At 40.6% G+C, this 72,089-nt stretch overlaps 2 protein-coding genes across 3 annotated transcripts; both read right to left on the reverse strand.

Annotated features, from left to right (window-relative positions):
• Positions 1–14,108: 14,108 nt before the first annotated feature.
• On the reverse strand, positions 14,109–16,945 carry LOC110739330. Its single transcript, XM_021919797.1, has 3 exons — positions 16,651–16,945; positions 16,251–16,561; positions 14,109–14,474 (listed from the first exon to the last, which is right to left on the reverse strand). Exons 1-3 carry the CDS (start codon positions 16,943–16,945, stop codon positions 14,109–14,111), a joined length of 972 nt encoding a protein of 323 aa, XP_021775489.1.
• A 34,908-nt stretch (positions 16,946–51,853) lies between these two features.
• On the reverse strand, positions 51,854–57,040 carry LOC110739260 (putative F-box/LRR-repeat protein At3g58880). Of its 2 annotated transcripts, none has more exons than XM_021919727.1 (4): positions 56,862–57,040; positions 55,541–56,437; positions 55,304–55,450; positions 51,854–52,297 (listed from the first exon to the last, which is right to left on the reverse strand). In XM_021919727.1, the coding sequence occupies exons 2-4, from the start codon at positions 56,396–56,398 to the stop codon at positions 52,238–52,240; spliced, it is 1,065 nt and encodes a 354-aa protein (XP_021775419.1). In that variant the 5' UTR covers positions 56,399–56,437; positions 56,862–57,040; the 3' UTR covers positions 51,854–52,237. The 2 variants fall into 2 exon arrangements, with proteins under 2 accessions (XP_021775419.1, XP_021775418.1); XM_021919726.1 differs by having other exon boundaries at positions 51,854–52,320; positions 56,862–57,039.
• Between the last annotated feature and the right edge of the window lie 15,049 nt (positions 57,041–72,089).

Consider the following 72,089-nt stretch of genomic DNA (forward strand, 5'->3'; position numbering starts at 1 on the left):
ATATTTAGATTAATCTTATTCATAGTAGCTAGTAATATTATTTTGGCGAAGATGTCTTACGAGCCAAGATGAAGACTCTTGAAGATTTGAAGGGGTCATGCTAGTCGCCAAATGCATCTTATTTCATGTTTTCTATATATAATTGTTCTTGTATATGCGAATGATATGTTAGATGCATGTTTGGGCTTTCAAATGTTGTGATGATTAATTGAGTTCACTTAAATCAACCAACATAGAAACCCTAGGTCCCTAAAATATTGAGCTAAAATATGTTAGATGCATGTCGCCAAATGCATCTTACCGAACTAATGCGCGTATGTGATGGGCTACGCCAAAGCGAGGCATCACTACTTCCCTAGGAACGTAAGGTATACTAGGTATACGAGTTGTCTTGGTTAAGCTCAACGATATCGGTAAGGAGTCCTTAGATGTCGTGGAAATGAAGATAAAATGTCAAGGAAGCATTAGATGCGACGTTTTATCGAACCAAGAGTAGCTTGGAGCTATTAGCAATTGGGTTGCTTACCCTAAAATATTAAGTGTTAAGACAAGCCAAAGTATGCTTAATCACTTTTTGATTTTTGGGATCTTGGAATCATTTTATTCTCGCCTAAAAGGGACTAATGTTAATGCGTGGATAAAATGCTCAATAAGATTGGAAATTTGCATGAACGCTTTAAAATTCAAACTTATTGGTTTATGAATGGTTTTTCATTTCAAATTCTTTAAATTGTAGAAACATGTCTACAAGTAACTCAAATAACCAGTTTTCATTACGCTCAATTCTCGACAAGGAGAAGTTGAGTGGGCCAAATTTTCTTGATTGGCAAAGGAATTTGCGTATTGTTCTCATGCAAGAACAAAAGGAATACATCCTTGATGAGGAAATGGCCGACACTCCCAATGAGGAGGTCACCTAGGCTGCCCTTAACCGATGGCAAAGTGCCAATCGGGATGTCAAGTGCATCATGTTGGCCACTATGTCTCTGGACCTTCAAAAGACTTTCTTTGAAAAGGAGACGGCTTTTGAGATCATTTCAGAACTTCAGAATATGTTTCAAGAGCAGGTCCGAACTGAAAGGTTCAAAACCCATAGGCAGATCCTTGAGAGCAAGCTCAAGAAAGGAGAGCTAGTCAGCCCGCATGTACTTAAAATGATTGGATTGTTTGAGAACATGGAAAGGCTCGATGCTTGGTATTCGACCAATATGGCAATTGACATCATTCTCCACTCGTTGCACAAAGGCTATGATCAGTTCAAGATGAACTATAATATGCACAGCATAGAGAAAACTCTTACCGAGCTTCATGGTATGTTGAAGCAGGCTGAGCAAACCCTCAAAGATGAGGTAAAGCATGACATGCTCATGGTGAGAAAGGGCAAGCCATTTAAGCGCCCGGGCAAGAAGAGAAGCTTTAAAGGGAAAAAGAAGAAGAACTTTCCGCTTAAGTCAAGTGTTGCTAAGAGTGGCAAGGACAATAAGGTAGCCTCTTCTAAATCCGATTCCGAATGTTTCTATTGCAAGAAGAAGGGACATTGGAAGCGCGATTGCCTCAAATTCAAGGAAGATAAAAAGAACGGCACCGTTGCTTCTTCATCAGGTATTTTTGTGATAGACTTAAAATTTTCTAGCAAAACATCATGGGTATTAGATACCGGATGTGGCTCACACCTTTGTTCCAATGCTCAGGGACTAAGGATAAATAGGAGGCTAGAGAAGGGAGAGGTCGAGCTTCGGGTCGGCAATGGAGCAAGGATGTCTGCCGTATCCGTTGGAACTCTCAGTTTGTCTTTGCTATCTGGGCTTGTTTTAGAACTTGACAATTGCTATCATGTTCCTAGAGTTACCAAAAACATTATTTCAATTTCGGCGTTGGACGCCAAAGGTTTTGAATTTTGAATTAAGAAAAATAGTTGTTCATTTTATTTCGATAATGTTTTATATGGTAAGGCATATTCAGAAAATGGTCTTTATGTGCTTTCTCTGGACAAACAAGTTTATAACATTAATGATACCGCCAAAAGGGCTAAGACCATCGAGTCGAATCAAACCTACTTGTGGCATTGTCGTCTTGGCCACATTAACGTCAAACGCATCAAGAAACTTCTTCAAGAAGGTGTTCTTGACTCATTCGACTTGGAGTCGTTTGAAAATTGCGAAGGATGTCTATTAGGCAAGATGATAAAACAACCATTCTCCAAGTTGAGAGAAAGCGAAAGTGACTTATTGGGTCTAATACATACGGATGTATGTGGACCAATGAGTACACTCGCAAGGCAAGGTTATCGATTACCTTCACCGACGACTATAGTAGATATGGTTATGTCTACCTTATGTCGAACAAATCTGAATCCCTTGAGAAATTTAAAGAATTTCAGAGTGAAGTTGAAAATCAACTGGGCAAGAAAATAAAAGCACTTCGATCGGATCAAGGTGGCTAGTATTTGAGCCATGAATTCGACGATCACTTGAAAGAAAATGGTATTTTGTCAGAGTTGACACCTCCCGGAACTCCACAATGGAACGGAGTATCCGAACGGGGGAATCGAACCTTGTTAGACATGGTTCGATCAATGATGGGTCTTAGTGAACTTCCTATCTCTTTCTGGGGACACGGACTTCTAACTGCGGCACTAACACCGAACCGTGCTCCGTCAAAAGCTGTCGAAAAGACTCTATATGAATTATGGACGAAGAAACCTCCGAGGTTGTCTTTTCTTAAGATTTGGGGTTGCGAAGCATATGTCAAGAGATTAATTTCTGACAAACTTCACCCAAAATCAGACAAATGTTTCTTTGTGGGCTACCCAAAAGAAACCAAGGGGTATTACTTCTACAATAAATCCAAGAAAAAAGTGTTTGTTGCTCGTGATGGTGTCTTTTTGGAGAAGGAACACCTTTCAAAATGACAAGTGGGAGGAAAATCGAACTCGACAAAGTTCGAGAGGTAGAGCAACAAAGTCAACATGACAAAACTGACGATCAAATTTCTTTAGAAGCAGTTGTTGACATTGGTCAGAGTCAAACCGACAATGCAAATGCTCAACCTATTACCCTGCGTAGGTCGCAACGGCCAAGATCTCAATCAGACAGATACCTTTGTATTGTCTTAACCGAAGATCAAGACATCCTAGTTATGGATGGAGATGAGCCAGCGACATACAAACAAACTATGACGAGCCCCGACTCTGCTAAATGGCAAGAGGCCATGAAATCCGAGATGGACTCCATGTCTGAAAATCATGTCTGGGACTTGGTTAATTTGTCCGAAGGTTACACACCTATCGGTTGCAAATGGATTTTCAAATTGAAAACAGACAAAGACGGAAATGTATCTATATACAAAGCTAGACTGGTGGCAAAAGGTTACTGACAAATTCATGGAGTTGATTATGATGAAACCTTTTCACCAGTTGCAATGCTTAAGTCCGTCCGGATCATCCTAGCGATTGCTGCATATTACGATTATGAAATATGGCAGATGGATGTCAAAACTGCCTTCTTTAATGGGATTTTGGAAGAAACTATGTATATGACACAGCCGGAAGGTTTTGTTGATCCAAGCGATGCCGGGAATGTATGCAAGCTTAAGAAGTCCATTTATGGACTAAAGCAGGCAAGCAGAAGTTGGAATCTGCGATTCGATGAAGCTTTTAGTAAGTTTAGTTTTATCAAGAATCCAGATGAGTCTTGTGTCTACAAGAAGGTCAGTGGGAGTGACATCGCATTCCTAGTCTTATATGTCGATGACATATTACTCATTAGAAACAGCACTAAACTGTTAGAGTCTGTAAAGGGCTGGCTGGGAAAGTGCTTTTCAATGAAGGACTTGGGAGAGGCACAGTACATATTAGGCATCAAGATCTATAGGGATAGATCTAAGAGGATGATTGGATTGAGCCAAAGTACTTATATAGATAAGGTGCTGGCACGATTCAACATGGAAGGGGCCAAGAGAGGGCACCTACCCATGTCTTATGGCATAACTCTCAGCAAGAAACAGTGTCCACAGACACCTGATGAGCGAGAGAGAATGAGTCAGAGTCCATATGCTTCGCTTATTGGATCGATCATGTATGCCATGATATGTACTAGGCCGGATGTATCGTATGCCTTGAGTGCTACGAGCCGATACCAATCAGACCTAAGAGAGGCGCATTGGACTGCGGCCAAGAATATCCTAAAGTCAAAGGAACAAGGATAAATTCCTGGTCTATGGTGGTTGTAATGAGTTGGTTGTTGAAGGTTATACTGACGCGAGCTTCCAGACTGACAGAGACGACTCCAAGTCGTAGTCGGGGTACATATTCTGCCTTAATGGAGCAGCTTTTAGTTGGAAGAGTGCTAAGCAGAGCACGACTGCAGATTCTACAACTAAGGCCGAATACTTGGCTGCTTCGGAAGCAGCTAAGGAGGCAGTTTGGATTCGTAAGTTCATTGGTGAACTTGGTGTTGTACCCTCAATTAAGGGTCCAATAGACCTCTATTGTGATAACAATGGAGCTATTGCTCAGGTCAGGGAGCCAAGGGAACACCAGAAGTTCAAACATGTCAAGCGGCGATTTCACATGATAAGGGAATGGAAATCCGAGGGTGAAATCAGAATTTGTGAGATTGGAACGAACGAAAATGTAGCCGATCCTCTGACTAAACCTTTGTCTCAAGTGAAGCACAACAAGCACGTTGAGGCAATGGGAATCAAGCATATTGGAGAATGGCTTTAATTTCCCTTTATAGATGTTTTAATTAAACTCGATGTCTTAATGTAAAACACTATGTTGAACCATTCAATTTTGGAACAATTAAATTTTCTGCAAATTTATGATTACTCCATATCTATATAATTGTGGTTTAGAATTAAATAATGAGTCCATTTGATTTTTGAGAATATTCAAACAGGGTATCAAGACCATGTCATGGATAAAGAAACACCAGTTAAGTGAACATTGAATAATTTAATCGAAAACTATCCCTAACTCAGGTCATTTAAACGATGGACGATTAATGACCACTTGAGATTAGTGTGTAACATGATTTATAGCACCGTTTCTTGTGCTACAAGGACATGATAGTCATGAATCATTTGCACAGGTACTAGTTTGGAACTATACCGGATAGACCTATGAGAATACTTTAAGAGATATCAAATCGTCATAAGTATATTTCTCATTATAGCTATCGGAACCTTTTTCATCAACCATGAGTATTGCAAGTTCTCTTGTTTGAGTACTAGTCGTTATGATGCTATCAAAAGTCTGTCGTAAATGGGGATTATAACGACAACACTCAGGTAACTAGGTCCTCTTAATAAGAGAAGCTTACAGTACAAGACTAGGAATGTCCCCCTATTTTCAATAGGGAACGTGTCTTTGTTGTTTACAAGGCCTCTCGAAGAGCGAGATTGTGAAAATGCATGGCCGTGCTCAGATGGATTTTAGAAATCATTTGTTTATTTAACAGTCGAACTCAGGAATCGAGAAACACTTCTGGACGTAATAAGGATAACGAAGAATCTTACCTTATAGTTCATGAAGAGACATTAAGCGACATAGGAAAGGGGCTATACACAAATTGCACACTTGTCCAGAAGGACAAGAGGGAGATTGAAAGGAATGGTGTCGTTCCAACAAGTGTATTATTTCGATAGAGGGTTCAGAATTATTAGAAAGATAATTCTTCAGTAAGGTCAAGTGATCGGAATGCCTAGGTGGAGGCTCTTCCGATCAGTAATATTAATGTACAATTAATGTTACAGCTTAATCTTTACTAAACCCTTCTGGTCGAACCTAATTGAACAACCGATCCGAGACGACGAATAAATCCGAAGGATTTGATGAATCGTCAGGGTTTTACGAACAAAGACGTCGGATATCGAGCTTAGAGTGTCGAGACCGAGCGTCACAAGTCGAGTCGAATTTAGAATTCGACGAGACATGAAATCAATCAAGTTACAAGTTCGAGTTAGGTCGTAACCTCGCATTGGCCTAGCCATGCGAGGGCTAGGCTATCTCAAGCTAGCATGTGCATCACAATGCTAGCCTCAAGCCTAGCATGCTAGGCGTGCTAGGCCCATGCATGCTAGCTAGCCACCCCAAGCATCGCAGCCTTGCGTGTGTGCTAGCATGCCATGCGCCCAGCCATCGCAAGGCTAGGCCTTGCTAGCATGCTAGGCTCTAGCGCACAGCTAGGCAAGCAAGCATCGCAAGGCTAGGCCTTGCTAGCATGCTAGGCGCTAGCGCATTGCTAGCATAGCATCGCACAGCACCACGCACCAGCCAGCAGCGTGCTGGGCTGTGCGTGTGTGTGCGTGTGCTTCGCATAGCATCGCACAGCACCACGCACCAGCCATCAGTGTGCTAGGCTGTGTGTGTGTGTGCGTGTTCTTTGCATAGCAGCTCCTAGCATTGACGCACCAAGCAGCTCGCAATGCCTCGCTTAGCAGTAGCACCCATCATGCGTGGCTCGCTAGCAGCACGCATGCACTGGCTGGTTGCGTATGCTTGCGGCTGGTTGTGCGTGTGTGCTGGTTGGCTTGCCAGGCTGCCCAGCCTTGGTGCTAGGCGCCAGCTGGCAGCCTTGGCAGCCAAGGCAGGCTGCAAGCCAGCCACTTGGATGGGGAGAGCCGGTTTGCTTGTGGGGACCAAGGGTGTGAGCTTTGCCTTGGGGAGAAAGGCTATGGCCCCCCCCCCCCCCTTGGAAATGGTCCTTACCTAATCTCTTATCCTCCTTGTGCCACTTGTAACTTATTGATTGAATTGCAATTTTATTTTTGTTTTAATTTAAATAAAATGGGAAAATTGCAAATCTCCCACATTGATTGAGAGTGGGAATTCAAGGTTTATTTTCCTATAAATACCAAGGTTTTGGGGTTTTGGAAGAACACTTGAGTGGAACTAAAAAGGCATCTCCTTAGAAAAGTGAGAAAACCTTAAGTTTGTAAAACTCTAGTTTTTATTGGTCGGGTCCCGACTAACCTTCGGGAATTGGACCGTTCGGGTCGGATTCGTGGGTACGAGCTGTCGGAGACCTACGCATTTGCAGGGTCCAAGTTTTCAAGTAAGAGCTCGGGTTCGAGCGAAGCTTGCGCCAATGGTAAGAATGTCTTTTCCTTTCTCAATTAATTGTTGTTTAATTAGTGATTGCATGCTTAGTCGCTTTAATTAGTGTGCGGGTCTTGGGCGGGTTTCTCTTCCGCGTAGAGTCGGACTCTACAAAACTTGTAGGGTTTCGTAGAGACCCACTCTACGCGGAAAGAAACCCACCAAGACCCGCCCCGATAACTAAAGCAATTAAAGCATGCAAAATATAATTAATACATAATTAAGAGAAAGAGGGATAAAGAATTATACCCTAGACGCGTGCTTCGCTCGCTAAAAGAGCTCTTACTTGAACCTCGCAAATGCAAGGTCTCCGACGGCTCTTACCCTCGAACCCGACCTGATCGGCCCAAGCCCCGAAGGTTAGTCGGGGCCCGACCTAAAAAGATTGGAGTTTTACGAACTTTAGGTATTCTCAACAATGGAGACGCCTATATAGTTCCACTCAAGTGTGTGTTTCTCAAAATCCCAACCAAGTGGGTATTTATAGAGATTGGGGACTTGAATCCCATTTCATGATCAATGTGGGATCATGTGCAATTGCACTATTTTATTTAATTCCAAAATAAATTATTTAGCAAATGCAATCACAAGGAAACAAGTGGCAAGAGGAGGGAATAGGTTAGGTGAGGACCATTTCCCCTGGGGGGGACCATTGCCTTGCTCCCCAAGGGAAGCCTAGTGGCCTTGGTCCCCACTTCTCCCAAACTGCCCCTTCACAAGGCAGCTGCGCTGGCAGCCAGCTAGCACGCTAGCACACCAGCCAGCTCAAGGTGCCAGCACGCACTGGCCCTAGCATGCCCAGCATATGCGTGCTGCGTGCTGCTAGGTTGCTGGGCGTTGGGCGCTGCTAGCGTGGTGCTGCTGCCTAGTCAACGCACACGCACACGCACAACCCTGCTACCTGGTGCGTAGGGTAGCTGCCTACCCTCTCGCACATACACACGCATAGCCAGCATGCGTGCTGCTAGCGAGCCACGCATGCTGGGCATTGCCTCGCCAGCCACATGCACAGGCATGCCATGCTTGGTGTTGTGCTAGCGATGCACACGCACATGGCTACGCTGCCTAGTGCTGTGCTATGTGCTGCGATGGTGCGATGAGCTGTGCGAAGGCACACACGCACGCACACACGCTAGTGCCTAGCACTTGCGATGGTGTTGTGCTTGTGCGAAGGCACACACGCACGCACACACGCTAGTGCCTAGCACTTGCGATGGTGCTGTGTTGTGCGAAGGGTTGCGATGGTGCGGTGGGCGATGCTAGGGCGCATGGCTTGCTAGCATATGCGCAAGCACCTAGCACGCCTAGCATGCTAAGCTTGCGATGGAATAGCCTAGCCTAGCACTCACATGGCTAGGCCAATGTGATGCTACAACTATGCTCTTACTTGTTGCTTGTGATTTTGTGACGTTCGGTCTCGACGCCCTAGGCTCGATATCCGACGTCTGTGTTAAAACTCCGACGACTCATCGAATCCTTCGGATTGATTCGTCGTCTCGGATCGGTTGTTCGATTGAGTTCGACCCGAAGGGTTTAGTTAAGATTAAGTTGTAATATTAATTGTACCTTAATATTACTGATCGGAAGCGGCCTCCACCTAGGCATTCCGATCACTTGACCTTACTGAAGAATTAGCTCTGTAATAATTCTGAACCCTCTATCAGAATAATACACTTGTTGGAAGGACACCATTCCTTTCAAAACCCAACATCTACTACTCAACAACAAATCCCCGGATCTACAAACACCCAAATCCGAAACACACAAGAGCAATGGTTAACCGAACAAGACATGGTAAATATTAAAAGCCGTATAAGTGATGTATGGAGTTATTTTTTGCTAAATAAAGAACAAACAAGAGCAAAATGTAAAACATGTGCTAAAATATACTCGGCCACATCCAAGGCCGGGACGGGACACTTAAGTAGACACTTTAAAACATGTGCACAACCATCTAGTGATCCAACCCAGCCAAAACTTTCTCAATTCCATCCACACGGCTTTACCTACAACTATGAGAGGGATAGGGATGAACTAGGGAAAATGATAGTACACGCCGAACAACCTTTTCTTCTCTCAGAAACTGACCCATTTAACACTTACATTAATAAAGCATTACAACCCCAACATAAAAGAATCTCTAGGAAAATCGTTCGTTCCGCCGCCATGAAAAACTTCCTAAAGTACAAAATGCGGTTACAAGACGAATTGAGTAAACTTAATTGTAGAGTGTCTTTGACTGCCGATTCTTGGGATAGTGTAGAAAACTTATCCCAAGCATATAGTGTGACTATTTATGTGTGACTTGCCATTGGGTAGATGATCAATGGTTGTTACAAAAACGAATAATCCATTTCAAAATGCTAGAATACCCCCCCATTGGTATTAACAATGCTCACCATTTAATGGAAGCTATAAATGAATACAACCTTAGAGAAAAAACCATGTCTATGACATTTGACAATGCAACCTCAATGACATATACTGCTAATTTAGTGAAACAAAATTTAACCGATGTAATATTAGATGGTGACGCACTTCATACTAGATGTGTTTTTCATGTTCTTAACTTATGTGTACAAGATGGAATTAAAGCAATTGGTCCATACTATAACAAAATTAGAGAAGCTATTATGTCTATTAATAGCTCAAACATGAGATACCAAGAATGGAAAGGTTTTCTAAGACAACAAAAGATAAGAGCAATAAAAATCAAAACCGATTGTCCAACTAGGTGGAATTCCACCTATGACATGTTAACCAAGGCAATTGAATATAAAAATCCTGTAACAATTATTACAACCAAAAATTTCCACAAAGTGCTTTATATGAGGATGATTTGAATAAATGTGAAAGATATATGCAATTTTTTGCAATTATTATATAACATGACATTTTGTTTTTCTTCTGTTTATAATCCTTGTGCTCATAACTTTCTTTCAAATGCATGTTTACTCGCCCAGCTTTTCTCTGATCATCGCAACCAAAGTGATTATGATCAATCTATTGCAGCAATGGAAATAAAGTGGCATAAATATTATACTGAAATTCCTTTAATTTATATTTTTGTTTCCATATTAGATCCTAGGCAAAAGTATGAAAATACATTTATGTTAGTTGACATTTTTTTTCAATGCATGCTTATTGAAGATAGTGTAGAAAACTTATAAGAGTAATGTGAAGGATAAATTTTTTGCTTTATATAGAGTTTATGAAACCAAATATGGCACCGTTCGTCGCTCTGGCTCTTCCCAACCATCCAAAAACGTAAGTAAAAAGGCCAAGCATTTATTTTCACAAGCTACTAACTTGATTTCATGGTTTTTAGGTGATTCATCAAAGAGGAGAACGCAAAGCGATGTCTCGGAGTTGCAAATGTACCTGAGTTACGACTTCACCAAGGGCATGAACGACGACGAGATAAACAGCCTCGACCTCTTGTATGGTGGAAACAACAAAGCTCGAAGCATCAAACTTTGGCGGCAATGGCATGAGACATTCTTGGTATCCAAGTCTCCTCCGTTGCCTCCGAACGAGCTTTCAGCGCATCCGGGAGGGTTTTAGACGGTAGAAGAACAAGTCTAAAACCCGAAACACTTGAAATGTGCGTGTGCTTCAAAGATTGGTTGGATGCTGAAAATCGCTCACAAGACCGTACTTACGCCGACAACGACAACGATGACGAAACCTCCGCTTCCGACCGTTCGGGTTCGGCTAGTTCCCAATCAACTAGCCGGTGACCTTGAATGCGAAGACGAAGAAGAAGAAGATGAAGAAGAATAGATGAAGAACTATAAATAGATTACATACTTTTAATTATAGACAATTTTTGTATAATATCCTTGTACGAAATCATTATCATTGTACAATTTTTATCGTTATTACTTATTACATTAATATCAAACATTTATACTTGAGTAATTTTTTTTTTTTTATCATTATATCTTCTAACGTTAAGAAGTATGTATTTATTTATAATATTTCAAGTAATAATAATATGAAGTATTCATTAATCACATTCAAAGAATCAAAGTCCAATTTCCCTTTTTTTTTTAGCCGTTAAGATTTGAAATTTTCATCTTTGCCGTTAAGAAAATAAAAAGTAATATAAACAAAATAAGTTAGGAAAAATTGCTTTAAATAATACCACCTTTCACCCGTTCGCTAAAAGCAAGTCGACCTTTTGATTATCCTAAATAATACCACCTTTAATTTGTATCCGCTTTAAACAAGTAATTTTACCTACAACCTGAATGTCCGGTTAACAATTTTATTTTATTTTTATAAATTCGTTTAACACACTCTAATTATCTCTTAATTAAAACTTTAATTATGATTAACAATTAAAATAAACTTTTTAAAAAAAAAAAAACAAAAATTCCCCCACCATATCCTTCCTCCCTCCACGATCCCTCACCTGACTCAGCCCCCATCACCCTAGTGCCACCCCCAATAGCTACCCCCTTCCCCGCTGGCCGACCCATCACCACCACCCTCCTATTGCAAAACACACGGCCTTGTACTTTCACCCTCAACAATCAATAAAGCCGCACAGCTAATAACCACCAAGCCTTAAACACAACCAGCAGCCTAAATCGACCACCGCACCTAGAAACCACCCATCACCACACCCTCCTTCCTTGCATAGCATCACGCCACCAGCCCACCACCAACAATCAACAAAGCCATACAAAAATTGCTAAGCCTCGACCACAACTCGCACCCCTACACCGACCTCCAACCACCACACCTAGCAGGCTAACAACCGCAACAAAAACCATCAAAATTACAACAACCATTTATCTAGGAAGTAATTAAACCATCAAAATGCGGATGAATTTCTGATTCCTCCTATAAATGACAATATGGCACCCGTTTAATCATCATCGGAAGTTAAATGATTGGGAAAGCGGGGTCGACGCCGGCGCCAGAGGAGGGAGATCTGGGCGCGGCCGGCGTCGGAGGGCGGGGAGGGGGTGCTAGCATACACCGGTGGATTCGTTGAGTGTTGTGCGGTCTGTCGGTTTGGCGAGGGGAGGGGGTCGGAGAAAAGAAGGTTGTGTGGTCTGCGATGATCGGGGTTGAGCGTTGCCAGAATAAAAGGGAGGGGGGCTGGGTTGCATGTGGCGGGAAAGGTAGGGATGAAGGGGGATGGTGGGGATACGTGGTGATTATAGGGGGGGAGGGACTGTTGAATGGGAGGCTAAACAAGGAAGGAGGTGTTGAGCATGTCTGAGATCAGGGAAGGGAAGGTGGTTTAAGTGGGTGGCTACCATTGAAATGGGTAAGGAGGATGAAAGAAGGTGGGGGAATTTTTTTTTTTTTTTTTTAAAATAAAAAATAATAATAATCTTTTAAAAATTGAAAATATTAAATGAATTTTTTTTAAAAAAAAAATATATTTTCAGACCAATAAAATGATGACACGTGTCCATATAACCTATTAATCAGGTTACCAATAGGTTACAACTTGTTTAAAGCGGACAACCTCCAAAAGTTGTATTATTTAGAGATAATCAAAAGGTCGACTTGTTTTTAGTGGACGGGTGAAAGGTTGTATTATTTAAAGCAATTTTTCCAATAAGTTAATAACTAAATAATTATAATAATAAATAAAAAGTATAATAAATTATAACTATAATTATAACTATAGTAATCATAGGGGATTAATTTTTCATAAGGGATTATACAGCACGGCCCGGCCTGTTGCTGACCTTTATTCCCAAGTGAACCAAACAACACCTTAAAGTTGTGGTATTTTTGGACCTACGCTGAATTTCATACTTTTGCATCATTGACTATTCTAGTGCTAGTAAATTAAAGGTGCCACATAAATACTAATTAAGGTTATATTACTTGGTTCATTTCAAGAGAATATGCTTGAAGTCTAGTCTATTTTTTTTTAGGGAAATTATCAATAATATCCTCCAGGTATTGGCTTTTATCAATGGTACACATCATTAAACTTTCATTATCACCGGTACCCCTAAACTTTTCCCTAAATTACTAAAGTAAGCTTGCCGTTAATTAAACGTTAAATATACTTTGTTTTCAGCGTTTTAAAGGTTAGGTGGCTAAAAATACAACATTGCCCCTCTTATTTCATTTCCCTCCAAATTTCCCTTCCAATTTTCCCTCCTTTTTTGTGTAATTTCCCTACTTATAACACATTCCCTTCTTGTTTGCTCTTCCCCTTCCATCAACGCTCTTCTTTTCTTTTGATTCCAGTTATTTATCTGTGGAAAATCAATGGCTTCGTCTACCAGGGGTTCATCTGGCATGGCTTCATCTTCAACCAGTAGATATGGAAGAGGTGATTGGTTTAAAGTCATGAATTGCAACTGCCAACCTTCAAGAACAGCAGACATTAGGTTTTCTAACTCTACAACCAATCCTGGAAGGGCTTATTATAAATGCAGGTTATGTGAATTCTTCATGTGGGTGACTGAAGATCAAATTGTAAGGGACATAGGAGGGAGGCAAGGTTCCATGGCTGAAGAATCTTATGTACAAGCATTAAGAGCAGAATTTGCAGAATTTATGCAGAAGACGGATGAATTTGCTGATTTTGTGTATTTGGTTGTGAAATTGGCTGTGGTGATGTATTTGGTGTTGCTGGTTGTTGTATTGAAATAGTTGCCTTTAATTAATAGGTTTGAAATAGATGAACTAAGTTGTAGTTGGTGTTTTATTTTGAAATAAATTAAAGTGATGGTGTATTTTGGTATACTCTTGTAACTTCTTCACTAATTTGTACTTTTTTAAAGAGCATCAAAAAAATAGTACTAAGTACTGATACTTATTTCATACTAGCAATTAAGTAATAATGCATTATCATACAAAAAGACATAGCAAGTACTGCTGCCAATTTAGTACTAAGTTCAACTAAGAAATAAAACAAGTTCAACAGTACTTAAAACTTATACAACTTGTTCAAAACCTACATAAGTTTGTCAAGAGTAAATCAAAACCTACAGCACTACTCATGCAGCTATGATATCAGATGTCAAGGTTGAGATTGTGACAAGTCTTGTGGTTGGCTTGCCAATTGTGATAATGAGAGCTCTGTTGCAGATGCTGCAGCTTTGGACTGAGCTCTAGTTTGCCTTGCAGCATTTGATTGATCCCTCACTCTTGGGTTTTTAACAACCATGCCCTTAACTGACTGAAGTTCCTTTCCAATCAAACCCCCTTTGCAAGTTCTAGCATTGTGCCCCAAGTTCCCACATTTGCTGCATTTAACTGTTCTAGACCTCTTCCCTGGTTGGTCTTCACCCTCTTCTCTCTTCCTGTTTCTACTTGGCCTACCAACACCTCTCTTCATCTTTGGTGGATAAATGTAAGGGTGGTGGTCAGCATCAACAGGTGGCCACTGACTTGAATAAGGAACAGGGTGTATAGCATAGCTATACACTTGCTTATAAGTTCTTGCAGTGTACCAAGAGCTTACATAATGAAAGGAATGGTGTCCTTCCAACAAGTGTATTATTCCGATAGAGGGTTCAGAATTATTACAAAGCTAATTCTTCAGTAAGGTCAAGTGATCGGAATGCCTAGGTGGAGGCCGCTTCCGATCAGTAATATTAAGATACAATTAATATTACAGCTTAATCTTAACTGAACCCTTCGGGTAGAACCCAATCGAACAACCGATCCGAGACGACGAATTAATCCGAAGGATTTAATTAGTCGACGGAGTTTTATGAATACAAATGTCGGATATCGAGCCTAGGGTGTCGAGACCGAGCGTCACAAAATCACAAGCGACAAGTATGAGCGTAGCCGTAGCTAGGCTAGGCTAGCTCATCGCAAGCCTAGGTGCACCATGTGTGTGCTAGGCGCGCCATGGTGTGCTAGGCAAGGAATGATGCCTAGGCGCCATCGCAGCCCTAGCATCATGCACTAGGCGCACCATCGCTAGCACTAGGTGATGGCGTGCGTGCGTGCCTAGCGTGGCAGCACCATCGCTAGCACCAAGTACTAGCATGGGTGCTTGCCTCGCATCACAGCACGCTAGGTGTGTGCGAGTGCCCAGGCACCATCGCAGGCCTAGCACCACGCACAGCACCATCGCAATGCCAAGGGCTTGCGTGCATGCGTGTGCTTGTGCCTAGGCCTATCGAACCATCGCAGCACGCAGCCCAGGCACCATCGCAGGCCTGGCGCCACGCACAGCACCATCGCAATGCCAAGGGCTTGCGTGTGTGTGCGTGTGTGCCTCGCATCCTCACAGCAGCAGCCACGCACAGCAGCATGCCAAGCAATGCCCTATGCATGTGCATGTACGAGTGCCAGTGCGTGCTGGCTAGCAAGCAGCAGCAGCGATGATGTGTGGGGCTGGTGCGTGCTGGGTGTGCGCTGCTAGCAAGTTCGTGGCCTTGGCTGGCATGGCAGTGCGTAGCACATGTGTGTGCGAGGGATGCGTGGGAGTGCTGGGCCAGCTCCAGCATGCTAGCACAGCCTAGCACTAGCACACACCAGCGCCAAGCATCGCCCAGCACCAGCACGCACTGCCTGGCTAGGGGATGCAAGGCTGCTTGCTGGTGCTAGCTGGCAGCCAGCCAGCCCTCCTTGAGCCGGTTTTGTGCTTGCTTGTGGGGACCAATAAAGGGCCTTAGGGAGCAAGGCAAATGGTCCCCCCACCTAACCTTGGCCATCACTCTTTTGCATATGTATATGCCACTTGTCGCAATGTGATTAAGTTGATTATTTATTTAATTTGAAATTAAATAAATTATTAATTTTACCAACTCTCTCACATTGATGGGAGATTGGAAATCAAGGGTGCTCTTCCCTATAAATACCATAATTACCAAAGGCATGGGTATTGGGAAGATACAACCTTGAGTGGAATTAAAAGGTAACTCTTGATTTGAGTAAACCTTGATTCGTAAAACTCATAGTTTTATTTTTCCGGGTCTCGACTAACCTTCGAGACTTAGGACGCTCGGGTCGGGTTCGAGGGTACAATCCCGTTGGAGACCTCGTATTTTCGGGGTTCAAGTAAGAGCTCATAGTTGAGCGAAGCACGCGTCAAAGGTATAATCTTTTATCCTTTCTTGTGTTTAATTATGTTTTGCTTGATTAATTGCATTGATTATGGGGGCGGGTCTTGGCGGGTTTCGTTCCGCGTAGTGTGGGTCACTACAAAACCCAACACATAATCGTGAGGATCAACCTTAGCATGGAGCATTGCTTTCACTGCATGTCTGCAGGGGATACCAGAGAGTTGCCAAGCTCCACATGAGCAAATTTTGCTGTTTAGACTTAGAGGAAATTGGGACTTCCCCTCAGGTATCTCATACTCTCCCGAACTTGACTGAAAAGCTCTGTAGGTGGAGGTTGCTTTGCTGATTTCCCTGACCAGCTTTGCAATTTTAGGGCATAAATCATTATTCTCCCAACTTTGTGCTCTCTCACTCCTTGAAGCAATCCTGACCATACAAACTCTTCTAATACCTTTCAATTATGCCAATTACAAGTATTAGTTCACAAAATCAGTTGATAATTTATGAGAAGTAATAATGAGCCAAATGTAGAAGTATTACCTTCAAGCAGGGTTAAGACAGGTCTGCACCTGTCAACACTTAGTGTGGAGTTAAAAATCTCAACAAAGTTAGAGGTGTTTGAGTCATTACACACATTTGGATCAAACTTATGTTTGCTCCATTTTGACTGATCACCTAAATCAGCAAACCAAGTCATAACATCATCTCCTCCTTCCTTTTGCAACTTTTCCATTGCTTTTCTGAAGGTGAACTTATTTGTTGCATTGCATGCCCTCCAGAACAAAGTATACATTAGAGGACCCCAGAAGGAGATAGGGAGTTCACTAAGACCCATCATTGATCGAACTATGTCTAACAAGGTTCGATTCCTCCGTTCGGACACTCCGTTCCATTGAGGTGTTCTGGGAGGTGTCAACTCTAAAAGAATACCATTTTCTTTCAAGTGATCGTCGAATTCATGGCTCAAATATTCGTCACCTTGATCCGATCGAAGTGCTTTAATTTTCTTGCCAAGTTGATTTTCAACTTCTTTATGAAATTCTTTGAATTTCTCAAAGGATTCAGATTTATTCGACATTAAGTAGACATAGCCATATCTACTAAAATCGTCGGTGAAGGTGATGAAATATCGGTAACCTTGTCATGCGGGTGTACTCATTGGTCCACATACATCCGTGTGTATTAGACCTAATAAGTCACTTGCCCTTTCTCCCAACTTGGAGAATGGCTGTTTTATCATCTTGCCTAATAGACATCCTTCGCAATTTTCAAACGACTCTAAGTCGAATGAGTCAAGAACACCTTCTTGAAGAAGTTTCTTGATGCGTTTGATGTTAATATGGCCAAGACGACAATGCCACAAGTAGGTTTGATTCGACTCGATGGTCTTAGCCCTTTTGGCAGTATTATCGATGTTATAAACCTGTTTGTCTAGTGAAAGCACATAAAGACCATTTTCTGAATGTGCCTTACCATATAAAACATTAACAAAATAAATAAAACAACTATTGTTTTTGATTCGAAATTCGAATCCTTTGGCGTCCAACGCCGATATTGAAATAATGTTTTTGGTCACTCTTGGAACATGATAGCAGTTTTCAAGTTCTAGAATAAGCCCTGAGGGCAAAGACAAACTGAGAGTTCCAACGGAGACGGCAGACATCCTTGCTCCATTGCCGACCCGAAGCTCGACCTCTCCCTTCTCTAGCCTCCTATTTATCCTTAGTCCCTGAGCATTGGAACAAAGGTGTGAGCCACATCCGGTATCTAATACCCACGATGTTTTGCTAGCAAAGTTTTAAATCTATAACAAAAATACCTGATGAAGAAGCAATGTTGTCGTTCTTCTTATCTTCCTTGAATTTGAGGCAGTCCTGTTTCCAATGTCCCTTCTTCTTGCAGTAGAAACATTCGGAATCAGATTTAGAAGAGGCTGTCTTTTTATCCTTGCTGCCCTTGGCAGATTTTGACTTAGGCGGGAACTTCTTCTTTTTCCCTTTAAAGCTCTTCTTTTTGCCCGGACGTTTGAATGGCTTGCCCTTCCTCACCATGAGCATGTCATGCTTCCCCTCATCCTTGAAGGTTTGCTAGGCTTGCTTCAACATACCATGAAGCTCGGTGAGGGTTTTCTCCATACTATGCATATTATAGTTCATTTTGAACTGATCGTAGCCTTTGTGAAGCGAGTGGAGAATGATGTCAATTGTCATCTCGGTTGAATACCCAGCATCAAGCCTTTCCATGTTCTCAAATAATCCAATCATTTTGAGGACATGCGGGCTGACTGGCTCTCCTTTCTTGAGCTTGCTCTCAAGGATCTGCTTGTGGGTTTCGAACCTTTCAGTTCAAGCTTGCTCTTGAAACATATTCTGAAGCTCAGAAATGATCTCAAAAGCCGTCTCCTTTTCAAAGAAAGTCTTTTGAAGGTCCGGAGACATAGTGGCCAACATGATGCATTTGACATCCCGATTGGCACTTTGCCATCGGTTAAGGGCAGCCTGAGTGACCTCCTCATTGGGAGCGTCCGGCATTTCCTCATCAAGGACGTATTCCTTTTGCTCTTGCATTAGTACAATTCAAGGAAGTTTGGCCTGCTTAACTTCTCCTTGTCGAGAATTGAGCGTAAGAGAATTGGTTGTTGTTTAAGTTACTTGCAGACATTGTTCTACAATTGAAAGAATTGAAAGGAATGGTGTCCTTCAAACAAGTGTATTATTCCGATAGAGGGTTCAGAATTATTACAGAGCTAATTCTTCAGTAAGGTCAAGTGATCGGAATGTCTAGGTGGAGGCCGCTTCCGATCAGTAATATCGAGGTACAATTGATATTACAGCTTAATCTTAACTGAACCCTTCGGGTCGAACCCAATCGAATCTCCGATCCGAGACGTCGAATTAATCCGAAAGGATTTAATAAATCGACAGAGTTTTACGAATACAGACGTCGGAAATCGAGCCTAGGGCGTCGAGACCGAACGTCGCAAAATCACAATCGACAAGTATGAGCGTAGCCGTAGCTAGGCTAGGCTAGCTCATAGCAAGTCTAGGTGCACCATGTGTGTGCTAGGCGCACCATGGTGTGGTAGGCACCATCGCAGCCTAGGCGCACCCTAGCAGCCCATCGCAAGCTAGCATGGGTGCCTAGGGGTGCATGGCAGCCATCGCAGGCCACACCGACACCAGGCAGCCCATAGCAGCTAGCAAGCTTGCTAGCGTGGTGCCTGGGTGCATGTGGCGCCTCTCGCAGGCAATGGGCGCACCAGGCGCACCATCGCAGGCCCTGGTGCTGCATGCTTGCGTGCCTGGCATGGCAGCACCATCGCAGGCACCAGGCGCACCATAGCAAGCACTAGGTGCTGCGTGCGTGCGTGCCTGGCCTGGCAGCACCATCGCAAGCACCAAGTGCTAGCATGGTTGGCTGCCTGGCAATGGCGCGCCATGTGCGTGTGCTTGGGTGCTAGCCTTCGCATGGCAGCACCAAGCATCGCAGCACACGCGAGAGGGTGCGCGCAAGCATCTTGCTAGGCAGCACCACGCATGCATGTGCATGCCTCGCACCAAGCATAGCAGTGCTAGGCACTGGCTAGTGCGAGCAGTGCGTGGTGCATGATGCGTGTGTGCGATGGGGTATGCACATGGTGTGCGAGGCTGATGCGAATGACTGGCAAGGCAAGAGGCCAGCATGCGTGGCTCGCTAGCAGCACGCATGCTGGGCCATGCTAGCAGTGGTGCGAGAGATAGCACCAGCGCCAGCACGCACCAGCGCATAGCACTGGCACGCACCAGCGCCCAGCACCAAGCAGCACTGCCTGGCTGGGATGCGAAGGCTGCTGGTGGGATGGTGCTAGCTGGCTGGACATGCTGGCAATGCCAGCTGGCTGCCAGTCCAGCACCATGGTTGAGGCGGTTTTAGGGAGTGGGGACAAGGCTTGAGCAAAGCCTTGGGGAGCAAGTACATGGTCCCCCCCACCCCTTCATGGTCCTCACTTGGCTCTCTCCATTATTGTGCCATGTGTCGATTTGTGATTGAATTGAATTATTGATTTATTTTAGAAATAAATTAATTAGCAAAATTCATTCTCCCACATTGGTTGGGGAATGAAGATCAAGGGATCATTTCCCTATAAATACCAAGCTTGGTATTGGGATTTTATACAACCTTGAGTGGAAAAGTAAAGGTAACTCCATTATTGAGTAAGCCTTGAAATTCGTAAAACTCCAAGTTTGTTTTATCCGGGCCTCGACTAACCTTCGAGGCTTAGGACGCTCGGGTCGGGTCGAGGGTACGATCCGTCGGAGATCTCGTCTTTTCGGGATTTTGAAGTAAGAGCTCTTTGGGAGCGAAGCACGCGTCAAAGGTATAATTCTTGTTCTTAATCTTGTTTGATTAAGTTTAATATGCTTGTTAATTGCTTTAATTAAGGGGCGGGTCTTGGTGGGTTTCCTTCCGCGTAGTGCCGGGTCACTACGAAACCCTACAGCGGTATCGGAGCCACGCTCCTTTTAATTTTTGCAATTATTGTTTAATTAAGGTGTTTTAAAGAATTTAATTTTCTGGTTCATGTTCATCTAATTAGATTAGATGCTCGTTTTAATTTACTTTTAAAACTCGATTTTATTTTCGATTTGGCTGTCGAACCCAGATTTTGGCTCAAAAATGGTGATTTTTGGGTGGAATCGACATTTTGGAACTGTTTCAGACCTTTTAGGGGTGTCTAGAAGCCAAATTCGAACCAGAAACCCAGATTTTCTGGGGTTTTTTGTTTTTCAACGAAAATTTTAATTCTTTTTAAGCCTTGATTAATGCAAGCATTTCAAGGTTAGATTAAATGCACTTTTGCATCACTAATCTACTGGTTTTAAAATATCATTGAGCATAATAATGGAATGTTTATTAGTGCTTGAGTTGATATACCAAGTTATCACATAAACTTGTTTTTCACAATTTTGCAAATAAATTGCAATAAAGTGTGAAAACTTGTTGTGATTCTATATTTTGAGTTCCAAAGTAATGTTAAAGTTCTAATCTTTAAATGTTTAAATGATTGGAACCCTAACCCTAAATTCCATGTTGAACAAAGTTTGGATTTTTTCATTTTTTGGTTGATTAAAATCCATTATGTTCAATTACTTGTGAGTAAAATTTGATTAATCTTCATATTGGAAGATGTAATCTTGGTATTTTACACAAGTATGCAAGTTGGAAAAATTTTTATCATTGGATGATTAATTTATTTTTCCAATCCCCTTTTGTCAAATCCATTATTAATTTGCATATTGGCAAGATTAATTTTGGACATAGCTCATTTTGTTTTAAGCATAATGTTTGACCTAATTTTGTTCAAAATTAAAATGTTGGATAATTTTAGGCTAGTGCACCAATTAAAATAAAATTTGTTTCAGTTAGACTTAATGGGTGTTTTATTTTATTTTCCCTAAAATTAATTCTAAAATATAATTTGGAATTAATTCATGTCACACGCAAATCGGGATTAAAATCCCGAGTCATGGCACGCAAATCAAGGCAACACACCCAAGTGCCACCAAGGCCAGCCGGGCTGCCTAGCAGCCCACATGTGGCTACCTGTGGTGCGCACAAGGGTGAGGCTTGATGCTGCAGCTATGCGCTGTGTATGTGTGGCTGGGATGCATGGCAGGGGTGCGTGGGGTGGCTGGGCTGGCTTGCAAAGCAAGCTGCTGGGCAGCAGGGCAGCAAGCATCAGCCAGTGCACCACGAGCATCGTGATGCGCCTGCATAGCAGGCCAGATGCTCGTAGGCACCAGCGTGCTAGCAGGCATGCGAAGCATGCTGGCTGGCAGCTGGGGCTTGAGGCGCTGCTAGGCACAGCAGGCCTCAACCACGCACCATGGCGCCATGCCATGGGCTGCCTAGCAGCCATGGTGCGCACCCACCAAGGGCTTTGTTGGGTGATCTTGCTTGACGTTGAGCTATGAATTTTGCGATTTTTCCGTATTAATAATTTTAATTAATTTTTTTAACGAGGCTAAAAACCTCGATTTTTGATTTTGCAAAATTTTGACAAATTTGGGTTATGCCGACTTAATTAATCGGATTAATTAAGTGGGGATGCGGAATTTAGTGGGAGCTTAATTAAATGCGTTAGCATTTTGCGTTTAGAAATAATGGATTAAACCACTTTGACTAGTTTTAATTAGGTGCGTTAATTGGATTAATGACCTAAGTTAGTTACTAGTTTTGCGTGTTTAATTATGTATTTCGTAAAATTGCATGGGCCGTTCACAAATAGTGAACGGGTGAATGAAAGATTGTTTTCAAAACAGGTTCTTTGAAAATGGCAACTAGTGGGGCCCGACTAAGATAGAAAATACGGACTGCGTTCCGTTATGTATTTTTGTAAATCTAAATACGGTCTGCGAACCGTTAAGTATTTTTGTACTTTAGATTAATCTTAGTCATTCTAGCTAGCCTCTTTCATTTCATTTTGGCCAAGATGTCTCAAGACGGCGTTTCGACGAAGACGAGCCAAGATGAAGACCCATGGAAATTAAAGATTTCAAGGGGTCATGCTAGTTGCCAATGCATCTACTTTATGCCTTATATATATTGTTATTATATATGTTTGCTAGATGCATGTCTAGGATTTCTATGATGTTGCGATGATTAGTTAAGTTCACTTAAATCAACCAACATAGAAACCCTAGGTCCCTTAATAAAATTGAGCTAAAATTTGCCGTTCCAAGAACAACACTTACCGAACTAATGAGCGTACGTGATGGATTACGCCAAAGCGAGGCATCACTACTTCCCTAGGAACGTAAGGTATACTAGGTATACAAGTTGTCTTGGTTTAGCTCAACGATATAAGTAAGGAGTCCTTAGATGTCGTGGCAAAAGAGATAAGATGTCAAGTATGCATTAGATGCGACATTTTATCAAACCGAGAGTAGCTTGGAGCTATTAGCAATTAGATTGCTTACCTTAAGATATTTAATGGTCAAGACAAGCCAAAGCATGCTTTTCCATTTCTTGATCTTTGGGATCTCGGAATCATTTTATTCTCGCCCAAAAGGGACAATCTTAAAATGCGTGGATAAAATGTTCAATAAGTATGAAAAAATGCATGAACGTTTTAAATTTCAACTTATTGAATTATGAATGGTTTTTCATTTCAAATTATTTCAATTGTAGAACAATGTCTGCAAGTAACTCAAACAACAACCAATTGTGCCCGGAACTCCCCGAAAAGCTGGCTTTTCCCTTAAACTTGGTCAACTTTAAGGAATGGGAAAAGGAACTCAGGAGAACTCTCCGGGATTGTTCCTTGGAGTATACTCTTGATACTCCCATTCCAAGCTTCTTTGCTAAAGGGATCATGACCGACGAGGCTCATGAAGAATGGTCTTCCAATTGCAAAAGGGTCTCACGACTCATGGCAAATTCCATCCCGGAAGACTGGAAGGAAACTCTTTCCTCCTACCTTCCGGACATGTTTCTCAAGGCACTTGAGGACGTTGTCAATGTAAGAGTCACCAAGAGTGACAATGGCAACTTTGATGGACTCGTGTTTGACTTGACTAGGTCACTTTCAAACATGAGGATTAAGCCACCAAGTGTTGGGTGTCTTGCTAAGGAAAGGCGACGGCTTTGGACCAAGGTCTACAATGAAAAATTGAGGGATGCCCCTCCGACCTCATGTGCTTGGTATGACTAGGCTCTTCAAACACATGCGGCTTCTCGGAATCTCAATAGAGGATGAGATGGCGGGGCATATCTTGCTTGCTTCACTCCACTCAGGCTATGATGCACTTAGAGTGCATATAGCTGCGGGAAAGGAGACACGCTCCCTCAAGGAGGTGGTGCAACTACTTAGCCAAGCCACTGCCTATGGAATGACCAAAAGGCCCTTGAAAGCTAAGAAGAAGGAGTTCAAGAAGGTCAAGGAAAGGATGCGTTGCTTCTATTGTGGTGGGCAAGGCCACTACAAAAGAGAATGCAAGCTCTTTCAGGAAGAGGAGGAGAGGAGTGGAGCATCCACCTCAGGTATCTTCCTTAACACTTGTGAATTAAGCTTATCATAGGTATTGGATACCAAGTATGACTCACTTAATGTTGCCTTTTTCAGGGACCAAGTGAGAAGCTTATCAAGTGTTGGTGCATGGACAAGTAGACGACGAAAATGGTCTTTCGGTCGTGCTTGCATGCACTATTTTGTCCATAATATGTAATTAAACTAATTCTAGTTTTATCATGCTTTTGAACATACTATGATCTATGGTGTTGGACACCTAAGTATTTTGGATGTAAGACTTTGACAATAGTTGTTTCAAGTTTGTCTTACAAGTTGATGTTCAATTAAGTTGCATGATTTTTACATATGTCTAGACAAAAGTTGATACCACTAGCTAAGACCATCGAGTCGAATCAAACCTACTTGTGGCATTGTCGTCTTGGCCAGATTAACATCAAACGCATCAAGAAGGTGTTCTTGACTCATTCGACTTGGAGTCGTTTGAAAATTGCGAAGGATGTCTATTAGGCAAGATAAAACAGCCATTCTCCAGGTTAGGAGAAAGGGCAAGTGACTTATTAGGTCTAATACACACGGATGTATGTGGACCTATGAGCACACCCGCAAGACAAGGTTACCGATATTTCATCACCTTCACCGACGATTACAGTAGATATGGCTATATCTACTTATTGTCGAATAAGTCAGAATCCTTTGAAAAGTTCAAAGAATTTCAGAAAGAGGTTGAAAATCAACTTGGCAAGAAAATTAAAGCACTTCGATCGGATCGAGGTGGCGAATATTTGAGCCATGAATTCGACGCACTTGAAAGAATGTGGCATTCTTTCAGAGTTGACACCTCCTGGAACTCCTCAATGGAACGGAGTGTCCGAACGGAGGAATCGGACCTTGTTAGACATGGTTCGGTCAATGATGGGTCTTAGTGAACTCCCAATCTCGTTCTGGGGACATGCGCTACAAACAGCAGCACTAACACTGAATAGAGCTCCGTCAAAAGCTGTTGAAAAGACTCCATATGAATTATGGACTAAGAAACCTCCTAGGTTGTCTTTTCTCAAGATTTGGGGATGCAAAGCATATGTCAAGCGATTAATTTCGGACAAACTTCACCCCAAATTGGATAAATGTTTCTTTGTGGGATATCCAAAAGAAACCAAAGGGTACTACTTCTACAATAAATTCGAGAACAAAGTGTTTGTTGCTCGTGATGGTGTCTTTTTGGAGAAGGATCACCTTTCCAAAATGACAAGTGGGAGGAAAATCGAACTCGACGAAGTTCGAGAGGACGAGCAACAAAGTCAACCTGATAAAACTGACAATCTAAGTGCTTTGGAAGCAGCTGGGAAGATTGGTCAGAATCAAACAGACAATGTAAATGCTCAACCTATTACCCTTCGTAGGTCGCAAAGGCAAAGATCTCAACCAGACAGATACCTCGGTATTGTCTTAACCGATGATCAGGACATCCTAGTTATGGATGAGCCGGCGACATACAAACAAGCTATGACGAGCCCCGACTCTGCTAAATGGCAAGAGGCCATGAAATCCGATATGGACTCCATGTCTGAAAATCAAGTCTGGGACTTGGTGAATTTGCCCGAGGGTTATACACCCATTGGTTGCAAATGGATCTTCAAAGTGAAGACAGACAAAGATGGAAATGTATCGGTATACAAATCTAGACTGGTGGCAAAAGGTTATAGACAAGTCCACGGGATTGACTATGATGAAACCTTTTCACCAGTTGCAATGCTAAAGTCCGTCCGGATTATCCTAGCGATTGCTGCATATTACGATTACGAAATATGGCAAATGGATGTCAAAATCGCCTTCCTTAATGGGATTTTGGAAGAAACTGTGTATGTGACACAGCCAGAGGGTTTTGTCGATCCATGCAACGCTGGAAAGGTTTGCAAGCTGAAAAAGTCCATTTATGGACTAAAGCAAGCCAGCAGGAGTTGGAATCTGCGATTTGATGAAGCCATCAGCAAGTTTGGTTTTATCAAGAATCCAGATGAGTCTTGTGTATACAAGAAGGTCAGTGGGAGTGATATTGCATTCCTAGTCCTGTATGTAGATGACATACTGCTCATTGGAAACAGCACAAAATTATTGGAGTCCGTAAAGGGCTGGTTAGGAAAGTGCTTTTCAATGAAGGACTTAGGAGAGGCACAGTACATATTGGGCATCAAGATCTACAGTGATAGATCTAAGAGGATGATTGGATTAAGCCAGAGTACTTACATTGATAAGGTACTGGCTCGATTCAACATGGAAAATGCCAAAAGAGGGCATTTACCCATGTCCCATGGCATAACTCTCAGCAAGAAACAGTGTCCACAGACACCTGTTGAGCGAGAAAGAATGAATCAGATCCCATATGCTTCGCTAATCGGATCGATTATGTATGCCATGATATGTACAAGGCCGGATGTATCGTATGCCCTGAGTGCAACGAGTCGATACCAATCAAACCCAGGAGAGGCGCATTGGACTGTGGCCAAGAATATCCTTAAGTACCTGAAAAGGAACAAGGATAAATTCCTGGTGTATGGAGGCCACAAAGAACTGGTTGTTGAAGGTTACACCGACGCTAGCTTCCAGACTGACAGAGACGACTTCAAGTCGCAGTCGGGGTATATATTTTGCCTAAATGGAGGAGCATTTAGCTGGAAGAGTGCCAAGCAGAGCACAACTACAGACTCTAAAACTGAAGCCGAATACTTGGCTGCTTCAGAAGCTGCTAAGGAGGCTGTTTGTATTCGGAAGTTCGTCAGTGAACTTGGTGTTGTACCCTCGATAAAGGGTCCGATAGATCTCTACTGTGATAACAATGGAGCTATCGCTCAGGCCAGAGAGCCAAGAGAACACCAGAAGGTCAAACATGTCCAAAGGCGATTTCACATGATAAGGGAATGGAAATCCGAGGGTGAAATTAGAATTTGTAAGATTGGCACGGCTGATAATGTAGCCAATCCTTTGACTAAACCTTTGCCTCAAGTGAAACACAACAAACACGTTGAGGCAATGGGAATCAAGCATGTTGGAGACTGGCTTGAAAAATTCCCTGTACATGTGTTTTAATTAAACAGGGTTGATTTAATGTAAGACACTGTACTAAAACCATTCATTAATGGAGTAATTAATTTTTTATGCAAAAATTGTCATTCACTCCATTACTATTTAATTGTGGTTTAGAATTAAATAACGAGTCCATTCGATTTATGGAAATATTCAAAACAGGGTATCAAGACCATGTCTTGGATAAGGAAACACCTGTTAAGTGAACATTGAATATTAAATCGAAAAGTATCCCTAATCGAGGTCATCTAACAGATGGACAATTGATGACCGCAATAGATTAGTGTGTAGTATGATTTACAGCACCGTTTCTTGTGCTGCAAGGACATGACAGTCATAAATCATTTGCACAGGTACAGTTTAGAACAGTACTGGATAAGACCTATGAGAGTACTTTAAGAAAGATTAAAATTTTGTCATAAGTACATTCTCATTATGGCTATCGGAACTTATTTCCTCAGACCATGAGTACTGTGAAGTTTTCTTGTTTGAGTACTGGGCTCTTTGATGTTTCCAAACGTCTGCCGTAACTGGGGATCATAACGGGAACACTCGGGAGTCTATGTCCTCTTAGTAAGAAGAACTTACAATACAAGACTGGGATTGTCCCCCTACTAACAATAGGGAAAATATTTTTTTGTTTAAAAGGCCGCTCGAAGAGTGAGACTATAAAATGCATGGCCATGCTCAGATGGATTTTAGAAATCATCTGCTTATTTGACAGTCGAACTCGGAGATCGAGAAACACTTCTGAACGTAATAAGGATGACAAGGAATCTTACCTTATAGTTCACGAAGAAACATTAAGTTACATAGGAAATGGGCTATACACAATATGCACACTTGTCCGGAAGGACAAGTGGGAGATTGAAAGGAATGGTGTCCTTCCAACAAGTGTATTATTCCGATAGAGGGTTCAGAATTATTACAGAGCTAATTCTTCAGTAAGGTCAAGTGATCGGAATGTCTAGGTGGAGGCCGCTTCCGATCAGTAATATCGAGGTACAATTGATATTACAGCTTAATCTTAACTGAACCCTTCGGGTCGAACCCAATCGAATCTCCGATCCGAGACGTCGAATTAATCCGAAAGGATTTAATAAATCGACAGAGTTTTACGAATACAGACGTCGGAAATCGAGCCTAGGGCGTCGAGACCGAACGTCGCAAAATCACAATCGACAAGTATGAGCGTAGCCGTAGCTAGGCTAGGCTAGCTCATAGCAAGCCTAGGTGCACCATGTGTGTGCTAGGCGCACCATGGTGTGGTAGGCACCATCGCAGCCTAGGCGCACCCTAGCAGCCCATCGCAAGCTAGCATGGGTGCCTAGGGGTGCATGGCAGCCATCGCAGGCCACACCGGCACCAGGCAGCCCATAGCAGCTAGCAAGCTTGCTAGCGTGGTGCCTGGGTGCATGTGGCGCCTCTCGCAGGCAATGGGCGCACCAGGCGCACCATCGCAGGCCCTGGTGCTGCATACGTGCGTGCCTGGCATGGCAGCACCATCGCAGGAACCAGGCGCACCATAGCAAGCACTAGGTGCTGCGTGCGTGCGTGCCTGGCCTGGCAGCACCATCGCAAGCACCAAATGCTAGCATGGTTGGCTGCCTGGCAATGGCGCGCCATGTGCGTGTGCTTGGGTGCTAGCCTTCGCATGGCAGCACCAAGCATCGCAGCACACGCGAGAGGGTGCGCGCAAGCATCTTGCTAGGCAGCACCACGCATGCATGTGCATGCCTCGCACCAAGCATAGCAGTGCTAGGCACTGGCTAGTGCGAGCAGTGCGTGGTGCATGATGCGTGTGTGCAATGGGGTATGCACATGGTGTGCGAGGCTGATGCGAATGACTGGAAAGGCAAGAGGCCAGCATGCGTGGCTCGCTAGCAGCACGCATGCTGGGCCATGCTAGCAGTGGTGCGAGAGATAGCAGCGAGGCATAGCACCAGCGCCAGCACGCACCAGCGCATAGCACTGGCACGCACCAGCGCCCAGCATCGCCCAGCACCAAGCAGCACTGCCTGGCTGGGATGCGAAGGCTGCTGGTGGGCTGGTGCTAGCTGGCTGGACATGCTGGCAATGCCAGCTGGCTGCCAGTCCAGCACCATGGTTGAGGCGGTTTTAGGGAGTGGGGACCAAGGCTTGAGCAAAGCCTTGGGGAGCAAGTACATGGTCCCCCCCACCCCTTCATGGTCCTCACTTGGCTCTCTCCATTATTGTGCCATGTGTCGATTAGTGATTGAATTGAATTATTGATTTATTTTAGAAATAATTAATTAGCAAAATTCATTCTCCCACATTGGTTGGGGAATGAAGATCAAGGGATCATTCCCCTATAAATACCAAGCTTGGTATTGGGATTTGATACAACCTTGAGTGGAAAAGTAAAGGTAACTCCATTATTGAGTAAGCCTTGAAATTCGTAAAACTCCAAGTTTGTTTTATCCGGGCCTCGACTAACCTTCGAGGCTTAGGACGCTCGGGTCGGGTCGAGGGTACGATCCGTCGGAGATCTCGTCTTTTCGGGATTTTGAAGTAAGAGCTCTTTGGGAGCGAAGCACGCGTCAAAGGTATAATTCTTGTTCTTAATCTTGTTTGATTAAGTTTAATATGCTTGTTAATTGCTTTAATTAAGGGGCGGGTCTTGGTGGGTTTCCTTCCGCGTAGTGCCGGGTCACTACGAAACCCTACAAGAATTTGAAATGAAAAACCATTCATGTAATCAATAAGTTGAAATTTAAAACGTTCATGCATATTTTCCATATTATTGAGCATTTTATCCACGCATTATTAAAATGTCCCTTATGGGCGAGAATAAAATGATTTCGAGATCCCAAAGTTCAAGAAATGGTTAAGCATGCCTTGGCTTGTCTTAACATTAAATATCTTAAGGTAAGCAATCCAATTGCTAATATCTCCAAGCTACTCTCGGTTTGACAAAATGTCGCATCTAATGCATCCTTGACATTTTATCTCTTTTGCCACGACATCTAAGGACTCCTTACTGATATCGTTGAGCTTAACCAAGAAAACTCGTATACCTAGTATACCTTACGTTCCTAGGGAAGTAGTGATGTCTCGCTTTGGCGTAGTCCATCACGTACGCGTATTAGTTCGGTAAGTGTTGTTCTTGGAACGGCAAATTTTAGCTCAATATTGTTAAGGGACCTAGGGTTTCTATGTTGGTTGATTTAAGTGAACTTAACTAATCGTCGCAACATATAGAAATCCTAGACATGCATCTAGCAATCATATATAATAACAAAATATATATATAAGGCATAAAATGATGCATTTGGCAACTAGCATGACCCCTTGAAATCTTCAATTTCCATGGGTTTTCATCTTGGCTCGTCTTCATCGAAACGCCGTCTTAAGACATCTTGGCCAAAATAAATAAACTAGCTAGAACGACTAAGATTAATCTAATAGTACAAAAATACTTAACGGTTCGCAGACCGTATTTAGATTTACAAAAATACATAACGGAACGCAGTCCGTATTTTCTATCCTAGTCGGGCCCCACTAGTTGCCATTTTCAATAACCTGTTTTGAAAACAATCTTCCATTCATCCATTCACTATGTGTGAATGGCCCATGCAAATTACGAAATACATAATTAAACATACAAAATTAGTAACTAACTTAGGTGGTTAATCCGATTAACGCGCCTAATTAAAACTAGTCAAAGTTGTTTAATCCATTATTTCTAAAAGCAAAAAGCTCACGCAATTAATTAAGCTCCCACTAAATTCCGCATCCATACTTTATTAATCCGATTAATTAAGTCGGCATAACCCATAATTTGTCAAAATCAAAATTTTGCAAAATCCGGAAAAAAAACCGAGGTCCAACCTCGTTAAAATAAATAAAATTACATGATTAATTTTAAAACGGCAAAATTTTCGCAAAATTACATAGCTCAAAATCAAGTAAAAAATCCCACACAAGAACTTGGTAGGTGCGCACCATGGCTGCTAGGCAGCCCATGCCTTGTGCTGTGGTGCATGATGCTAGCATGCTGTGCCCAACACAGCAAGCCACGCTGCTAGCTCTAGCAGCCTGCCAGGCATGCTACGCATGCTGGCTAGCAAGCTGGCGCCTGCCAGCAAGTGGTGCGCTGGGCTGGTGCTTGCTGCCATGCTGCCCAACCGCATCCCCTCGCAAGCCAGCCCCCTTGCCACTGCTCCACGCACATCAGCCCGAAGCATCCCCGCCACACAGCAGCGCACAGCATCACCATGGCTCACCCTTGTGCGCACCATAGGCAGCCCGGCTAGCCTTGGTGGCGCTTGGGTGTTTTGCCTTGATGCGTGCCATTTCTCGGAATTTTAATCCCGATTTACGTGTGACATAAAATTAATCTAAATTTATTTTAGAATTAATTTAAGGGCAAAATGAAAATAACATAAGTCCAACTTAAACAATTTTAATATTAACGGTGCACAAGCCTAAATCATCCAAAATTTATTTTTGAACAAATTTAGGTCTTTCTTTATGCCTAAAATTAAATGAGCTATGTCCATAATTAATTTAGCCAATATGCAAATTAATAATGGATTTGACAAATGGGAGTTGGAAAAATAAATTAACCATCCAATGATAAAAAATTTCCAACTTTCATACTTGTGTAAAATACCAAGATTACATCTTCCAATATGAAGATTAATCAAATTTTACTCACAAGTAATTGAACTTGATGGATTTTAATCAACCAAACATGAAAAATCCAAACTTTGTTCAATATGGAATTTAGGGTTAGGGTTCCAATCATTTAAACCTTTAAAGATTAGAACTTTAACATTATAGGAACTTAAAATTACAAGATCACAACAAGCTTTCACATTTTATTGCAATTTATTTGCAAATTTGTGAAAAACAAGTTTATGTGAAAAATGGTATATCAACTTAAGCACTAATAAAAACTCCATTATTATGGTTAAGGATATTTTTAAAACCAGTAGATTAGTGATGCAAATGTGCATTTAGTCTAACCTTGTAATGCTTGCATTAATCAAGGCTTAAAAAGAATTAAAAATATCGTTGAAAAACGAAAAACCCCAGAAAAAATGGGTTTATGGTTTGAATTTGGCTTTTGGACACCTTAATTAATAAGTAAATGCAAAAATTAAAAGGAGCATGGCTCTGATACCGCTGTAGGGTTTCGTAGTGACCCGCCACTACGCGGAAGCAAACCCCCCAAGACCCGCCCCTTAATTAAAGCAATTAACAAGCATAATAAACATAATTAAGCAAGACTAAGAACAAGAATTATAGCTTTGTTGCGTGCTTCGCTCCCGAAGAGCTCTTACTTCAAAATCCCGAAACTACGAGATCTCCGACGGATCGTACCCTCGACCCGACCCGGACAACAAAACTATGAGTTTTACGAATCAAAGGTTTACTCTAATTACAAGAGTTGCCTTTTTAATTCCACTCAAGGTTGTTCATTTCCCAACACCCTTGAAGGGTATTTATAGGGAAATGGGTGCTTGGTTTTCAATCTCCCACCAATGTGGGAGTGTTGAAAAATCAATGATTTATTTAATTTCCAAATTAAATAAATAATCAAATAAATCATATTGCGACAAGTGGCATGATCATGTGCAAAGGAGTAGTGCCCAAGGTTAGGTGGGGGACCAAAGGCTTGGGGGGGACCACTTCCTTGATCCCCAAGCCATTGCTCCAAGCAATGGTCCCCTCATCCAAAACCGGCTCAAGCAAGGGCTGCTGGGCTGCTGCCAGCTAGCACACCAGCTAGCAGTGCCAGCTAGCCCAGCCAGCTAGCACCAACCAGCAGCCTAGCATCCCCAGCCAGGCAGTGCATGCTTGGTGCTGGGCGATGCTTGGCGCTGGTGTGTGCTAGTGCTAGGCGCTGGTGTGTGCTGATGCTAGGCACTGGTGCGTGCTGGTGCTAGGCACTGGTGCGTGCTGGTGCTAGGCACTGCTAGCACGTTATGCTGGCGCTGGCCCTAGCACTCCCACGCACTGCCTCGCACACACACTCACATACTACGCGCATAGCCAGCATGCGTGCTGCTAGCGAGCCACGCATGCTGGCCCCCTTGCCTCGCCAGCCACACGCACTAGCCTCGCATCATGCACCAACCTCGCACCACGCACCAGCCTCGCATACACTCGCATGCTTTTGCTGCTGCGACGCCTTCCACGCACACGCACACGCACACAAGGCCCAGCATGGTGTTGTGCTTGTGCGAGGGGCCTGCGATGGTGCCTAGCACCCAAGCACGCACGTTGCGATGCAGTGCCATGCGAAGGCACGCATGTGCGCAGGCATACTTGCTGTGATGATGTGATAGGCTAAGGCACAAGCACATGCACACACGCACTGCCCTGGCCATGCGATGATGCTGTGCTTATGTTGCGATGGTGTGATGGGCTGCGATTGTGCGCCTAGCACTTGCGATGGGCTGCCAGGTGCTCCTGGTGTGCCTAGTGCTTGCGATGGTCAGCGATGGTGCCCAGGCATCATGCTAGGGCTGCGATAGCGCCTAGGCATGATGCTAGGGCTGCGATGGTGCGCCTAGCACACCTAGTGCGCTTAGGCTTGCGCCTAGCCATGCGATGGTGCATGCTAGCTCGAACTAGCCTAGCATCCACATGGTTAGACCATTGTGGTGCTACGGCTACGCTCGTACTTGTCGCTTGTGATTTTGCGACGCTCGGCCTCGACGCCCTAGGCTCGATATCCGACGTCTGTATTCGTAAAACTCTGTCGACTCATTAAATCTCATCGGATTAATTCATCGTCTCGGATCGGTGATTCGATTGGGTTCGACCCGAAGGGTTCAGTTAAGATTAAGCTGTAATATCAATTGTACCTTGATATTACTGATCGGAAGCGACCTCCACCTAGGCATTCCGATCACTTGATCTTACTGAAGAATTAACTCTGTAATAATTCTGAACCCTCTATCGGAAGAATACACTTGTTGGAAGGACACCATTCCTTTCACATATATTGCACACACATACATTGCTTGCGTCTCTTAGCTTGTATATTCTAAGAGACACACCAGCAATGACACGTGTCATCTTTTGGTGTGTCCTTAGTTATTTTAATTTTTAAAAAAATAAATTATTTACAAAAATAATATAACGGAGTTTTTTTTATATATATATATACATATTCCATATTAATATGTAATAATTATTATATTTAAAATATACATATTTTACAAATCTTTCTAAATAAATTTGGACAACTTGTAGGAAATTTTTCAACTGTCGTCCTACTGTGGTTCGTGTTTTAAGCATGGCGGCGCTCCAAAGAAAAGAAGCTAGAGAAAAAGAGTCGCCAACAAGTTTTAGGAACTTGTAAGGTGTGAAGGTTACACCCCATTCACGATCACAGAGATCGCTAACTCCATAGTGGTCTGGAACCATGACTGAATGTTCAGGGATGATGGTATGAATCCAACCTAAAAGAGATTGAACCCGCCCTAAATAGGCCTCTACTAAATTCTTATGATATTCAGGTGCCTTTTTCGATCAACATGCATACATCAAGTTAGTCCGAAACCTGTTTGATCTACGTTTGTTGATTATTAATGCACAATCATATCTATTACTGGTGATCATTTGAATTAAAATCATATTAAGCCTAAATCAAATTATTAATTATCTTATTAGGCGTGGTTCAAGTACAAAATTCCCTTTAAACTTGCAAGAAAGGGTGTGATCGAGCAATAACAATAAATCATGAAAAATCAAGTAACATATGATTAATATAATAATCATCATCATTAAAATATTGTTAATAGTAAGATCCTAGGCATGATACTAGACAGATTAATAACAAACCCTAGCATGTCACTAATAACATAATCAAAGCGTTATCCTAAACATGATACTAAAAATCATAATAACATCCTAAACATGATACTAGGAATCAAAATAATATCCTAAGCCTGATTTCTACTCCAAAAACAAAAGAATAATTAAGTAATCGAATTACTTACTTTAATGTCTCGACTTTCTTGCTATTAAAACAATACACACGTTATTAAACTTCAAGAAAGTTAAACCAATAAATAAATTAATCAAATATGAGTTGAAATATAGATTTGGAACCAAACCCTCAGAACTATCAACCTTTCATGTCGAGGTCGAAGGCAACGTCGAGTATGGTTTGGAGTATTCGAATCTCGCGAAGAAGGTATGTGGATGATTTATTAGATGTATCATGGATGTGTTTAGGCTAGGATAAGAACATAGATGTTTAAGAAAAATGATGGGAATTAAGATGGTTGTTGATGGCTATTGTCCATGATTTGAAATGGGGGAAAATGACCTTTATTTATAGGGGAAAAAGAGAGTCGAAGCGATCTAGAAAAAATAGAATTCAAATCGAAATAGAATTGATGTTGACGCGGGGCGACAGACTTGTCGCGGCGCGCCAGTGTCCAACGCGTCATGATGAAGCTGACGTGTCGCGTTGGTTCTGTCGTTCTGCGATGATTTCTGAAGATAATCAAGTCGTACGGAGTTTGATTTCTAATGGGATTAGATTTGTGAAATATATCCGTGACGTCTTTAAATTTGAACGGGATAAGGACTATCATATGAGAAGTTTAATGCCAGTTCGAACTCGTTGATCTTTATCTTTTCGGAAAGGATATATTAGAACCTTCTAGAGACTTCTAGAAATTCCTAAAGAATTCTACTCGTTCCGTTAATTTTTATTTGCAACTTTTACTATTTTAGTCCGCTAAACATTATGTGCAACTTTCTATTTTCTTTCTATTTTTAGTCAAAAAAAACTCCAGAAATTACATATTTACCCTTACTTAAAAATTCTGATTTTTATAATTTTACCCCTATTTGCAAGTGGGTGGGCCAACTTTCTCTCTCCTATCACTTTAATTACCTTCATTTACTTCCTCTAATATTTGCCCCTTAAGTTTTGCCTCGTGAACCGCAAAACACTCCAAAGTTGCAAATAAAAATTAACGGAGGGAGTAATTGATTTAGGATTGAGAATAAGATATTTGGACCCTCATATGATCATTAGGTCGTAGGTAAGGTGGACCTATGCTCGGTTTGGTCTCGGTTTAATATTTTGGCCATAACTTATTCGTTTTAAGTCGGATTTGGGCTTATATCATATCGTTAGAAATCTCTTTTCAAGCCCCATCCAACTAAGAAATAATTAGACTGAGATTATGGACTAAAATAATCTGGTTTGGACATTTTTAAGGTTTGGACACAAAATGAATGATTTTGGGTTTAAAGACACGAAATAAATGATTTTAGGTTTAAAGGCACGAAATGAATAGTTTAGTTTAAAACATTTTAGATAAGGTTAGGAATATGGTCAAGGCTTAAGGGAACTTCATGAGATTCTTCAACTCTTTACCGAACTCGTTAATCAAAGACGTGAAAGGTACTCATCACTGGGTTTGATTTTTGGGGAGAAACAATAAGGTGTCTAAACAAATATAAAACAAAAATTATATTCTTAATATAGTTTGTGATCTGTTTTACAACAAGAAAATAAATATTGCTCATATTTTTTGTCTACTTTTGTTTTAGTTGTGTATTAGAAGGTACACCTAAAAAATCCAAATACCAAATCAACATATTGCATACTTTTATTATATTTATCGGATAATTTAAAATTATGATACTTATCAATCAATAATCTATGACTACTAATCACCGTGCATGACACGGGATCTAACCTAGTTCAATATATACCTTACATTTGATCTCTAAGGGCCTAAAATCGAGTTAATTTAAAAACCTAGTTTCCCAGTTGTAACAAATTCGAAAATCAGTTGGGATGGGTGTTCACTGTTGAGAATCAAAGTAGATAGTTCCAGTCACTTCTAAGGGGCATAGTTAGTTGGCTTACAAGTTATTCGAATCAAACTATTAATCCCATGATTAACCAACACATCTTAATTCCATTAACATTCCTACCTAGCTTAATATAAGTATTGGATTATTCGCCAATAATAATTGTGATTATATCTTATTGTCTTATAAAAATTAACCTAGCCTAGGGGCACATACTAGTAATGACTAGGAGTGAGCAAAAACTCAGGATACCCTGAAACGGAACCTGTTAGGAGCCGCAGGTTCAGGAACTGGTTTCGAGTAGTAAAATGGAGAACCTGATTCAAGTTCCCAATTTTATAGTGTAGGGTTTCGTAGCTTCCAACACTACGCGGAAGAGAAACCCGCACAAGACCCGCCCACTAATTAAAGCAACTAAGCATGCAATCACATAAGTAAAAAACAAAAGAAAGAGAAAGGGAAATGACATTCTTACCCTCGACGCGTGCTTCGCTCCTATAGAGCTCAGACTTCAAAGCTTTAGCTTCGCAAGCCAAGAGCCTCCGACGGAGTCCACCCTCGAGACCGACCGGAACGGCCTCTACCCCGAAGGTTAGTTGGGGCTAGACTAAGAAAAGACTAGAGTATTACGAACTTAAAGGTTTTCTCACCTATAGGGAGATGCCTTATTGAGTTCAACTCAAGTGATTTTTCCCAAACCAAAAACTTGGGTATTTATAGGGAATGGAGACTTGATCTCCCTTCTCCCATCAATGTGGGAGATTTGCATTTTCCTCAATTTTATTTTAATCAAAAACAAAATAAAAATGCAAGGCAATCAACAAGCTCCAAGTGTCACATGGAGGACAAGAGTAGGTGAGGACCATTCAGGGGGGGGGGACCAAATCCCCTTGCTCATCAAGCAACCCCTCAATTTCGGTCCCCACACAAAACCACACACACCTCGCCACTTGGCTGGCTGGCAGCCTGCCTTGGCTGCCAGCTGGCGCCTGGCACCAAGGCAGGGCAGCGCAGCCAGCTAGCACTCAACACATGCGCAGCCAGCCAGCACGCAGCACATGCGCAGCCAGCCAGCACGCTTGCGATGCTGCTGCTTGGTGCGTGCTGCTGTGCGAGTGGCGTGGTGCTAGGTGCTGCTACGCTAGCACGCACAGCCCAGCCAGCTTGCATGCTACTGCTTGGTGCTACTCGCTAGCAAGCACGCATGCACAGCCCATAGCACAAGCACGCATAGCGAGCTGCTGTGCGAGTGCTATGCGTTGCATGCTTGCGGTAGCAAGGCCCAGCAAGCACTTGCGTGCAGCTGACCTTGCGATGCTTGCAGCAGTGCTGCTATGTGCAAGGCACTAGCATGCTAGCACGCCTAGCGCGCAAGCGATGCTGGCCATGCCACACTAGCTAGTCAGCCAACGATCTAGCAAGCTCGACATGGTGCGTGGCCTAGGCTAGCCTAGCACTCACATGGCTAGGCCAATGCAAGGCTACGGCTTAGCTCGAACTTGTCGCTTGTTTGATTTCTCGTCTCGTCAAATTCTAAATTCAACTCGACTTATGATGCTAGGTTTCGACGCTCCAAACTCGACATTCGACGTCTTTGTTCATAATACTATAACGACTCATCTAATCCTTCGGATTGATTCGTTGCCTTGGATCGGTTACTCGATTGGGTGTGACCTGAAGGGTTCAGTCAAGATTAAGCTGTAATATTAATTATACATTAATATTACTGATCGGAAGCGGCCTCCACCTAGGCATTTCGATCACTTGACGTCACTGAAGAATTAGCTTACTAATAATTCTAAACCCTCTATCGGAATAATACACTTGCTGGAAGGACACCATTCCTTTCATGTGAAACCAGAACCTTCAGGGTACCCTATAACCTTATAAAGGTATCACATAATTAAGTTCAAATTATATACCAATTCTAAACTAATTTGAAAATAATACATATCACAAAACAATTATAAATATGTATATTAAATTTGGTAAACAACTACTATTATTTTGTTTATATATATATATATAAAAGGGAATTTTTTCGAGATTTTAGAGCGCCACGTAGGATTAGTATTTTTAAAATGCTACAATAGGATTAGGCCAAATTAGAAAATAACACCCAAAAAAACCCCGATTTTGATAATAACACTACTCAAAAAAAAAGTTTTATTATAACACCACCAAAAATCCCAAAATTTTGGTTTCACCACCCACTAATGGATTTTTGGATGGAAACCATTAGTGGGACCCCTATGGACACGTGTCAATTAGGTATTGGTTTAAAAAAAATTAAATAAAAATAAAAAAACACCCTAACCCAGCCACTAGCCTTCCACCAGCAGCCCAATCCTAGCCGCCAGACGCAAATCCTCAGCCGCCGACACCCTTTGTCCCACCAAAACCAGCGAAATCAGGCCAACCACCACCCTCATAACTGGCGACAACCATCCTAGTCCTATCAACTGCCGCGAAAACGAAATCCACCGCATAATTCGCCGCCACTTTGGTTTATGGGTACAGGTTTGGGTTTGGGTATTGGTGTGGGTTGGGGTTTCGGCGGTTTGGTGACGGTTTTGAGTAGGGGAGAGGAGTTCAACGAAAGTGGTGGGTGTGATGTTGTTTTGGCTGCCTTAGGTTGGGGTTACGGTGGTTTGGCGACGGTGTGGGCTGGGGTTTCGGCTGGTTTAGGTTGGGGTAACGGTGTTCGGCGAAGGTGTGGGTTGGGGTTTCAACTGGTTTAGGTTGGGGTAACGGTGTTCGGCGAAGGTGTGGGTTGGGGTCACGGTGGTTCGACGACGGTTTCGGAGCTTTGTCGACGATATCACGGGATGGGTATGGGCGGGATCGGCGCCGGGGGTGGAGGTAGCTGGCTGGGTTAGGGGGTAGTTTTTTTTTTAATTTTCTTTTATTTAAACTAATAAACAACTGACACGTGTACATGGCGGGCCCCACTAACGGTTTCCATCCAAAAATCCGTTAATGGGTGGTGAAACCAAAATTTTGGGATTTTTGGTGGTGTTATAATAAAACTTTTTTTTAGTGGTGTTATTATCAAAATCGGGGGTTTTTTTGGGTGTTATTTTCTAATTTGGCCATAGGATTATGCCACGTAAGATTAGTTTTTTAAAGCACTACGTAGGATTATAAAAAATAAAATTAAAAAAAAGCGCCACGTAGAATATTCTTTTTAAACACTACAATAGGATTATGCCACGTAAAATTAGTTTATTATAAGCGCTAAGTAGGATTATAATGAAAATAAAAAATTATTAGAGCGAAACATAGGAAAGTGTTATATAAAGGACAGTTTTTTCAAGATATTTAAGAGAGTTACATAGGAAAGTGTTATATTTTAGCCAATGAAAAAAAGAATTGCAATTTTCTTAGATCCAAAATTTATATTAATTATAAAAATAAAATCAGTGTGTTTTCTGTATGGCCGGCTGAGACACACTAAACACTAACTGGGTAACCCCGACCACACGATGTAGCTAGCCACACATGAAATATTGTGAAATAAAACATTATCTTTGTATATTAGGAATTTTATCTAAATATGAGAAACAAAATTAATAATTCATTTTATAATAAAAGCGAATATCACAAAGTTTATCAGATAAATATATATTTAATAAATAATTTATTTGAAAAAAATACAAATAAAAAGAGCATCGCACGGGCTTCATCTATTATTATAAATTAGTGACCATCCATTTTCTTACAAAAAATTCTGCAAAAAGTTATTAAGTATATTAAAGACAGGGTACCCTGAATCGAAACCAAAACCTATAGGTTCCGGTTAGAGTTCCCAATTTCAAATATTATAAATTAGTGACCATCCAGTTTTCTTACAAAAAAAAAATCTACAAAAAGTTTTTAAGTATATTAAGACAGGGTACCCTAAATCGGAACCAAAATCTGTAGGTTTCGGTTCCGATTCCAATTTCCAGGAACCTGTTCAACAGGTTCCGGTTCCCATTTTGAGGAACCTGTTGCAACAGATTCCGATTCCGATTCCATGAATTTTATTAGGGTACCCTGCTATACTCACCTTAGTAATAACTACACATTTTATTTTGTCGTTAGACAGCCTTAACTATACAATTTCTTTCATTATTTTTCACATATGCATCGCACACTAATAAGATTGGGAAAGATATGATAAAACCTTTTTGCCTAACTTCATTAACCTTGTAGATGCATTACATAACACAATAGTAATAAAAAAAAACAACACATTCTTCCTTCACTTCACATTTAATTTCACAAAATGAGGGGACACCTGCGTTGCGGGTGCACCCACATACACACACACAAACATACATATATATATGTAATTAATGAGAACTAGGAACTCATCAGGATCGTCCATCACGTTTCATCAAACGGTCTGCACTTCACACGTCTCATTAATGGCATTTTCGTGATTACACAGCTTTTAAAACTTGTTTTCCAGTTTATTCACTTTTAAAGCAATTTCATTTACTTTTTGACTGATTTTATTTACTTTTACTAACTTTTCATTTACTTTTAATAATAAATTAATAAAAACTTTTCGAAAACAATTCTTTAATTATTAAAGCTGCTACTTGATGATAATTAATATGTTTTCTTCATTAAAAGTAAAAATAAGTTGTGCAAGGGATTTGGATAATTAGTTATTTACTTTTAAAGTAAAGTAGTGTACTTTAATAATATTATGCTTTACTTTTAACCTTTGAATTGATCCTATATATATACTTTCTCCATATTTTATTACTTGCTTCATTTCTCCATACGCGGAGTTTTAGGAGAAATAGTATAAAGTAATTAAAATATTAAGAAAATGGGGTTATTGGAATGATAATGTATGATAGTTCGGAGGAGAGAGAATATGAAAATATTAAAGTATGATAGTAGGGGGTCCACTAGGAGAGAATAAATTAGTAAAATATTGTGAAAGGTTTTCGAAAAAGGAAATGAAGCATGTCAAATTAATCTCAACCTCTCAAGTTCTCATTAATCACATCGCAAGTATTTATACATAGTATAACCTATCACAATAAAAGATAATACAAGATAATATCAAATATATATTTCCTAAATATTCTCTCATATATTAGCATCCCCCCTCAAGTTGGAGCATGAAGATCTCGAATGCCCAACTTGCCAAGTAAAAACTCGAATTGAGCCTTCCCCAAAGCTTTGGTAAAAATATCCGCAAGTTTCGGAACATACTATGGTGATATCAAATTAAACCATCCTTTATTGCATCTTTCACAAAATGCATATCAATTTCAATATGTTCCTTTTCTCTTGGAATATTGGAATTTGAGCAATGTACAAATTAAAGCCGACTGACTATCACCAAACAAATTCAATCATACCCTGAGAATGATGCACACAAAATCCCTTAACAATTGTTTCAACCATTTTAACTCACATGTTACAGCCGACATTAACCTATATTCCGCTTTAGAAGAGGATCTAGAAATTGTGTGTTGTTTCTTAGTCTTCCAAGACACCGGAGAAAAACCATGTAACACAAACTAACATGTCAAAGACCGCCTGGTTAAAGGAAATTAAAACTAGCCCAATATAAATCACACCAACCTTCAAGCCTCAACTCACTATCAGACGAAAGAAGTATTCCATGGCATGGAATCATCTTCAAATAACGCACCACCTTTAGCGCAGCCTCCCAATGTTCTTCTCTTGGATTCAACATAAACTGAGATAATATATATATGAACAAGATATATATGCTAGATCCGGCCTTGTGATAGACAAATAATTTAGATGTCCAACAAATCGTCTTTATTTTTCCACATCTTGCAACACTCTGCCTTCCGCAAGAGCTAACTTATGATTGTGTTTCATCGGGAAGTCTGCATGATTAGCTCCTAACAATCTAATTTCACAAATAATATCCACTGAATATTTCTGTTGATAGATATAAAATCCCTGCTTACTTCTGGCAACTTCAAGTCCTAGGAAGTATTTCAATACTCCCAAGTCTTTCATCTTAAAACAGCTGCCCAAATATGCCTTAAACTTTGACAAAGCAACGTTATTATTTCCTGTAACAATCAAGTCATCAACATTTATCAACACGGACATTCAATTGCAAATTTCTTTGGTCATGTGAACAAAGAATAATCTAAATAGGATTGCTTTAATTCATGTTTCTTCAAAGATGCCGACAAATTTGCAACGGTTATTTCACCAAATGCCACCAAGGTTTTCAAAATTCACCAAATGTCATCGAGCTTTTAAAAAATTCACCAAATGCCATTAATGACTAACGACCATTAACTCCGTTAGTCATTAAGATTAAATCATGACATGTGTCATGATATGATTGGTTTATTTTAATCATTTATTTTAATTAATAAAAATAATATTTTTTTTCTCAATTTTTGTGACAAAAATTGCTTGGGTATAGTTTTGGGGGTGATTTTTACCCTGATGGATACAAATTAAGCTTGGGATTAGCAAAAAAATAACGTAAATGCTCCATTTTGTGTGTCGAATAATATTTTGATTAGCGTGTCGTTATTTTTTAACCATGAAAATTGATTGGGTAAGGTTTAGGGGGTCATTTAGATCCTTGATGGGATCAAATTAACTTCGGAATTGACAAAAAAATAACGTATATGCCTCGTTTTGTATGTCGAGATCGTAATTTTTTGCTGGAAAAAATGCAAAACGGAGCAATTACGTTATTTTTTTGCCAATTCCGAGCTTAATTTGATTCCATAAAGGTTCAAAGTTGACCCACAAAAACTTACCCAATCAATTTTCATGGTTAAAAAATTACGACACTTGAGATATTTTTCAACACACAAAAAATTATTTTTTTGTCAATTCCGAGCTTAATTTGTATCCATAGAGGATCAAAATGACCCCCATAACTTTACCCGAGCAGTTTTTGTCACAAAAATCGAGAAAAAAGTACAATTTTTATTCATTATAATAAATGATTATTGTGTATTAATTTTAAAAAGTAATGGCATTTGGTGAAATAATTTTTCAAAGTAATGTCATTTGGTGAAATAAGGATTGCATTAACGGAGAACTAACGTCCATTTAAAATTAATGGCACGAGGTGTCATTATACTGTTTGTCAATGGAATTTGGTGAATTTTGAAAACCTTGATGGCATTTGGTGAAATTTTTAAGTATCCAGTGGCATTTGGTGAAATAGCCGATTTTGCAAACCAAACATCTTGGAGCCTGTTTTAGACCATATACTGACTTTTTCATCCTACACACATAATTAGAGTTATTTTAATAGAAGCTTGGAGGAGTTTTCATATAAATTTCTTCCTCCAAGTCTCCATGCAAAAATGCATTATGCACGTCCATTTGATGTTCCTCCCAATTTTTCACAGCTTTTATTGCCAAAAAAGTTCGGACTATAGCCATCTTTGCAACCGACGCAAATGTCTCACAGTAATCAAGCCTTTCAACCTGATGATTTCCTAGTATCACCAATCTTGCTTTCAATCTCTGCAAATTCCCATGTTCATCACGTTTCTCTATATACACCCACTTGCTTCCCAAAGCTGTCTTTCTTGGTGGAAGTTTTTCAAGTACCCATGTACCCTGATCCTCTAGAGCTCTTATTTCTGCGGCCATTGCATCTCTCCAACCTGCATGTTTCATTAACTCTTTGAAAGATTTAGGCCCATGCCTTGTTGTTATTGATGCAATATACTTTTTACGTTTCTCCGAAAAAACGATTACAATCAATAAAATATGTGAAAGGATAAGAAGAACCTGAGGAAGATGATGTAGGAGTCGGTGCACTTGACAATGGACTGTTTTTCCGGATTGTGTAGTCTCGATATTTCGTGTTCGGAATCTTAGTACGTTTTCATTTCTAACGCTCCTCAACATCCACCCCACCTTCACACCCAACTACATGGTCTTGTTCTAGCTCTCCCTCTCTCTCACTCGAACTTGGATGTCGCTGCTGCTCACTACGCAACCCAGCGCCGTTGGATTTGCTGCGGGCTGGGCAGTGAGTTGATGCGGTTGTTGCTGCTCACACCCAGCACCCACTGCCTTTCCATCGGGCTAGGCAAGGGCTGGTCATGGCTGGTAGTCCTCGAGGCCAGCACCCGTTAGGTTACCCTCTGCTCCTGGCTACCCTTACAGCGCTAGCGCCATCCCAGCTCATCATCATCGCTCACTCCATTTCCGTCATCACCAACCCGAGAAGTCACACGGAACCCCTCATCATGACTAACCTCAAACGGAAAAATATTCTTAAAAAATCTCACATCACGGGATACAAATAGTTCTTCAGTTTCTAAATCAAAAAGTCTCCACCCCTTTTTTTCTAAACGAGTAGCCTAAAAACACACACTTACTACTTTGACTTGCAAATTTATCACCCTTACTCTTTTGATTATGAGCATAACATAGAAAACCAAATACTCTAATCGACTCATATGATGGTGGTTTATTAAACAAGACCTCAAATGGTGTTTTATTTCCAAGCAACGGGGTAGGAGTTCTATGTATTAAATGGCATGCCGCTAAAGCACATTCACCCCAAAATTTTAATGGCAAATTCCCTTGAAATATTAAAGTGCGGGCCACATTTAAAATATGTTGGTGTTTCGTTCACATCTCCCATTTTGTTACGGTGTTCCCACACAAGATGATTCAAAAATCATGCCATTGGTAAAAAAATAATCTTTCAAGGAATTAAACTTCGTGCCATTATCACTTCTCACAATTTTAATTACTTGTTTAAATTGTCATTTTACCATAGCAACAAAATTCAAAAACATTAATTCAACATCCTCCTTAATTATTTTGCAATACATAAATCCAAACACCTTTTGAAAAATCATCAACTATTGTTAAAAAATAATGAGCACCTCATGAGGAAGGTGTTCAATACGAACCCCACAAATCAACATGTACAAGTTCAAATATTCGACTTGCTTTATTCTCACTAATTGGAAAGCTGCATCTATCTAGATTGTTTCGCATGATGACAAACATCATAAACTTTATTATTCTCCTAGAAGAAATACTCACATTCGGAATCAATCTCAATACCGACTCTAAAGGACACCCCTGAAAGGAATGGTGTCCTTCCAACAAGTATATTATTCCGATAAAGGGTTCAGAATTATTAAAAAGCTAATTATTCAGTGAGGTCAAGTGATCGAAATGCCTAGGTGGAGGCCGCTTCCGATCAGTAATATTAATGTCCTTACGTATTCACGTGGCGTAATACGCCCAAGTCTATCTCTATGGTATTTTATACGCATTATTCTAGTATTTTCGTAGAGGGAGATTTGGGGTGTTACAACAATCCTATCATATAACTAATATATAAAGCTAAACTTTTAGCCAGGCCTCGAAATAGCGACATTTGGCGTTGCCAAGTGTCGTGCCACGTTTATAAAGATTATTTTGACACATGATTTATTTGTTTAATAAAAAAAAATTTGATAGATTTAGATACACTTTGTAGGATAAAAAAAGTTAATTTAAAAATTTTATTTTCAATAAAATTTGGATAGAATTTTAGGATAAAGTTAGTTTAGTGTTTTATTATCAATAAAATATCAATATATGTACAAATTAAATTATAATTTTATTCAAAAAGCATATTAGATTATAACTCTCAAAAATTATCGTATTAATTTATTTTTATTATCATAATATTTTTTGGAGCGACGAAAGTAGTTTAAAATGTACAACATCCATTTATAATATACTAGTATAAATCTCGTGCAATGTACGGTTGTTATTAAATTTTATTAAAAATTATACTCATAATACTAATTCAAAAATATATATAAATTTAATTTTATACCTAGCTATATCAATGTCAAGATTAGTGATACTTAGACTTGTTTTTTTTTACAAAAGAAGGGTTTATGAGGTTTTATTTTAAAAAATAAAATTCTAAGGATAGTACCCCGCATGCTACGTTTTTATTGATACAACTTTTAAGAGTAGAAAATAAAGTGTATATATATGTGTTAACAAAATGATTTTAATTTTAATTGAATTAAAAATTATTGCAAAAGTAACAAAATTGAAAGAAAAAAAAGGTTAATAGTATTATCGAAAACTAAGATAATATAAAGCAGTATTTTTTAATAATATTTACCTAATATACGTTCATTTACTTACAAAAAAAATTACCTAATATAAAAGACTACGTGTATATAAAAGTATATTAGTTGGGTTTATATGGAGAATTATTATTATTAAGAATTTTAATTGGAAGAAAGATATTTTGGATTATTATAAAATTATTTCCTTTAAAAATCTGCGTAAAAACGTAAAGTAAAATGGGCATGAAAATTTTTAACTAGGAGATGACATGTATACAATAGAATAATTTACACTTAGACAAAGCAACACATTAAACACTAACAAAAATATTGCGTCAATCGTTTCTCAAAAAAAAAATATTGCGTCAATCATAAGATTTATATCCATATTTAATCACGCATATTATGTAATAGAATCTTATGATTGATAATCTATATATATATATATATATATATATATATATATATATATATATATATATATATATATATATATATAAAGTAGGCATTTTTCGGGAGCATTCGATGCGCCACATAAGCAAATGTATCATTTCGACCAATTAAAAATTAGATTTGTATTTTTTTTTAGAATAAAAAAATTCACTAGCCACATAAGAAATAGTGACAAATTAGATTTAAGAATTTTTCCACGTAGGTAAAAATCACGAATAATGATTTATTAGGATTTAAATTATTTAAAAAAAAAAAGTAAATTAATCTATTTTCAAGATCTTAACCGTTCGCTCATCATTTATCATTTATCCCATTAAAAGATTAAATTATCATATTAAAGTTTATCATATATATAATGATTAAATTTTATCACCACTTTAGCATTTTTTATATCCTATATAAACCCATCTACTATAAATTTTGTAGGCTAAGTAACGTATTTTATGAGTTCAACATCTTGGAATTCTTGAATGTGATGAACAGTGATCAAGTCAGTCATAAATATTAATTTTGCAAGGGGCGGGATTAAGTATGCAACTCATCAACTGACGCAATAAGCCTTTGATTTACAAAGGATGGTGGAAGGTCATTCATCATTGTCATTGTGTACACAATTTGAAAAAAGTTAAATCCACATAGTTCATTTTCTTTATAATTTTTTCTTCAAGAATTGGTTTGTTTTGTTGTTTAACAAAAATTTTACAAAATATGTAGTATTTATATATGTGTGAATTTTAATTGTATAAGTTTACAAAAATTAGTAGTACTTTGTATTAGTATTTGTTATTACGATTGAATATGAAACGTTAAATTTAAATAATTAATGGAGATCTGTGCTACTCACGATCTTAAATATAATTAAGAAAATATAAATTTAATTAAAAAATCTTTATAAAAATAAATTAAAAAAGTGCAGACACAGACACATAAACAAATGCTTTTATGTGTGTAGGTAAAATAACTACAAATTGTAATAATATATATATATATATATATATATATATGTTATAATTAAAAAGCAAAATTAACAAACGAGATTTGAGAGTTTAATTTTATGTCCCACGTATGTTAATAAAAAATAAAATAAATAAATAAATAAATAAAAACCTAATTTTATCCAAATATCTGACGAATGAGATGACATATATAATGAAAAAAATTATATTTTATTTTAGAATTAAAAAATAAAGCTACATAAGAATTAATGAAAAGTAATAAATGATATTTAGTGAGTCAACTAATGATATATGATATTTAAATTATTTAAAAAATGAAAAAATTATCTCTTCATATGAAAAATTTTATCCGACACATTGTGAGATTTTTGATAAAAAAAACACTAAAAATTATCACATTTGGTTGCATTTTTCTAACCCGAAATAGCAAGTTTCTCAAATATTATAGGATGTAATTAAGAAAATAATCCTTTTATAGGATTTATGTTAAAAAAAAATTGTGCATCGCACGAGCTTTCATCTAGTATTATATAAAAGAATCAAACATATATTAAACATACTAAAATATTAGTTATTTTGTTAATTAAAGTATAATTTATCTATTTATTTTCTATACTTATATTTATATAAATAATAATTAAATAAAGAAATAATGAAAGTGGCGGGAAAATTATTAATGACATCATGAGAAGTGTCATTTTAGATACGCTTTTATTATAGGTTAATTGATTTTTTTTTTTTTTGAGGAATATATAATCTATTCTAAACGATTGAAATAAATTACTACTTCACAATCTAATATAATTTTATTACTATATGTAGACCTGTCAATCGGGTCGGGTCACGGGGTATTACGAGTCGGGTAACTTCAGGTCACGGGTCAAGAAATGTTCAACCTTAGCCTAAAATTTCGGGTTCAGATCAACCCAACGGGCTTAGAATATTTTTTTTATTTAGTTTATTTTTGGCCCACTTTTAGAAATTTCTAATATTTCAAGCTTACTTTGCTATTTTTTTAATAATTTTTTTACTTGAATAGTTTTACCAATATTATATTAGTCATTACATACCTACTATACATTACTTAAATTGTCACAAAAAGCACCTCAATTCCTATCTAATTTGTATCAATTATATATTTTAACATTTGGCATATAGATAAAAGTTTTATCTTAAAATTCAATAAACAACTCGGACACCACACGGGGCACAAAACTAGTCCTATATATAAAGTGAAAGGGGGTTTTGGGTGATAAATTTCACTTTCCCAAAATACCCCTCTCATTTTTATTTTATTTTAAAAAAGAAAATCCCAAAATACCCATCTCATTTTTATTTTTTTTAAAAAAGAAAATTACCATCCTTTTAGTTTTTTTTTTTAAAAAAAAAAAAAAAAAAAAAAACCTACCATATGTATTAAAAAAAATCCATTTTTTCTTTTTAATTTTTTTTAGGGATGTCATATTTTATATTTAGCATACAAGTCATCATCAACATTTTTATTAATACAGTAACATATTTTTTTAATTGTTTTTATCAACAATTTTGTAAACCACTCACTTCTATTTTTTTTATTAGAATAATTAAGGAGATATATGTGAAAAAAAAAAGAAAAAAAAAAGAGAGAATTGAGCTTGATTGGTTACTTAAATTGCACACGCATGCATTGCGTGCGTCTCTTAGCTTGTACTTCCTCTTTTCTTTTTTACTTGACCTGTTTCTTTTATCACGCTTGCCAATGCAAAACTTTAACGATCGGTAACTTTAATTCTCCATAAGAAAAATTATAAAAGTTATATATTATGATAGTACTTATCGAGATGAATTCATAAAGATTCCACATAAATATGTTTTTCATTACATATTATTCACAAAAGATGGTCAAAGGAGAGATCATGAATAGTGTAAAAGTCAAAGCGGGTCAAGTAAAAAAGACAGAGAAAGTATATACTAAGTGACACACCACACCTGTCATCTTCTGGTGTGTCCTTAGTTATTTTTTTTAAGAAAAAATCTTTTGATTAAGAAAACAAATTATTTACAAAAATAATCTAACGAAGTTTTTAATAAATATGTATTCATATTAATATGTAATAATTATTATTTAAAATATAAATTTAACAAATCTTTCTAAAGAATTTGGAGAGCTATAAACCAAAAATCATATTTCTAAAATAATTTGTGACCTGTTTTACAACAAGAAAAAAAAATATTGCTCAGATTATTTGCCTACTTTTGTTTTAGTTGTGTAATAGAACTTTAGAAGCTACAACAAAAAAATCCAAATACCAAATCAACATTTCATATATTATTTCTCGATTAATTTATGATTATGATACTTATAAATCAATAATTTATAACTATTGAGAATCTAACCTAGTTCAATATATACCTTACATTTGATCTGTAAGGGCTAAAATCGAGTTAATTTAAGAACGTAGTTTCCTAATTGTAACGAATTCAGAAATCGGTCAGGAGGGGTGTTCACTGTTGAGAATCCAAGTAGATAGTTCCAGTCACTTCTAAGGGGCATAGTTAGTTGGCCTTTACAAGTTATTTTTTTTGACAAGTTATTAAACTATTAGTTTTTTTGACAAGTTATTAAACTATTAGTCCCATGTTTAACCAACACATCTTAATTCCACTAACATTCCTAACTAGCTTAGGGGGTGTTTGGTTCGCAAAGTGATATGGGGTTGGAATCAGAAATAGGGTTAAGGTGTATCGGGTTGGAACTTGATACTTAATACTGTATATTTGGTTAATTCTGGAATGAAATATCTCACTATTGTCTCCTTTTATTTGATACCTAAGGAAATGGAATGAACCAACCCACCTCCCCCCAAGGTTTCTAAACCCCATACCTCATGGGTTTGAGGTATGGGTTTAAAATTCATATTTTTGACAACCAAACATATGGTATGGGTTTTATTCATTAAACCCATACCTCATACCTATATTCCGCAAACCAAACGGCATCTTAATAAGTATTGGATTATACGCCAATATTAACTTTATAATTGTGATTATATCTTATGTCTTAAAAAAATTAACCTGGCCTGTCATAATTAGGAATGACCAAAAAATCAAGGTACCCTAAAACGGAAACGAAACTTGTTAGGAATCGTAGGTTCTGAAACTTGTACAAGAGGTTCTAGTTCTAGGTAGTAAAATGGAGAACCTGTACCAACAAGTTCCGATTCAGGTTCCCAATTTTTTGAAACCGGAACTTGTAAGGTATCCTGTAACCTAATAAAAGTACCACTAAAGTTCAAATTATATACCAATTCTAAACTAATTTAAAATAATAAATATCAAAATAACAATTATAGATATATGTATTAAATTTGCTAAACAACTACTATTATTTTGTTTTATTTGCCAATTGTAAATATTATAAATTAGTGACCATCTAGTTTTTTACAAAAAAATCTGCAAAAAATTATTAAAAGACAGGGTACCCTGAATCGGAACCGAAACCTACAAGTTCCAGTTCCCAATTTCTAGGAACTTGTTCAAAGAGATTCCGGTTCCGGTTCCCATTTTGAAGAACCTATTGCAAGAGGTTCCTCTAATGGTTATGTCGGATGATCAGCTCTGCACTAGAATTTACATTTTGCAGCAGGGTGGTGAGCTTTTCTTTATCTGAACACGCAATGACCATTTTCTCAAGTGCGACAGCATTTCTAAGCAAATATAGTACAAGCTCGACCAAATTATACTTCTGAGAGTATGTATCAATCGCGACTTCTTTCAACTGATGATGGCAATCTGGATATTCTTTCTGTGGGCTCTGCCTGGTGAAAGTTAGAGGACGCAGCTGTTAAGAGAAGAGAAAAATCAGAACATTAATAAGATGGGCAAAATATCAATAACAGACAACCTTAAAACGAAGAAAATACAGCAATTGGCTTAGGGGAGAGCAATACAGAGAGCAAATACTTCCTCCCTAAAGAGGAGACACGATTACGAACAAAAAGAAAACATCACTCATAAGCATATTTAGGCCTTTAGGGATTCCTTTAAATATTGTATTATATTGTTTGGGAAATTTGGTAATTTGTGTAAGCATGATATGTATTTCGTATCTCTTAATATAATGATATAAAATTTACCTACAAAGTGCTGCAAAATCTCTTGATGGAGTATGCACCAATAAAGAAAGGCACTTTGGTAAATCAGGAAGAGAAAAGATACTTAAGATGTGCCTTTCTGTGAGCAAGGATGAGGAATTGCAAAGTGGAGCAAAAAAAGGAGATAACAGTCTCAATGTGCACACCCCAACAAAATAGGAGATAACTGAGAACTGCTCCAACAACAAAGTCTTATCTACCTCTTCCAGGTTTTGAAAAAATCTAGTCTGGCATTCATGAAACTAAATATCTGCTTTGCTTCGCAGGAAAAGTCATATTGACAAGAGAATCTTGTCGTTGAAGAGGCTTTTGAGCCTGGAAAAATAGAACCTTCTGTGAATCCTAACCTCAAAAGTCCATCCAGAACTGCAGTCTGTGTACCTTTTCTCACAGAAGCCAAATATGCTTAGTAGATATTGCTAGGATTAACAATATTGATGCATACTCTGTTTATGGCTTAGATGCCATAGGTTTACTTTTGCTTGCCTATGGAGGGGGTGGATGTCTAAGTTGTTTTTTGCTCAGAAAATTTAATCCTGTTTAGTATTATTGGTCTAAACTGAAAAGGAAATGGGATGTTTCCAACTTGTATGATGCTCCCAATCTTCCCCGCCAAGAGGACTGGCACTTTGTTCTTTCTTTTCTAAAATCATTCATGTCGTTAGCACTCCAACCAAATGAAAATCACTTTGACAAACTAAGGAAACCTTCAACCTCATAGAATCAAGGGGGTCTGATCTGTAGAATCAAGGGTAAGGCAAAGGCAATCTCCTCAACAAAGTGAGGCACATTAACATACACCAGAAATTAATGAAGCCTATAGTATGCAAAAATTAACAGTTTTGAATTCTGATGCCATAAAAATCGTTGAACAGCACACAGTGAGCTTCATGGGTGGAAGCATTTACTAAATCCAATGAAAAACATAACCCGTGTGATCAAATTAAAGGAAAAGGGGTAATAAAATAATATAGAGTTGGAAACAGGTTAATCTAACCGGATTTACATCAAAATCTTGGTTGTACATATGAAGTGAGGTACACGTGACTCAAATATTTAGGTCCTTCAGATAGTTAATGAGCACTTTTGCAAACATATAGAGCTAGTTAAAGATAAGACTTATTAGCCTCATTCAAATTATAATGAGCTCTTTCAGAGAGTTATTGACATTACTGTATATACGATGAGCTAATTCATAACGCAAATGAACTAAAACAAAGCAATATTTATTGAGCTCATTTTAGAGGGCAAAAAATAAAATAAATATATCCTTATAATTTAATCTTACACAAGTGTTTCCTTCCACAAAACCCCAAAAAAAAAAAAAAAAGAAAAAAGAACCCTTACACAAGTGACTATGTTTCCTTTCTGGCGAGGACAAAGACCAAAAGATGATGCAGAATTAGTATGCTGATTTGATTCAGGTCAACCACAATCCTTGGAGTGATTACAGCTTGGAGCTTGCAACAATAAACTTTTCTCATGAGCATTTCTCTAGGTTGTCCTTTGGCATCAAGAGGTTAAAGAAAGCAATGTCCCTAGGCCCTTTCAGAGAGTTCAAACCCCTCTCAAGTCTCAAATACTGGAAAAATATGATCCCGATCTCCAAGGACATTATTTCACTATTAATAATTTTGGGAGTACAACGGTAATTATCACAACTACAATATTAGACACTTTGTGTTTTTAGGATAACTACAATTAGTACGCTCAACAATGGTACTTAACCCAAAAACACCTCTCTTAACTAATATTGTGTTTGCCTCACTTTTACCACTTACTCCTTCACTCTTATATTTTGTGCACCCTCACAATATGCACTTTGCTTCATACACTGCACTTTGTGTGTCTTACTGCTTGTTGTGCATACCTCATGCTACAACCTAAGTTCTAAAGGGCGCAAAGCACACCAAGGTGCAAAAGTCCTTGGAGCTTAGCGCAAGGCGAAGGTGTGTGCCTTTAGTAGCCTTGTAGGTGAGGCGCACCTTATTCTTATAGAAAAGAAATTATAATTTCTATTAAATAAGTGTGAAATGGAATAATGAGAAAAGGTGAAAGGGTCATGTGATCAATAGCTAGGGTACCTTGAATCGAATTGGGGGATATGGGATTTCTCTATCCTCTAGAATTAAAATAAACTAGCCTGTCACCAAGTCCCATGGTATTTTTTAGAAAAAAAATAACCTACACATTAGCTATTGATGCTTTACAGCATAAGGTGCAAAGGCGCAAGAAGCAGTCTAGAAAAAAAGCGCAAAGGCGTGCGCCTTTTAATGGTCTTTGAGCCTCGAGCCTCACTATGCCTTGCGCCTAGGCGCTTTTTTAAACTAATTAAGGCTTCTACATTTATAAAAGCCCTTAAACAACATCAACAATCAAGAACTCTAGTGAGACCACTAGAGCTAATGCTCCTTTGACTTTCTAAGCCATAATTTCCACTGCAAAGGTAGAATTCTCTAGACTAACTCACAAGCAACTGTCTAGAGAAACATTGTTTCTACCTTTTATTATTTTAGAACTAATCAATAGTATGTATTTGGTACATTTAGGGAGGTTATCCCAAATTCCCAACACATAATGCTTGAGATAAAATAAAAGCAAAAATAAACAAGGCTAATTGGCTTGTAAATCAGCAATTCATTCTAAATAAAAATCAAATCAAAGACTGACCTTCAAACGTAATATCTCAAGAGATGGACACGCGTTTATAAAATAAGTGATGCCGAAGAGGTCAAAACCATATGGAACAAGCATTAATAGATCAAGCTGCTTTAAGCAAGATTTACTTATTCTTGCTGTTAATGGAAGTGGCTGTATCTGAAAATAAATAAGAAATTATGTTAGCCAGGAATGGAAGACCTTATAACAATTAATAGAATATATGATATGATATGCAACTTCACTGACCACCAAAGGCCTGACAAAAAAGGATAATGCTTTAAGATGGGGAGCAAATCTGATTAGCTCTGCAAAAATCGATGAGCCGCCATCACGACGACTGATGGGAAACACTTTCGCTTGTCTCAGAAAAGGGAGATGAGCAAGTGTAAGATTACTCAGTTGACCAATACATTCGAAAACCTCAAGATTAGGACAATTGAGCTTGATGTCTAATAAAATATCATCAATTAAAAGTTTCTTCAAACCAACGAGTTCAACTTTTAGGCACTTGATTCTTGGATAGCAACAGTGTTCTAAGCTAAGTGATGTGAGATTCAAAGCACTAGAAAAAATAAACACCATGTCATTATGATTCATACGTACCCCAAACATATGAAGGGTCGTTAAATGACTAATCCAACTTGTACAACAAGAAGAAAGGTTAAGTTGACAACCTGATAAACGTAAACACGTCAAAGAAGATGCCATCCAAGGGCACAACAGATAACAAGAGAAAACATAATTTTGGATACCTAGGTCCAACTCCTTAATTCCCATTGTAACAGCACGTAGAATCCAGCTGTCAATATGGGAAGAATATTCATTATCAAGGCCAAAATGGAGCACAAGCACCCTCAAAATTTGATCTCTCAATGTGTCCAGGAACTGATCAACAAGTCTCACAAACTTGGATCGATGAGAAACACGGTTATATCCTTCGTTTCCAAAAACATTAAGAGCATCAAGCCGAAGAACAGTACGACAATAAGGGAGATATCTCCACCTACGTGACAATAACCTTGCTCTAACAGCATCTCGCAAAGTTAAAAAAGACAATATGTAGCTTACAACATCATCCGGCAATTCACTTATGTAGTCTCCCATATCGCTTGATCTGATCGATACACGTCTAACATATAACAACTGAAACCAACAAAAACTTTGTCAATTAAGACATTTATCAACTATTTAGACACGAAAACAATACTAAACAGAAACCAAGCCCGTCCCTGAGGCAGGGCAGGAGGGAAAAGATGTCTAATTTCATAAACAATTATCTCGAAAAATCCATAATTTTAGGGATATTTGATTCAATAATCAAATTAGGCTCATAATTTTCTTTTCTTTTGGTTATCTTATAATTTAGAACCAAAAGTTCAGATTTTTGTAACCCAACACTTAATGGAGTGACAATTCAATAATCAAATTAGGCTCATAATTTTCTTTTCTTTTGGTTATCTTATAATTTAGAACCAAAAGTTCAGATTTTGAAACGCAACACTTAATGGAGTGACAATTAAATTAGATTGTGCAATTGATATGATGATGACAAAAACAAACAACTTACCTCAGAAGCTGCTTCAATGGGGAATACAAGAATTAGAAGGCTTCAACGGAGAACGTCGACTGCGCTTCAATGGAGAACGTTGAGTGCGCTTCAATGGAGAACACAGAGAGAGCAATTCAATAGGTTGGATGCCTTGGAGTCCTATTAAAAGCCATGAACCACCACAGTTATAGATGATTTAGATCCGTCTAATAAATAAATGGGGCGGATCTTTGGTAGAGTGGGGGAAGTTGGTTATGATTTATGAATCCTTATGATGCTTCATATGGTGCAAGGTCTTTTTCAAATATATAATTAAAAGTCGATTAATATTGCTAAGATGCAAAAAATACCCAAAATCGGTATGCCTTACCCTAAAGGACGATGAGAACTAGAAACTCATCTGGATCGTCCATTACGTTTCATCAAACGGTCTGCACTTCACACGTCTCATTAATGGCATCTTCGAAATTATATGGCTTTTTAAACTTTTTTTCCAGCTTATTCACTTTTAAGCAATTTCATTTACTATTTGACTGATTTAATTTACTTTTACTAACTTTTCATTTACTTTTAACAATAAATAAATTAATGAAAACTTTTCCACAACAATTCTTTAATTATTTAAGCTGCTACTTGATGATAATTAATATGTTTTCTTCATTAAAAGTAAAAATAAGTTGTGCAAGGAATTTGGATAATTAGGTATTTACTTTTAAAGTAGAGGTGATCATTGAAGGTCGGGTCGAGCCGAGGCAAAAAAAAGTCAACCCATTCCTCTGGGCGGGCCGGGTCGGGCCAAGCTTCGGGCCAAAAATTATGTGCCCAAATTAGCCGGGCCATGCGGGCTTTTCGGGTCATTTTCAGGCCGGGCCAAAAAAATTAACTAAAATTGCATAAAATCTCATTCCCAAGCCCGTCCAAAAAAAAATTTTAAAATCGGGTGGGGTCGTGCCCAACTCGATTTCGGACTGGAAAAATTGCCCAAAACTTGCACTAATCGGGCCGAGCTTATTTTGATCAAGTCTATTTTACAGTAAAATAGTGTACTTTAATAATATTATGCTTTACTTTTAACCTTTGAATAGATCCTATATATATACTCCCTTCGTATACTATTACTTGCTCCATTTCTACATGCGCGGAGTTTTAGGAGAAATAGTATAAAGTAATTAAAATATGAACAAAGTGTGGTTGATGGAAGAATAAAGTAAGATAGTTTGGAGGAGAGAGAATATGGAAATATTAAAGTATGATAGTGTAGGATCCAATAGGAAAGAAGAAACTAGTAAAATATTGTGAAAGGTTTTCGAAAAAGGAAATGGAGCATGTCAAATTAATCTCAACCTCTCAAGTTCTCATTAATCACATCTCTAGTATTAAACATAGTGTTAGAAACCTAGTTTGAGTAGGAATCTAAATATCTATCTTGGGGATAAATTAACCTATCACAATAAAAGATAATACAAGATAATATCAATGATATATTTTCTAAATATATTCCTATATATTCTTTCATATCTAAACATCCCTCCTCAGGTTGTAGCATGAAAATCTTGAATGCCCAACTTGCCAAGTAAAAACTCGAACTGAGCCTTCCCCAAAGCTCTGGTAAAAATGTCCGCAAGTTGTTCCTTCGTGGGAACATATTATGGTGATATCAAACCATCCTTTATTGCATCTCTAAAAAAATGCATATCAGCTTCAATATGTTTCATTTTCTCATGGAATACCAGATTTTGAGCAATGTACAAATTAAAGCTGACTGACTGTCACCAAACAAATTTGTTCATACCCTGCGAATGTTGCACGCCCAAATCCATAAACAATTGTTTCAACCATTTTAATTCACATGTTACAGTCGACATTAACCTGCATTCTGCTTCATTAGAGGATCTAGAAGCTGTGTGTTGTTTCTTAGTTTTCCAAGACACTGGAGAGAAATCAAGTAACACAAACTAACATGTCAAAGACCGCCTGGTTAAAGGACAACTAGCCCAATACAAATCACACCACCCTTTTAGCCTCAACTCACTATCAGACCGAAGAAGTATTCCTTGGCCTGGATTCTTCTTCAAATAACGCACCACCCTTAGCGCAGCCTCCCAATGTTGTTCTCTTGGATTCTATATAAACTGAGATAATATATGAATAAGAGCTAACTTATGATTGTGTTCCATTGGGAAGTCTGCAGGCTTAGCTCCTAACAATCCAGTTTTAGAAATAATATCCGGTGAATATTTCTGTTGACATATTTAAAATCCCTGCTTACTTTTGGCAACTTCAAGTCCTAGGAAGTTTTCAATACTCCCTAGTCTTTCATCTTAAAACAGCTTCCCAAATATGCCTTAAACTTTGATAAAGCAACGTTATTATTTCCTGCAACAATCAAGTCACCAACATACATCAACCCACGGATATTCAACTGCAAAATTTCTTTGGTCAGTGTGAACAAAGAATAATCAAAATAGGATTGCTTAATTCATGTTTGTTCAAAGCTGCCAACAATTTTGCAAACCAACATCTTGGAGCCTGTTTTAGAGCATATAATGACTTTTTCATCCTACACACATAATTAGAGTTTTTTTTTTTTTTTTTTTTTTTTTTTTTTTTTTTTTTTTTTATTAAAGCCTGAAGGATTTTTCATAAAAATTTCCTCCTCCAAGTCTCCATGCAAAAATGCATTATGCACGTCCAATTGATGTTCCTCCCAATTTTTCACAGCTGCTATTGCTAAAAAAATTTGGACTATAGCCATCTTTGCAACCGGTGTAAATGTCGGGCTTCTTCCGGACTTTGGGCCTAGGTGGCCATTTTGCCTATTTGGCATATGGGAGGCCACGTGGCATGGCACAACTGGTCCATGGTGGACGGATCAACGCCTGACACGTGGTAGGGTCCAACTGGTCCATGTGGCGGACACATGGCAGGGCCTGAATGGTCCACTTGTCAGATGATGACTGGTTGGGGAAAAATCCCCTAATCATATGCCCCTCAAAGGTGGCACGTGACTGGTCACATTCCTGTGACAGGTGTCAGCCTGTAACAGGTGACAACCTGCTACAGGTGGCGTCCTGCGATTGGCCGAGCATTTTTTCCCGCTTGTTTTTGAATTTGGAAGTGACTCTTCAACTTCCACAAATTCTCTATATAAGGGCCTTGACCAAAGTCTTATGTTCACACTTTGCATTTTCTGAAAGAGAACACTCAGACCCTTGCACTTGAGCTCTGACACTTTACAACTTTTGACCTGCCGACTGTTTCAGACAAGCCGGCTGCTTTCGTTGGACGACTGCTTTTTTCTTCTTCCAGAACTCATATTACTCAGGTAACCGTATGCTCCTTGTGTTTTCTTTACTTTCTTTTCTATGAAATATGGTACCTCGAAAGCACCCGGCACGACCTAGGTTAGTGATCAGTCGGTCACCGGGGACGGCTGAATCTAGGACTAGGAGTGCCGCCTGCCCCTTTCTGGACCACTCTTCGCCCTTCATACATAGCCCGACTATCTCTGTGTATGTTCAGAACACAATGGCCCAAACTAAGAGGACGGCCAGATACACAAGCTCGGATGGTTCCTCTTTCTATGTACCAGTGAGCGAAACATCAGACAAGATGCCTGATGCAGAGGGTACCCAAGGCGGCTCTGTCGCTAAGAGCTCTGAGGAGGGGGCCAAGGTGGCCCCTTCCCACTTTGCTGTTGACCTGGCCAGTCAGCAATCGGCCCCTGAAGAAGAAGAGGGGTCGGCCCTCTCAGGGAGAGGGGAGGAGTCGGACTCTTCTGATAGTGATTCTGACCCTAGCTCTTCAAGCCGCCTCTCTCTAAACTCAGAAGAAAGGCATTCTCGTTTGCATGAGGCGAGACTTTCTCAAGCGGCTGAAAAGGGGGACGACTGGTCAGAACCATCTGCCTCCCATAGGAAGTTGAATACCCCTTACTACTGTCATGTCCCAAAGGGCTGAATCAAGTCCATGAAAGAACGAATAGACTCTTTTTTATCGGACCATGTGATGGGTCCAGATTTTCAATTATTTGTGCCGGATGCTGAAGATGCAGTCGTCTGGCCCGCAGGGGCTAGCTACGGGGACGCCTGTTTTGGCTGCTACGAGGCGACCATTAAGGCTGGTCTTTGATTTCCCTTGCATCCGGCCGTTCAACAAATCCTCGATGGATACGAGGTGGGGCTATGGCAGTTAGCCCCAAATTCCTGGTTTAACATCCTTGGCTATGTAGCCGGATGTGAAATGCATGGGGTGAGGTCGAATTTTGAGGCGTTCACCCATATGAACTATTTAAGTCGGACCCTAAAAGCAAGCGGTACCGGCTGGTACCAAATAACAAGCCACAAGGGCTATCTGATGACTAGGGGGAAGGAAAATAAATGGAAGGATTGGAGAAACACCTTCCTCATAATTGCCAGTCCTGACAAGCTACTGAAAAAGCGCTACAATAGGTGGAACAAGGATCCGCCTCTCCTTGCAGGCGGTTGTAGCATGCCACTTGTCCCTCGCTGGGCTAGGGAAGAGATCCTTGACCGAGGACTCTTCAAAGTAGAGATAAGGGCAAACTCTACTACTGGGGTACGAGAGCAGGTGCCCTTAAACTGCATCCCCAAATTCCAATGGCTGTCTGATGAATATTTTTTGGCCGCCTGTGGCCTTAGAAGTCGGTCCTCCAGAGGTAGCCGGCCTCTTGAGCCTCTATATGCATCATTTGTTTTTTTTTTTTTTGCTTTCAAATTTTTTTCTAACTCTTTGTGATGTTTACTTTCAGTTGAAGCTATGGACCATATTTCTGCTTCGAAGAAGGCGACCGCCTTGTTGCGGACCTCAATTATGCACCAGAGGCGGACCTCTACTGGTTCTGCTAAGGAGGGGCCCCCAGTGAGTTCTGAGCCTTTAAACCGTGTCTTGAAAACCTACTTTTATCAGTATTGACCATTCATCTTTTTCGCAGGCGGGCACGTCCAAACCCTCTTCTTCCCAGCAGCCGGACGCAAAGGCTCACAAGCTGGCTATTGGGAGTTCGCCTAGCTCCTCCAGGAAACAGGCGGCTGGGAAGCAGCCGTAGACCCCAAAAAATGTGGGTAAACAAATTCAAGTCCCTAAGGACAGTTGGCCACCCAAGAGGTATAATCCGGCTCTGCTAGACTTAATTTTTCCTTCAATGCTTTCTTCATTTTTTGATGTTTCTCTTTTCTGGATGCAGGCGGCCCTCAAGAACCAGACTATGATTAAGGACATCCCTCTAGAAGAGAGGGATGCGGTCAAGGGAGTCGGCACCCATGACCTGGACGGCATCATGGGTCTCCTTTCCGAGGTAGACTTAGCGTTTTAAAAATATTAATTTTGCCTGCCGTTTGCTTTTTTCAAATCTGACACCTGTTTTCCTTTTTCAGACTCTGTTGCGAGTACACGGCCTTCGTAGGCTGATCAGCGCCAAAAACAAAGAGGTAAAGGCTGCTAAAGCTATGGCCGCCTCTTACGTTGATAAGGCAATGTTTCAAATTGCCCAAAATGAAATTTTGACAACTAATATTCTTTATTATCAGGCGCAGACCACTTCGACTGTATGCACCGAGTTGGAGGCGGATAAAAAGAAGAACAATGAGCTGGAGGTGACTGTCAAAACTCTCCGAAAGGAGCTGAAGCCTCTTAGGCATGTTGCGCACCAATATGAATCCTTGCATAAATCCTTGGAGAGTGCCAAGGACCGCCTGTAAAAGCAGGAAGCGACCATCACTGAAGAGCTCAAAGCTAAGGCCGAGTCTGAAAAGATGGCTTTAGCCCAAGCCATGATGGAGGACTCGGCTCAGATCATGAAGATGACCTGGACAACCCTCTTCCTAAAAGCTAGCTATGCCGCCTGGGATAAGAAGTTCAACGCTTGTACTGAAGAGTACAACCGAATGATCATGCAGCAGGCGGCTGGTGAAGACAAGGCAGCCGACTCCAGCTCTGAGGAGGAAGAAGGGGTGGTGGCCCTGCAACCAATTGAGGTGGATGCGCATAGAGCTCATGCCCCTGAAGACGAGACAACAAAGGAGGATGCTTTGAAGGATCAAGCGCCCATCGTTGAGCTCGATCAGGCGGCAGTTAACACCGAAGCCCCTCCCAATGCTTAAAGCTTTTATTTGTCGAACTTTTCTCCGGCCTGCGTGTCGTTTGTTATTGTATCCCTTTACCCGGCCAAGGGGCCGGGGCTTATGAATATTTTACCAGTCTTTATGGCCGGCTGTTTATATGAATTTGGCGACCATCTTTCGGTCGTCTTTGATCACCGAATCTTGTTTATGCTTTATTTTTGCCAAGTGTCAAGGATCCTTGATATCCGCTTGCATGCCACACCGACTGTTTCGGCTAGACTGTTTTAAATTTCGTTACTTATTGTAAGCAAAATATTGAGAATAGGTACTGGGTACCGACTGCCTATACCCCTGGACGACTGGTTAACTTGGCTCTAGGTTGGCGATCAGTTGGCCATTTGCCCAGTCGGATCTCCAACGTACTTTAGGAAACACGTTAAGTTTGTTCAACTTTTCCAAGTTTAGGAGGGAGTAGAGCGATTATAATCGGGCCGCCTGTTTGTTTAAATATGAATAGTTCATTGAGCCCCTGTTTGCCAAAAAACAGTGGACCTTCGAACCAGATTTTATGCTTGAGTAGTAGAGGTACCAAGCGGCGGAGGCCAGCTGATCCCCTTGATTCGCCAATTTTTGTTGGCTATTTACTCAAGAGGTACCAGCTGTATTTATCCCAAGTAATACAGACGATCATCCGACACGGATGTTAACTGCTAGCACTTGTTTGGTTTAGTGTTAGAGTTATCCTTGTCTCAAAAACGGCTACACGGTTGCCCTTGGGGACAGTCGTCTAGGTGCCGTGTAATTAGTTTATAGAGCAATGTTCCACCCAAAAGGGAGCTGCTCTCTGCGACGAATTTCATCCGGAGGGATGCCGCCGGACGTCTGATATGATGTTGGGACAGGTTGTATTTGTTCAAAGATTGGATCAGTTGGCTTGACACCTGGACTGATCATTCGGCCATAGGCCTTATGTAGTTCATGGCGAACTAAGTATAGTGGAGTAGCCGTCTGTTTGGTTCAGGCGACCACCTTTGATGGAGAGTAGCCGGATGTATAGCTACAGGCGGCGTGCCCCTCTTAAATCAGTACATATTTAAGTAAAATGGAGAGTAGCCGACTGTTTTACCAGTTGGCATGCCCCTCTGTGTACAATATAGATGAAGCAAAGTAGCAAACTTTATTAGTAGCTCTCGGCTATTTACATCATTAAAAAATAATACATCTTTAAATTATCTACATTCCAGGTTCGAGGCAAGGGTTGGCCATCCGGTGATTTCAGGCGATAGGTGATGTCCCTGACCTCTTCATAGATTCGGTAGGGTCCTTCCCAGTTGGGAGTTAATTTGCCTGACTCATTAGCCTTACCGACTGCTTCCATCTTTCTCAATACAAAGTCCCCCACTTTGAGTGGACGCCAGTGCACTCTTTTGTTATATGACCTTGTCATTCCCAGGCGGTAGATTTCATGGCGCAGGGCTGCATTGCCCCTTCGCTCTAGGAGTGAATCCAATGCCAGGCGCATGGACTCCTAATTCGCCTCTTCGTCATACAACATTATTCGAAGAGTCGGCTCGTAGTGTTGAATTGGTAGAACAACTTCTGCCCCATAAGTTAGGAGGAATGGAGTCTCTCCAGTCGCCCCTTTTTCAGTCGTCCTAATGGCCCAGAGAACATGTGGCAGTTCGTCTTAGACCACCTGCTCGTTCAATCTTCTTCTTAATACTGTTTGAGATGATCTTATTGAAAGCTTCTACTTGGCCATTTGCTTGTGGTCGGCCGACTGATGCAAAGCAGTGTGAGATGCCTTGGTCTCCCAGCCAATTTTTGAGAACAGGCGTCTCAAATTGGGGACCATTATCAAAAACCATAGATATGGGCACCCCAAACCGAGTGATGACATTTTTCTAGATGAATGAGATCACATCCTTCGTCTTGATTCCCATAACAGCCTCTGCCTCTACCCATTTGGTGAAGTAGTCGACTCCTACCAATATGTACCTTCTACCGCCTGTTGTAGGGTATAGGGACCTATGATATCCATGCCCCATTTAGCAAATGGGATGGGACTATGGATGGCCGTGAGGTCGGTGGGCGGATGATGGATTAACTTGCCGAACCTTTGGCACTTGTCAAATTTTTTCACCATCTCCATGGCGTCTGCTTCTAGGGTAGGCCAGAAGTAACCCTACTGCCTTGCTCGTTTAGCAAGTGACCTGCCGCCTACGTGCCAAGCACAATACCCTGAATGTAGGTCTTCTAGGACCTCTCATCCTCTTTCTGGGGTCACACACTTTAAGAGGGGCAGAAGATAACCCTTCTTAAAGAGCTCTCCCTTGCACATTTCGAAGTTGGACGCCCGTTTTTTCAGCAGGGCCGCCTGGGATTGATCATTCTGCAAGGTGCCGTCTGGTAAATATGCCCTGATTGGGACCATCCAGGTTGTACTTTGCTCTAGAACTCCAATAGGTTCCTCTTCAATACTTCTCTTTTCCTTAACTTCCCAGAAGACGGTTCTTGGAGTGTCACAGGAGGCCGAGGATGCCAACTTTGAGAGAGCATTCGCCTGGTTGTTTTCGGACCTGGGTAACTAATGAAACTCCTAAAGTTACTCAACCGCCTGTCGTACCGCCTGCAAATATTTAATCATGGCCGGATGGGTTGCTTCGTATTCGCCGTTGTACTGACTTACTATCAACTGTGAGTCAGAGCAGGCGTCTATTTTTCTTGCCCCAGCTGCCTTACACATGCGGATACCGGCCAGTAAAGCTTCATATTCCGCCTCGTTGTTCGAGGCTTGGAAATTAAAGCGTAGAGCATACTCATACATGTCGCCTTCTGGCGACTGACATATGTCGCCTGCCCCACAGCCATTCAAAGTGGAGCTCCCGTCCACATAGACTTTCCAGACTTGGTCTGGAATTTGAGAATCAGAGGGCCGAGTCATCTCTACAATAAAATCAGCAAATGCTTGCCCCTTTACTGCTTTTCTTGGCTCAAAAGTGATTTCAAGGCTTTGAATTTCTATCGCCCATTTGATCATTCGGCCTGACGACTCCATGGTTGTCAGTGGCCGCTTAATTGGTTGATCTGTGTATACGACGACTGAATGTGCCAAGAAGTAAGGCTTCAATTTTCTAACTGCCATAAACAGAGCAAGACCGAATTTTTCCACTAGGGGGTACCTCAACTCGGCATTCTTCAACACATGACTGGCAAAGTAGACCGGGAGCTGACAGCCGTCTCTTTCAGCAAGGAGGACGGCACTTAGAGCATGGTCAGACACTGCGAGATACATGTAGAGCACTTCTTTGGGCAAGGGACTGACCAACCTTGGTAAGGAGTGCAGATGAACTTTCAGTTTTTGGAAGGCCGCCTCAGTATCCGGCCCCCACTCGAACATAGCTCTTTTCTTGATTTCCTGAAAGAAGAAAAGGCATTTGTCTCCTGCTCGACTGAGAAATCTTCCCAGGGCCGCCAGGCAACTGTAGGGTTTCGTAGTGACCCACACTACGCGGAATGAAACCCGCCCCCATAATAAATGCAATTAACAAGCAAAACATAATTAAGCAATAATTAAAAGAAGAGAGAAAAAAGTTATACCCTCGATGCGTGCTTCGCTCGCAAATCGAGCTCTTACTTCGAAAGCTCGAGCGTCACTAGTGTGACCGCCTCCAAAGGCTCGTACCCACGAACCCGACTCGAACGGTCCAAGTCCCGAAGGTTAGTCGGGACCCGACCAATAAAAACTTGGAGTTTTACGAATTTCAAGGTATACTCAACAATGGAGTTTCCTTTACTTTTCCACTCAAGTAGTTCCCATATGCCCAACACTTGGGTATTTATAAGGGAATGCTACTTGATTTCTCATTCTCCCACAAATGTGGGAGAATTGCATTTCCATCATAAAATGACAAGCAATAGTTAATCAACAAGTGTCACATGGTGAAGAGAGTTTAGGTGAGGACCACAAGGGAAACCATCACACCTTGCTCCCTAAGCCTAAGCTACTAAGAATCGGTCCCCACCAAACCATGAGCTATTCGCTTGACCATGGCTGGCTGGCAGCCTACCTTGACTGCCAAGGCTGCCCAGCCGGCGCCTAATACCAAGGCTGGGCTTGTTGGCCAGCCAGCTTACGCACACACGCAGCAAGCACGCCACACATGCATTGCGGGCTGTTGGCTGCTGTTGCTTGTGTGATGCGGGTGCTGCTACTATGCGATGCCCAGCATGCATAGCCCATAGCACAAGCATGCTGTTGTGCGTTAGGCAAGGTGAAGGGGATGATGCTTGGCGTTGCTCGCTAGCAAGCACCTACAGCTACGCACTCGCGCATACACAACATGCTGCCAGCAATGCGTGTGCTGTACGAAGTTGCTGCTTGGTGCGATGCTTATTATGCACAGCCCATAGCACAAGCACGCATAGCATGCTGTTGTGCGAGTGCTATGCGTTGCATGCTTGCGGTAAGCTTTGTGATGCGCATGGCATCTCAAGCTAGCCTAGCGCTCGCATTGCTCGGCAAATGCGAGGCTACGACTTTGCTTGAACTTGTCGCTTGTTGTTTTTTCTCGTCTCGTCGAATTCCAATTCGACTCGACTTGCGACGCTCGATCTCGACGCTCTAAGCTCGATATTCGACTTCTTTGTTCGTAAAACTCCAACGACTCATCAAAATCCTTCAGATTCATTCGTCATCTCGAATCGGTTGTTCGATTGGGTTCGACTCGAAGGGTTTAGTCAAGATTAAGCTGTAATATTAATTGTACATTAATATTACTGATTGGAAGCGGCCTCCACCTAGACATTCCGATCACTTGACCTTACTAAAGAATTAGCTTTCCGATAATTCTGAACCCTCTATCGGAATAATACACTTGTTGGAAGGACACCATTCCTTTCAGCAACTTGTTAGCTTCTGAACCTCTCGGATTGTGCGAGGCGACTGCATATCTATGACCGCCTGCACTTTCTCGGGGTTCGCCTCTATACCTCTCTGATTAATGAGAAATCCGAGGAACTTCCCAGACTCAACTCCAAAAACACAGTTCTTGGGATTGAGCATGACATGGTGCCGCCTGAGTGTGGCGAATGTTTCTCGGAGGTCGGCCAGATGGTCCGTCTGAAGCTTGGATTTCACAATCATATCATCTATGTATGCCTCGACATTCCTTCCAATTTGGTCAAAGAAGACCGTGTTTATCATTCTATGGAAGGTGGTCGGGGCGTTCTTCAAACCAAACGGCATGACCGTGTAGCAATACAACCCTTGATCAGTGACGAAGGCTGTCTTCTCCTAATCCTTCTTCCACAAGGGGATCTGATGGAAACCAGAGTAGGCGTCCATGAAGCTCATTAAGGCGTGGCCGACTGTTGAGTTGACAAGACTGTCGATCTTAGGCAATGGATAGCTCATTAAGGCCAGGTACCATTCGGCTTTTTTACTAGAACAACATTTGCAACCCAGTCAGGGAAATAACATTGCCGAATGAACCCTGCATCAAGCAACTTTTTAACCTCAGCGGCAGCCGCCTGGCTTCTTTCCTCGCCATGGTTCCGCTTCTTTTGCCTGACCGGCTTCTTTTTCGGTTCCATAGCTAAGTTATGAACAACCAAGTCTAGACTATTACCTGGCATTTCATGTACTTCAAATGCGAAGATATCTTTGAATTCCTTCAAGAGTTGGTGAAAATCTTCACCCAGTACCGCAAGTGCAATCGTCCTAACTTTGACCGTTCGGTCAGGGCGTGAGTCGTCCAGGACGACATCCGTATGCTCACCAGCCGGTTGAGGGCGGAATTCGTCTGACCGCTCCTCTGCCAGTGATTGCTATCTTTTTTCTTTTTTCTCGGCCCCTAGTTGGGCGGCCTTTCTTTTCTTGCCGCCTGCTGTAGGCGCATTCTCCTTGATATGTTTAAGGTCATTGTTCTCTCCACTTGGGCCAGCAGCCACTACAGTGGGTCTAATATCAGAGAGATAACACTCTCTTGCCATCTTCTGATCTCCCCTTAGGAAGCCGACTGTTCCATCATCCCTCTCAAACTTGAGCAGCATAAGAGAGGGAATGATGACAACTTTAGAGTTGTTCAGGGTGGGTCGTCCCAAGATCATGTTGTAGGCCGACATTTCTTCAACCACTAAGAACCGGACCACCATGTGACGACCCTCCCCTTTCTCACCCAGGCGGATAGGTAAATCCACCTGTCCCACTAGGTGTACGACACTTCCTCCAAACCCTACTAAAGGGTGAGATACCGGATGTATGCAATCAGACTTGTACTTGAGCTTTGCTAAGCACTTGTTGCTGATAAGATAAGAAGAACTGCCGGTATCTATGAGGATCTGGCCAACTCTTTGGTTGGCCACTTTACATTCAATAACAATGGGGTCGTCATGCGGTCCCCTACCACTTCCCAGATCTTCTTCGGTGATGACAATTTCTAGGAATGTACTCTTGGCGGTCCGTCCTTGATTGACGGAGTTAACACCCAACCGCCTGATATTGTCTTTGTTGCCCCTGATTGTGAGGCCGCCTCCTACAAAGCCGCCTGCTATGGTATAGACGACGGCGTCATCAGCATTAGAACTGTCAGACGACCGGTGATTCTTCTTGGCCGACTGCTTTGGTTTGGGGGGAGCATTCCCCTTGGACTTCTTGACATATGCATCAAGATTGCCTTTTTCTGCCAGGCGGTCCAGGAAGCGCATGAGGCTTATACATTCATTGGTTTCATGACCAATGTCTTCGTGGAAATTACAGAATTTGTTTGGTTCCGATTACTCGCAGAACCTTTCATGGGGGCTGGCTTCCCAATTGAGATCCGACCCTTGATTTCATTGAGGATAGCTTGGCTATCCTTGTTGAACGCATACTTGGGAGAGTATGGTTTGTATTCTTTCTTCTTTTCTGTTCAGAGGAGTCGGCCGCCCAGATTTCTTTTCTCTTTTTCTCATCTTTATTTGCAGACGGCTTTGGTCAGCTCTCTTTTTTGTCGGGCCTCCTTCCGTCCGACTGCTTCCCAGTATTACAGAGGTCAGTCGCTTGTATGTAGGCTTCAGCCTCAATTAATGCTTCTTGGAGGGTGGCAACCCTCTTTCGGACCAAGTCAAACTTGAAGGTCGACCCATCCTTAAGACCTTTGAAAAAGTTAGTGTAGGCTACCTCATCCGGCAGCCCCTGTATTTTGATCCTCATCAAGTTAAACCGCCTGATGTAGGAACGCAATCCCTCCTTCTCTCCCTGCTGTATGGTCCCCAAATCAAGGGTTGTCTTCTTAGCAGTAATGTTCATGGAAAAATTGGAGGTAAACAGGTAGGCGAGGATCTTGAAATTGTTCACACAACCAGTCGGCAGGTTGTCGAACCATTGTTGAGCAATGCCCTTCAAAGTGGCTGGGACGCACTTGCACCATGTGATATCATCCAACCCTTGGAGGTACATAAGGTTGGTGAACGCCATCAGATGGTCTTCTGGATTCGTAGTGCCATCATAGGCGCCTACTAATACATTCTTCACTTTGGCCGGCTAGGCGGCCTCAATAATTTCCTTGGAAAAGGCGGACGGCTGTTCTTTAAGTCTAAGCAACGATAGTTGCCAGTCCAAAGGTTGGACATTTCTTGCCGCCTGCCCTCCAAACAAAGGAGGCTGGAAGAAATATTGTTGTTGCGACACGTATGGCTGGAGTGGCACATGCGGAGCCGTCTGGTTTTTATGGGATCCGGACCGACGGGAGGTACCGCTTGTCTCTCTCATAATTTGATTGTGAATACCTCATGGAGGTATTGTGTAAACTTTCTTGAAAATCGGAAGTAGAGGCCGACCCTGACAGTCGGTCACTCTTCTTCTGCTCTAGGAACAATCGAGCATCTGAGTAAGTTTTCTTTGATCCATCCGCTTGAACATGAAGGATGGGCTTTCTCTTCCTTGGTGAAGGGAAGTGGTACTTCATCAAATAGATTACTGGTGACCGCCTAGTCCCAAGATTTGGGTGGGGGGTCGCCGCACGATCAGTAACTGGTCTTATCCTTCCAGAGTGGGAGGACTTTCTAGCCGACTGTTCCTTTGCAGGAACAGACGTTCTCTTCTTGATCAATTCTTGGATCTCTCCCTTGAATCCCCTCATGAAGGTCATGAGCTCATTCCTTGCAATGGGAGAAGATCTCTCAGCCGCCTGCTGTTGCTCAGGCGGTGGGCCGGCTGGTTGACTGGGACCAGCTTGGCAATCCTCCCGTTCCCTCCTCTCGGTGGGACGGGTGTGTCGGGCCCTTAAGGTCCTGTCTGAGGCCGTGTGCATCTCCACCTCGACCTCATTATCAGTATCCTGGTCAAAATAGACATGAGGGTCGTCCACCGGACGCCTCTCTTCTAGATTCGGTACAGACTGTGATGCCATCTCGAAAGTACTCTCCCCACAGACGGCGCGAAAATGTTTCGGGGTTTTCTGATGTCCTACGGGAGAGTTACAATTCCGGGACTGGTATCCTTGCGCCTGTACCTGCAAAACAACGGAGACTTTGAGTGGTGGGAGTTCCACCTCCAACGATCCTAGGTGTAGGTCAACCTGGGCAGATTGGGCTTCTTCCGGACTTTGGGCCTAGGTGGCCATTTTGCCTATTTGGCATATGGGAGGCCACGTGGCATGGCACAACTGGTCCATGGTGGACGGATCAACGCCTGACACGTGGTAGGCTCCAACTGGTCCATGTGGCGGACACATGGCAGGGCCTGAATGGTCCACTTGTCAGATGATGACTGGTTGGGGAAAAATCCCCCAATCAGGTAGCCTAAAAACACACACTTACTACTTCGACTTGTAAATTTATCACCCTTACACTTTTGATTATGAGCATAACATAGACAACCAAATAATCTAATTGACTCATATGATGGTGGTTTATTAAACAAGACCTCAAATGGTGTTTTATTTCCAAGCAACGGGGTAAGAGTTCTATGTATTAAATGGCATGCCGCTAAAGCTCATTCACCCCAAAATTTTAACGACAAATTCCCTTGGAATCTTAAAGCCCGGGCCAGATTTAAAATATGTTGGTGTTTTCGTTCAACTCTCCCATTTTGTTGCGGTGTTCCCACACATGATGATTCAAAAATCATGCCATTGGTAAAAAAATAATCTTTCTAAGGAATCAAACTCCATGCCATTAT

The sequence above is a fragment of the Chenopodium quinoa genome, unplaced genomic scaffold (assembly GCF_001683475.1).
Source record: "Chenopodium quinoa cultivar QQ74 unplaced genomic scaffold, ASM168347v1, whole genome shotgun sequence".
NCBI classification, from domain to species: Eukaryota; Viridiplantae; Streptophyta; class Magnoliopsida; order Caryophyllales; family Amaranthaceae; genus Chenopodium; species Chenopodium quinoa.

Bases quoted from the DNA above. Each gene is read 5' to 3' on its own strand.
- LOC110739330 (XM_021919797.1), bottom strand. From the start codon at position 16,945: ATGGGTCTTAGTGAACTCCCTATCTCCTTCTGGGGTCCTCTAATGTAT. The intron at 16,562-16,650 runs GTAATACTTCTA...CATAATTGAAAG, and splicing joins TGTCTTAACCCTGCTTGAAG to GTATTAGAAGAGTTTGTATG. The intron at 14,475-16,250 runs GTAGTGACCCAC...TATTCAAGTCAG, and splicing joins ACGATTATGTGTTGGGTTTT to TGGCCACCTGTTGATGCTGA.
- LOC110739260 (XM_021919726.1), bottom strand. From the start codon at position 56,398: ATGGGAGACTACATAAGTGAATTGCCGGATGATGTTGTAAGCTACATA. The intron at 55,451-55,540 runs GTCAGTGAAGTT...ATTTATTTTCAG, and splicing joins TTTTTGTCAGGCCTTTGGTG to ATACAGCCACTTCCATTAAC. The intron at 52,321-55,303 runs GTCAGTCTTTGA...TTCTCTTAACAG, and splicing joins TTGAGATATTACGTTTGAAG to CTGCGTCCTCTAACTTTCAC.